Raw genomic sequence first — 52,813 nt, forward strand, 5'->3', positions numbered from 1 at the left:
AGCGTTATTTTTTCATAACTAATTAATTAAGTTAATGCGTTAAATATATATATATATATATATATATATATACACATAGCTAATTTGTTTGAAATTTGAATAAACAGAAGCTCAGCCAGAAAAGTTACATTCATATCAACCTTTTACAGTCTAGCATTGTCCTTTAGTGTCATTGAACTTTTTGAATGGTTTTATTACTAATGTACTAAAATAAATAAAATTCAATCTAGCAAACTACTGACAGGACAAACATACATTTTGTTTTCTCAATACAAACAAACTCAGGGCATACAGAGTTACATCCTGGGGATGTAAACTGATTTATATAAGATTTTATATAAGAAGTGTCTATTTATTTTGGTTCAGTGTGAAATACTTTATCAGTTAGCTGACTGTCTCTTCAGAGGCACTGACACAGGACACAATGAAGAGGGTTATCAATCTGCCTGGTAAATATGCACTATTACTGCATTGCACTTTGATTTGAAAGATAAAGTAAAGTAACCCTTTGACATCTTGTTATTGATTGATTGATTGATTGATTGACTGATTTGACTTTTTGGTGGGGAAATATTTATTGAAAAGAGAAAAAATAGAAAACAAACAGATTAATAAAACAGTTTTATTTCTTTTCTTACTCTTTGTGTTTGGTGTCATGGGTGGTAGTCTGTTTATGGATGCTGCTCTAAGCAGTCTGGCTCGAGAACCTCCTGATCCTATCCTTGTATTCCCTCGTTCAGCTGGGGGTTTGGGAAGAGTTGCTTCCTCAACACCGCCATCCTCATCCAGGGACACAGACAGGCTGGGTTTCTAGGATTGAGAGGATCTAGGATTACTGTTTCCTGATTTCATCTGAATAGTCAGACATAAAGTTTTGAAAGGCTTCTTACATGTTCCAGTGGGCTAAGACGAGTTCCAGAGCCTGGCCTGGAGTCAGGAGCTTCAAAATGTCGGGCATGTAGACTAGAAAATAAATTTGTGAAGGCAATTAAAACAGCATACTAGTTTTATATGAATAAACATAATGTTACAATTCATGTACTTTAAAGAGTGCAACAGTCTGGTTCTGGAAGTTAAAAATTCCATTCATTTTCTAACAATAGTTTAAAACATTTAAAGACAGACCTACTACAAGGTTTTTAATCTATGATTGGTTCAAGGCTTATAATTGTCTTAAAATGGCTTAAAATCCCTACAAAAAATAAATGGGAAAAATACTTCCATAACCAAGGCTGCTGAAAAAATGGACAGGTCCTTTTGCACTCTATAATCAAAATTCATTCTAAATATTATAAGGAGCATAAAATACATTCAAAAGGGTTAAATACATAAATCTATCATCTCCAATGTTGTTTTACCTGAATGCAGATGGTGGTTGTCCATCATGTGCACGAGAAGATGATTCTTCAAAGAGCTGCCGATGCTTCTCCTGAGGTGTGAAAGGCCGCTGTGTGGCAAGAGTTCTGAGAGAGCGACGAGCTTCTGACACTATCTCAGCACTTGTCTGTCTCCTGATGCCAGTGCTTATGTAGACACGTTCACTTTTGTCCTGAAGCTCCATTAAAGACATGCTTGATCCATAGGGATGCATACCAGTATCAAGGGCCTGAGACCTTGTCCATTATCCTATAACCACAAGGTGCATAACTATAGTTAAAGGAAGAACAACATTAACTGCTTCTTGGAAATCCGTAGCAGACTTTTTATTTTATATTTTTTCGGACATCCTCATCTTTATTACGTAAGTCTACATTTTACAGCAAGTGGTTTGCTGTCCTGTAAGACTTGTTTTTCAATATTTCATATTTGATTACTTTTTTTAAATGCACCCCACACACAACCAATGTCATATCATTCAGGGGTGCATTTCCCAAAAGCATCGTTAGTCAACTATGGTCGCAACTCTTTTGGTATCAACGAACTTGCAAACAGTTGCTTTTGGGAAACGCACCCTAGAGTGAGACAAGCATGCGCGTCCACGCACCGTCACCATGGAAACGCACAACGCTGCTACAGTAGCTCTGGTGTAACGTTAGCAAAACAAAACATTCAAAACATATAAAGTAAAAAGAAACTAAAAACTTGACGCAAATAAATAAATAAATAAACTCTTACAATGAACAACTCGATCTGCGATCTTATATTCAGGTAACCGACAAAAAACAACAATAAACCACGACACTATTATTAGTATCAAGCGTTGCCTGCAGCCTACTTCATCAGACAACTTGCTGCTCTTTGGCAGTACACAATGTGAACAGCACAGAAAAACAATATTCCCATTTACCTTGATTTCCAAACGAGTTAGGCCTTGATTTCACTGTTTTAAAGAGATCATCTTTAATCCAGAAAGACGAGCGCGTGTGACATCAGAAAGAGGCACGCACGACACAGTGTCAATCACGGCCACGCGCATGGTCATGTGACACACGGAGGCTTTTGTTGTGTGAAACCTGCAGCCTTTTCTTACTGTGTCATCGTTTTCTTCCATTTTATTTTTTAAAAAGTTTGAACAAATTAATTAGAAGTAATAACCCATAATTACCTAATGATTGTCTTAATATATAGCCTAGGTGTGTGGCCTCAACCATAACATTATTTCCAACTGGAAAAAACCCTACAGTCTATGAAAAAAACACAGGTGAGTCAGTTCAAAACTTGACATATTCGATGAAGAAAACGTATTTATTTTTATTTAGTCTGAAAGTAAATGAAGCCTTCTTTTATATTCCTCCCCAAAACTCACAGTATTTGCCTGGTGTTCAGTGAAAAAATCCTAAAATTCAGAGCCCACAGAGACGCCAGATGCAACTGTGAGGCATGCACAGGAGATGGCAGGTGAGCTGATACTTACCACCCAGAAAAATAAAAGAGGAATTTAAAGCTACAAATTTGTGGCTTTCTTCAAATGAGAACAGTATGGTAGCCCAATTTTTGTGAAGTAGGTAACTTTATTTGAGGACACGTTATGCAAATATCAGATAAAAAGTGATTGTCTTCTGTAACTGACACGTATATTTTGTCTCTTTTAATTTCCCAAAAAGCTTGTGTTCTCATTTAAACCTTTTGAGAATCTGTCCACAATGTTTTACTGTACAATCTAAATTGATTTATTAGAGACATCAAAGATCTTAATTGAGTTGCTGATGTAGACTACCAATAATATTATTCACAAGTAAGACTGATATGAGTTGTCCAGCACTATATGTACAAACCCAAACCTACTGTATCTCTGTTCCTCACAAAAGTAAAATGCACATATGAGCCATCTTTTGGCTCAGTGGTTAGATTTAAATAGCTCTACAAGCTTCATTCTCATGGATACAAGAAGTCTCATTGGTGTAATGTGATTGGAGGAGCTAGCCAATAAGGAGTTAGTACGAGGGTGCTCATTGGCCAATAGCTGCATGGATATGGTTGCCCTCTTTCATTGTCACTAGGGGAGTGTGGTGCCAAGGATGGCAATCTTGATAACATTATGTCATGCATACTGCATTTTTCAGCTTGTCAGATTTTAGATAACGCTTGCATGAGATGCACAAATCTGTATTTAGAGGGCTGCATGAACGGTGTAAATTTAATTATCTTGTGAACCTTGACACATACGCACAAACTACACCACTGACGGTGGTTGCTCTTCTTTTACGTCACTGAGGTAAATTGGTTTGCTTTGCAAGGACCATCATTTTCTGGCTGCTGTCTCCTTGACAACCACTTCCTTATGGGCAGTCTTTGGGCACACATTCACTCCCTCACCTGGTGATAAGGAAAAGGCAAATGTATGACAAGGAGGTTAAGCAATGCGACTTAACCCAAAGTAAGATTAACAGAAAATGTGCTATGTTTAATTGAGGTTAAAGTGACCATGAAATCAAAATTGACAATTCTTATTTTTTTTAAATGTTTATTTAATGTTTAACTTTAATATTTATGATTTTTTTAATATTTGTTTCGATTTTTTTTTATTTGTGCACATCATTATTTTTGTAAAATTAATGTTTTTAAAACATATCCCCACCCTTGTAAAAAAAACAATAGGCAAGAAAAGACAATCAGCTTCATGCCGACTTTAATTTGGTAATTGAGGTCCTCCACTTTTAAAGGGTTAGTTCACCCAAAAATTAAAATTAGGCTGCGTTTTACTCACCCCCGAGGCATCCTAGGTGTATATGACTTTCTTCTTATTATATAAAAAATTTTGGGTGAACTAACCCTTTAATGACTGTCCTCCTGATCACATTTTTTTTTGCATGCAAAATAGTGATGTATAGTCAATAGTGTAGTGATGTATGAAGCAGAGCTCACACCAAAATCACTTTCAAACCAAGCAGTTTTCTGTTGGTCAACTAGGGCTGTGCAAATAATCGAGTGTGATTTTCATGCGTATCTTGTCAGTAAAGCCGGTTCTGTGATTAGTAGTAAATCTCCAGCACGTGCTTTCAGATGGAGCGGCATTTACTATACAGAGCCGTAGTTCACTGACAAGCTACGCAATATCGCGTTCAAAACCGCAGGCGATTCATTGCCATTTACTATTGTAGTAAATGCCGCTCCATCTGAACGCATGTGCTGGAGATTTCTATGGCGAAATCTATGACTGCCAAAATCTGCAGTCTTTCAGTAATTTGTGTCATCCTCATCCAGATGGTGAATCTGGGCAAAGATCTGAGAAAAAGTTGTGTAGTGTACTCCAGCCTTTAATTCCAGCCAGTTGGAAACTATGTGCGAGTGACTACATTATTTCTTTGTGGTACCAAATACATGAGGAGTCGTAGCTAATTTGCCATTAAGAGGTGGCTCTCCTGTAAATGGCTGATGGTTTCTATGGAAACTTCCACTTGGCTAATAGCAGCCCTTTTACACTGGATTCTCATCTACTGTCAACACTGTGAAAACACATGATGTTCACTTTAAGGACCACATGAAATGAGAAGTCCTTTTCTACTGATTAGTCATAATTAGCAATGAATATATATGTAGGTTTAGATGTGCTTTACGAATTAGCATTTTGCAGCTGGTTTTAAGTGTATATTACAAGAAGATCCAAAGCATGTTCAGACCCCACACAAAAGGAAAATCATACTCCATGCCACATAACGATCAGTCACAAAATCTAGTAAAACTGTTTTTTTGTTTTTTTTAAAGTAATTGCCTTTTTAAATTATTTGAGTGACTTGACATACTTTAAAAGAAACACAGAAAAGTTTGTCTAAAAAAGGGACGGTTCACCAAAAAATGAAAATTTTCATTATTTACTTGCCTTCAAGTTGTTCCAAACCTGTATGACATTTATTTTTCAATGATTTTCAGAGTGGTTTTTGTCCATACAATGAAAGTCAATATGGTCCAGTGTTGTAAAGAAATTCTTCAAAATATCTTCTTTTGTGTTTCACAGAAAAAAGCAAATTTTCTTCTTTCAGACGAATCCAGTCGGAGTTATATAAAAAATTGTCTTTGATCTTTCAAGCTGTTTAATGCCACTCAGCGGGTGTTGCATTGCTTCAGTCCAAAAGAACTTAAATAAAAATCGCCCATCCACACGGCTCCGGGGGGTGAACAAAGGTCTTCTGAAGCGAATCAATGCGTTTTTCTAAGAAAAATATCCATATTCAAAATGTAATAATCATTTAAGCCTGTCTGGCTGTTGTAGTTCACTTGCCGCTTTGCATATTTATCTGTGTTTGATTCGTGAAAGCAGGACAGAGGAAAAAACGTGGCTGGAAATGTCACTGACCAAGCTGGGGACTGTTCAGATTGCCTCAGTGGTGAAAGTAACCTAATCCCAGAAAACACTGCTGTCATTGTCTCTTCCCAGCACCTACTCAATCACTAGTTATACCTTGTTTGACATAAATAAAAATGCCTGTGGTGTACCAGACATGCTTTAGCCTCCTTAGCATAAATAAAAACACACGGTCAAGCATCTACTGTATACCAAGTTAAGGATAGATTGTAAGGATAAAAATGGCATTGTTGTTGGAGCCATAACCTTGTGGCCAATGCTTTGACATATGGTGCAACAGAGCTTGTGCTTTATATAAGGCATTATTATATATCAAACACACATACATACAAGCATGCAAGTCCGCTGCTCTTCGGCCCTCCACCCCTTCGGCTACGGCCTGCTCCTACCTCCCTTAGGCTTCGCCTCCTTCCTCGGTCTCTCCAGCTCACGCTCTGGCCTCCGGATCCCCACCTACATCTCGGGCCATCATTGCTACAGCTACGGCTGCCTGGATCCTTGGCTCTCTGTCTGCACAGTGGGCTCCACCTACAGTACATCACCGTCGTCGCCTCCAGTCGTCCCCATGGCGGCGTGTGTTCCTAACACGCCTTGGCTCCTCCCTCCATCAACACCCCCATGGAGCACCATTCTGGCTGTGGCCTGGGCACCTGCCATCATGCATATATATATATATATATAGAACATAAATAGAACATAAATATAGATGGGTTTTGTGTTGCTTTTGGAAACACATTTGTTGACCTTTCCATGTAACATATTAATTTGTTGAAAGAAAAATAGTGTGAACAAGCAGTTGACTTGGACAGTTGACTACTATGGACACTACCATTTTCTTCTCTAACATAGTGGCTTTGATTATGACAGACCGCTGATTGACTCATCTGCTCACGATGCTGTCCAGAAAAGCCAGCCACACACTCTCTCACTTTGTTCTGTGAGCTCTGAGTGGGGTGCTGTATATTTCAGACAAATATAGTAATGAATTCAGCTACTGTTGCACAGGATACAATGCAAAGCAGTGGTGAGGCTACATAAGCGCAAGGGTGGCACTGACCCACTCAGATTGATGGCTGGTCCACCCAATGTTTTTATGTAAAGAATAAGTAATACGTTTCTGGTGGATAAACGCTGAGCTTCCATTTGTGCGCTTCTATTCTATGGCAAATGGTAAATGCAATGGCTGTCAATCTGAGCATTCCATCCAATCCAAGCACGCTCTGGCTGTAAAACAGTCCCCGATTACTCATCGTCCCTACCCACTATACCCACCCACCATACCTGAGATCCAGTTTCTATTGGTTGAACGTTCTGACATTTTTAAATGACATTGCAAAACATCGCATCATCATCATCATCACAAAGTGATCCCGGGTGTCCTGTAGCTTTAGCAAAGAAGCATGTAATGTCACTCTGTGAGGATTATCTCTAGAGCTACACGTTGTGTTATGTTGTGTTTGGGCTTCTCTGAATCAGGAATGTATGATGCTTAACAGATCGCATTTTCAAGTGAAATCACAATTTTATTTATATATATTTTTAGCTTATATTTTTGTCCTTTTTCTATTTCAACCAAAAACTGATAATGCCGTTTTTAGCTGTCGAAATTAGCTTCCCTATTTTTATCTCACGTATTTTAAAATGATGTAGGCCTACTTGAGAGTAGGCTCTGAGGTCCACTCTATTTCACCAAGGTCCACTTAAGGTAAGGTAGGTGATGGATTATGGGATAGAATGTGAGGTAGAATGTAGTGATGATAGCAGAGGCATGAATGCATTTACACTGTGATTACAATTGCATAAATAATACAATGAGATTTGTTTAAATATAAAATTTAAAAAAAAAAGATGATTTGTGTATAAAATCAAAACCGCCAGAAGGTGGCAGCAAGTCACTGTATTTATGAGTGAGTCACTGAGTCATTCATTCTACCAGTTCATTATTCTTATTGAATCATTTACTCAACTGATTGGTTCAAAAATGCAGATTTATTCAGTAACAAAACACCAGTGTGTGTCAGTCAAGTCATGCAGTGGTTCTGTTGAATCATTGTTTGGAATATCTTGTTGGTGAAACAGCAAAAACAGACAAGTTTGACAATAATGTGCCTAAAATGTAAGTAACTTCATATTAACTTCTTGTTTATTGAACTTTCGTATAAAATCAGTATCACATTTGCAGTCAAGCTCATATTCAGGGCAAACAACACTCATACTCATGGGATATTGCTGAAGGACATCATATGTAAAAAAAAAAAAAAAAAAAAATTTATACAAAGAAATTTTTGGAATGTAGGCTATATATAATAAACTATTATAATGTGTTATGGCTATGAATAATGCGATAAAACAATAAGCTTACTCTGTAAGAATAAATGAAGGTAAATTCTGATTAAACATGAGCTGTAATAAAATATCTTAATATCCAATTTTTGGACCAATATCTTTTACCCCAAACCCTCATTAATTTCCGACCCTGGATAATAGTATCTACATTGTGTCTTTTGTCACTGTGACAAACCTCTGACACGATTCTGGGGATGTGCAGGACAATATTGTCACACACCCTGAGCCAAAAAAAAGTTCCATTTTATCTACACCTACTTGAACATAATAGGTGTAATCAGACTAATACACACTAACAATGCTGCTAGATAGTTTAAGACATGGAATGTTGGCACAGCTAACATTCATTAGAGCTTAATTACTGCAATCATAATGGCAGTTGATATGATGCAGAGATGTCACCTAACATGCATTTACAGTATGAATGAAATACTGTACATGTAGTCATCCAACAGATACACTCATAGTATGGTAAAGGACTTTTCTTTCATTCTTATTTTTCTTTAGATATGATTCTATGAGGTTTATTTGAGGATTTCATTGGGTATGAACACAATGGGACTCTTTGTCTTTGTTTCTTGTGTTTGTGGGGTGCTACATTACTGTTTGCCTTCCCCCTCTCCCCTGTCCCAAGATTTATGTAGGTACAGCCCTATTTCTCCCTTCACTGCTGATTAGAAGGTTCCCTAAGGACTGTCATAAATGTGCTCTATCTTTCCCCCCCCCAGCCCCTTCTACAGTACATTACTCTGTGATTTTATTCCCAAGCTCATGTCCGTGGGTCTGTATGCCCTATAATGAATAGAATCTACAGCTCTCATCTGGCCTGGGAAACAAAGAGATGTGTTGTTGGATGGTTGGTGTGTGTGTCTGTGTGAGAAGGTTCAGGGTGAATATGTCTAGTTATGTGAGAGATGCACATAATGGTGCTAATAAATCATGACTTTGATCCATTTTTTTTTGTAATCATGTCAGAAATCACTAAGGGCATGGAATGTGTATACAGTAGATTATCACTCTATTGTCTCGCAAAGCATAGGGACTCCTATATTCTGTCTCAGTGACATAGAGAGATTGTAATAAAAGAAAGGGATGGTTCATAAGAGAGAGAATGGACACTGAGATGAAAGGAATAGGAGAAAAGGATCACAAATCTTTGTTGGTCATTAGAACAGTATCAAGTGCTAGATGTTTCCCTCTCTGTCCCTGACATACATATATACACAGGTGTGCATTTGTGTGTTTGAGAGAGATGTTTTTTTTAAATATACATGGATGATCTAGAATTAAATGCTTGCAACTTGGATGGTAAATAATTAGGAACGGCAAGACGAAATGTAAGAATGATAATCTGACTCTCACTGATGCAAGTGACTTGCATAATTTGAATAAAAATCCAAGACACACAAAACATTACAGTCAGAAGTTTATCTAGGTTGTTTCAGATTTTATTCCACAGTACTCAGTGTACTCGTCTGAATCATGTGTGACCTATTGTGAATTTGCACCTCAGGTGACCTGAGTTTGAATCCCAGCTTATAGTCTTTTCACAGTCCTGTTTCCTGCTCTCCTATCCAATCTTGTCCTATCCAACAAAGGTGAAAAAAAGTGAAAAACACAACTAAAACCCTTTAAGCCACCAAAACAAAAATGTGACAAATAAAATAACATGTGACAGGTGCAGGTTCTCAGATCACTATTCTTAAATGCAAGAAAAAAACACATAAATAATTCCTTGGTGTCTCAATTTTGGACCCATATTCTGTAAATGGCTTTACATGGCATAATACAGACTTGACCTTTTCACCTTTACATTTTTTTTTTTCAGAAAAGCAAACACAAATGTTGACTATGAATATGATGTATAGGCTATAAATTGTTCTTTACTTCTGTGTGAGATGCGGCACTAAATGAGGAGACATACTAAACAGGGATTTAATTCCCTGTGACTGGTTCAAGTGTACTAGATACAGTTGCTAAATGAGGCTACCAGTGACTGAAGATAGAATTACCACAGATTCACAGGATCTTATGCTGTGCAATTAGATCAGGCCTCTGTTGGTTGAAAAGAGCGAGGTAATGTGCAGCTGATTGAGTAGATTCATGTGTCCTTCACTTAAGGATTTATCTGTCTGCATTGATTTCAGGTTCTCCCTGATCACAGCACTGCACATTTCCCTGTCCATTCATCTGCTGCCTAATGACAGCTCCTCCATCTCCTCCACCTTGTTCTCTTCTTGCTTTATCTCTCTCATACAGACCCAGAGTTGTCTATTTTTCTTTTTATTTAATCTACACAAACAGGTATTTAAACTCTGACATTTTTATTCTGGGAACTCTCTTATCTTTCTGATGTTCTACATTTCCTGCAAATGTTGGATGAATCTATGTGTTCATGCACAGCATCTCATACAGATTTTCTTGTATCTTCATCTGGAGTGCAGAGCACACTATGAAAGTGAACTCTGTTGATGCCTCTAAATTGAGGATTTTAGGGAAAATTAGAGAAAAAGAAGGAAATTAGGGAAAATTATTATTATTATTCATTCAATTATTCATCTTATTTATCTACATTATTATTTAATTACATATTTTCCAAAGTTCCAAAATAAGATTCTGCATTCTTAATACTTTATGTAGAGAAAAAGGGGATCAGAAGAAAAACAGAAAGCTAAAATGCCACATTATTTATCCCCATAAAGTATATTTTATCAATATGAGTTTTTATTTTAAAAAAAATTTTTAATTAGAAAAAAAAATATTGATTTTAAAGAAGTTATATTAGAGAAATTAAGGACAGATTTTAAAAATTAATTAGTCAGTTAACTTTTCAAACTAGTGGTCTCAATGAAGGCCTGTAAAATTAGGCTGATCACCAATCAGAAGTGTTCCTTACATATATATTGTATGGATGTGGAGTGCAGCCCTTTAATAGGGTAACTGATATTCAGTGAATAAAAGCTAAATAACTATACCCTTTATTTCACAACTCTATCATAGTTCTCACAAAACAAATAATGCATAATAATAGAAAAAATGGGAAAATTGTTCAGCATTCATTTGAAGCCTGACAGTAATTAGCGGCAGTGCTTTAAATTGGGTTAATGCACAGATGTAATCTTTATCTTCTGCAATATTGCATTGTACAAACCCCTTTCCACCTTGTAGTAATTTGCTCAGCACTTTTCTTCCAAATGGAAGAAACTGTTAGTCAGCATAGACCTGTGTTTAATGCTTTGAAACACATGATGTGCTAAAATAAGCTCTAAAGAAGAAAAGCAAGTCATGTGTACTAATTACAAATTGACTCAAATGCTGAGTGTATGCATGTCTATGTCCTGCTGGTGTAGTGTACGTGTAGTGTGTGACAAGGCCTGATGGTGTTTTCAGTTACAAATCCCAGAATGCTGTACAGCACACTTCATTGAGGCAGATTGTATTCTACTGCCTAATGGATAGTGAACCGGAGATCCCTCACACACAGGCTCTCTCTCTTTTTGTTTCTCTGTCGCTCATTTACCATGTCACACTATCCCTTCAGCAATGACATCACCACACCACAGCCCAGTTCTCAGATCCCCATGTCATCAATCTCTCCTCATGCAGCTTTTGACCGACCAGACTGCAGCAATGACAGGTTTGGTCTCACCTGAGGAGTCAGAGGTGAAGGCATTCATGTTACGCCCATGATACACAATGTAATCATCCATTAGCCTATTTATAGCACATTATTTGTTGTTTACACAAATGCACCATTATAAAATACCTCATGCTATACACACCTAAATACTGTTACTTATCTGTCATCAGAGATCTATTGATATACTCACACGTGAGTGGGACAGAAATATCATAAAGCATGATGCTGTGGTATTAAGGCTCATTTTGACTTAATTAATCACTAAATGATGTGGCCTAATTTTATTCTTCACAGCACACTGACTCCATGGCATGCATTGTTATTTGGTGTTTAGTACTATTATTATAGTACTTTTTTTGTTATATTTCTATTTAGCTTGTTAATTTATTTTAACTTTTGTAATTTTAGTACTTCTACAACTTTAGTACTTAAAAATATTTTTTTTTCACTTATTTTCCAAGGCAGGATTTCCTCTTATTTATTTATTTTTTTCAGTTTTATTTCAATTCCCGCAAACATTTTTAGTAGTTGTATTTTTATCTTCAGTTAACAATAACAACACTGGTCTTAAAACAAGATTTATTTTAAATCTATGAATTTTGATGGAGACCTTTTAACTTTGAAGTCAGATTTGTTTTCTTAGCATATTGCTCCCACAGCAAACATCACACCTTGAATACACACGTACATACACAAACCTCTGATCCACAGTATTGGCAAAACAGAATTGTCCTTAAGAGTTATGTAACAATCCTTGACCTTTGGGTGTGAGTGCATCTGTGTTTCAATAGGACAGGTGGGGGATTTTAGACATTTCTTATGGCTCTGTCAGGGAGGGACAGTCAACACTCCCTATTGCCTGTTGAGCGTTTTATGTCACTTGTACATATAAGCTGTTTGTGAACTCTTATATTAGTATGTAGAGAAGAGATACAATAAAAAATAAATTAGACATTTTTATTGACATTAAACCTTGTACCTGACACTTTGGGAGTACATTAAGGTGTACCAAAGTCCAATTAATCAGGTTTAAATGACTCAGCTTTATATATAGTCAGTGCACCATAACTTCAAAAGGGAATGTCCCAAGGTTCAATGTAACATTTGACAAATCGCCACCTCAGAATAATAAGGTTCTATCTGCATTCTGAGAGATTTTGAGCTTCAAAGTTTTTGCATTCCATATACTTTATAGATAGAACCTTTTTGTTTTCTAAATAAAAAGTCTGAAAAATGTACACAACTTTAAAAAAAACATCACATGATGTAAATAAGTTGTCACAGAATAAGAATATGTGAATAACTCAATTTTGACAAAAATGTCAGATAGAACCTTATAATTCTAAGGGGACGAAATGTATTCGTTTTCAAAGATTATAATCTTCTGCCAAATTGACAGCTGTTTTAAGAGGTCACTCAAAATAAGCAAAAGGGAAGTGAATTTTAAATGAAAGCCACAAAATAGTTGATGGAAAGCCATCTTGTTGAGACTTGTTAAAAGTTTAAATGGATTGAATTTTAAACAACAGAAGAGACATATAGCTCAAACAAGCTTTATTTACATGCGCACCATTTCTTATACAAACTAGATTACAATTCAAAATGGAGTACACAGGAAAAATACTCACAAACATCTAGTAGAGAAGCCATAAGGATATAAGGAGCAATAAGCAGAAGGAGGTGAGGGAGGAAGGCTATGAACAAGGTGGTAAAATGTGGAAATAGTGGTATTTGCTGATTATCATGACGGGTGTAGTAAATAAAACCTGTATTGTTTGAGGATTCTCAACTGGTTGTTAATGGGAAGACAGGTACCTGTGTCAGTCATCTGGAAAAACAAGAATTTTAAGGTGTTTATTTCTTTTTCTAATGAAAGAGGTGTAAGATTACATGCAAGGCAGTTTTTGAGACGGTAAAAATATTATCTCTGAAAAAATGTACAAGGTTCAGATGTCTTGTATGGGCAATTTACCAATTCATTGCGTACTGGATATCATTAGTTACAATTTGAGTTTAAGTTTGACAAAAGCTTTAGGGTGTGCAATCTTGGAGTAAAGCAGGTATGTCAAACATATGGCTAAAATTATGCATTCATTTATTATATCAGTATTTTGTACTAGATTTTACTTTTTAGCTACAGTAGGACAGATAAACACTTTAAATTACGTTGTTGCATGTTCTTGCATCTAAACTTCTCGTCTTGTCAATGATGTTTGATTAATATTCCCTAATTACCAAATTTGCAAGCATATAACCAAAAGATATGTGAAATAGTACATTTAATCTGCTCTGCTTTTGTTTTAACACATTGTTTGTTATTAGAGCAGCTTTATTCATTCATGAACTCTGGAACAGTTAAATGCATACAGTAACGTTTTGTTTGACACCCCTGCTATAAGCCATGTCTGTCCAACTCCCCAATTAACAATTACATTATTTTGTTCAACACACTACATTTCATAAGTATAGCAGGATGTATACATATATATGCATTGCACACGATGCATATGTACATTTACATGCATGCATACATGGACATATGCACTGAAGAGTAACCCTCTCCAAGGGACAGAAACACAGAACATTAGGATTTGTACATGATTTGTGATAATAGTTGAGCACAACTGAACAAACAAACAAAAAAGTTTCATAAAGTGACAAACCCCCCATAAAGACATCAAGAAACTGACAATAACACAGGATGAACTCCTGTTGCTTCATCTTCTTACTTCAGAAGACTGTTGTTCATGTTCAAATGTCCATAAAACATTTATGAAATTGTGTACAGCCAGGTTGCAATTAATTCAAGATGAGGCCCTGATGTTGTAATGGAGACCCCACTCTCCCCTGAGCAATAGTGATGCATTTTGCATACAGGGACAGAAAAGTCCCCAAATTTCACTGTGTGTGTTTTGTGATTTTGGCTGCCAGCATCTCCTACATTTTCAAGTAATTTGGCAAATATATAAAAGATAGCTTATTGTTTTTGCTCAGTAAAGATGGCTTCCAGAGGAAAGGCCCATCCATCATTGAATGCTGCCATGATGCTAATTGCTAATGCTAATCAATTATACTATGTCCTCATGGCCAGGGAAACACAGATGGCCTTAATAATAGGACAGGGCTCAACACTGATCATTTAGCACCTGGTATGGCATGGAAATGTCCACAATGCAAGTTAATATTTACTTATTACATTTGGCTACATTTATATGCAAGAAGTCCAAACATAACTTTGCTGGCTAAATAAGACGCCTCCACCTGCTAAGCTTTCGATTTTACCATTTTTTTTGTACAGTTACAGACAGTACACACAAATTAATTACTCCTTATATGGTTATATTCAATCACAAAATGTATTACTTCAGTATTATTATGAGGCAACTATATTTCAGATTGGGAACTAACTACTGTATGGTAACAGTGAATTAAAAATGAAAGCAATTGTTGAAGTGCACTGTGTCAAGCTACATTGCTCCACCTGAGCTCTGTAATTTTCCAGGTTAACTCTCCATCTCTATATAAATCAATGACTACACAGTTAGTGCTTAGAGGATGACAGAAATAGCCAATCATTTAACAAAAATGTTAGGGAAAACAGAGAAAGACCCCAAACAAGGAAACTGTTTATGATAGAAAAGCTACAACTCTTGCAACAAAGGGATAATTTTGAACATTTTATCATGTTGCATAATGATCTGTGAGTTCACTGTTTGTTTGTTTGTTTGTTTCTCCAATGGGCAGTCTTTTGTTATAGTCTCGGCCTGCTGAACTGAAGGTAAACATCATCAGGATGTTGTAGTCAGATGGACCTGTAAACAGGCATATCATCCAGTGCTTGCCGCAGACAGCAAACTTGGCAAAGGATACTTCAAGACTGTTGGATGTTTTTTGTGCGGGATATTTCTTTGTAGTTGTTATTCTATTGTTTGTTGTTTTCTCTGCAGTTCTGAGCCTAGATAGAGATAAAGAAAAGTAATACTCTGTAATAATAAATGTAATAAGAAAAACAAAACACATCCTATACAGTATAAGGGGCCATTCAAACAAAAAGTGATTTTGCTTTCCATTGCACTGCTTTTCCATTGGTTTTTCTATGTAAACATGTGGTACACACACAGACAGCTTTGACCGATGTGTTTGTGTCTCGGGTCTTTGCAGCATCTCACGCATTACACAGCGTTCCAAAAAACGCAGTGCTCAAGTTGAAAGAAGTTTAAAAAACAGTGTCTCTAGACCTTTTTTCCATTCCACAGTGCTGCATCCTGCCTTTTTAAACACAAAAACTTTGTCCTGTTTGAATGGCCCCTATTAAAATTTTTCTTTCCTAATCAAACTGAAATTTGTTTGTCAAATTGCCTTTCTCCATGACAAGGACAGCTACTGTATGACTGTATATTTTGGCCTACCTAAGTGACTGCCATCAGCCAGGCACCCAAGTTTGATTGGATTGCTTCGTCCCGGTGAAGTTTCCCACAGGATTCAAACTAACAGCGCTTTGCACCAATGCATCAAAGTTAAAATCCAGTCCATCAGAGTCCATTAGTTCTGAGCGAATTATGGAATCCACATCGCAATCCAGACTGCCGTTAAACATGTCCAGGTCCAAGTCTGATGGAAAACGATCTGTTCCTGAGGGATGACAGATCCCCACTCCGTTACTTCCATTCAGGCCAGAGTAAAGCGAAGTCTCGGTCATCAACATGGAGGGCTGTGGCTGGAGGTGCTGTTTTGCAGAGACTAAATTATTAGCATTGTTAGCTAGACTTTGCGCCCTGTTGTTGGAGAGGGAACGCAAAGAACCCTGGACATTGGACCCCTGTTGCTTGTTCTGGAGGTGGCTGCTTCGCCCATTGAGCACAGAACTGAAGGATGACATCATAGGATCATTACGCAGCATGAGGCCATTGCGAAGACGGGAGTTTTGCGAGGTGACAGCAGCGCTGGCCTGTGATATGAGTGGGTCTGACTGTGTCATCATGACATCACTATGACTGTGCATAACCAGAGAATCAGAGTTCAGCAGCTCCTGAAGCGAGTTCCCGAAACAAGAAACACTAGAGAACGATGTTTGCTTGTTTTCCTGGATGGTCTGCATGGGCGTCTGACGTAGGCCTCCTGCTGAAGGCCCAAAAATGGTGTTACTGAATCCTCCGGTGTTGTTGCTCACAGTTTGGGATGAAGAGGAGCTTGGGGGTGATGTGGTGCTCTTGGAGCCAAAACTGAATGCAGAAGACCCTTGAACTACCTGCACTTGTGTGGCGATGTTGTCTAACAGATCGACCATTAGGTTGTCAGCCTCATTGAGATTCATTGTGCCAGTCAAGTCAGCTAGCCCTGGAAGTTCAGCGGGGCATGTTTTAGAGTTTGATGAGGACGATGAGGGAGGAGAAAGTCTGCTGGGGCTAGAGTAGAGCATTGGAGACAGGGGTGGGCCATCTGGAACATCATCAAGCTCTGGATTGGCCAAGATAGGTGACAAGCGTCCACTCAGGGTGCTAGCGTTGGAGTTAGTTCGTGAGCGGAAGTCAGTCCAACAGGGTTCCAATTCATCGCTGCTCCGGGAAGTGGGACTTCCTGGCCACTTGGACAGACCACCAGTAGATACGTTCTCCAGTGAACCCTCTTGGGCAGCCTGCAGCGCTGCCTTTTTCTTGGCTGCCCGCCCACGTGCAGTCTTGGTGTATTTGTTACCATTGTCCATGGAGACTGCACGTCGCCTTGGCGCTTTACCTCCCCGCCCCCCTTCAGGATTGATCATCCACCATGAGCTCTTTCCAGTCCCCTCATTCTGTACACGGATAAAACGGCTATGCAAGGACAGGTTATGCCGGATGGAGTTCTAGAAAGAAAGCAGACAGAGAGCAGAGAACAACGGGTGGTTATTAATCATACCATCACATGATTCAGGAAATAATCACTTGATAAATTAAATTTTTTAATGATTAATTTTCAGGAGTTTTTGAACATAACATGTATCTTAATTGTGGCAGGACATCTAGATAGATTGATCTAGATGTCCTGACTCTATCTATCTATCTATCTATCTATCTATCTGTCCGTCCGTCCGTCTAACTTTATGTAACATACAAGACACCAACATGATGCTCCAACCTAATTTATGATATCTGAAGAACAGGTACTTTTCAGAACTAATGAATAGGAAACAAGTGGAAAATAGATGCCACACGTACAATGTGATCTCGAGAGGCTGAGAAAGCACAATGTGCTGTGTAACTATAGAAACTTAGCAGAGGAAACATATTACAGCTGGTCACCTTGGCAGAACAGAGAGGTTACATTTCTAAAATATTCTCTTTTTTCCTTCAATAATGCAGAAGGATGCACTGGTATATATAGACATCAATAAATGCTAAATATTTCAATTATCATATATGTTCTAAAATATACTGTGCCTTATTATTTATAACTATCAGACATAAAGAGCTTAGTTCACGTTGATGAGCACATTTCTCAACTGAACTACCCCGTCCCATGACTCACAAGATGTGTGTTGAGCTATGAAGAGCGATACCATGGATACCGGTGTTTACAGTTCCAAGTTTCTCTAGAGATTAATGACATAATGTTTGTGTGTGTGAGGGAAAAGAGGCGGAAGGGTATGACTAAAACCTCAATGGAGCAGCGTGTTGTGAATGAAGTCATTAAAACCGATTCATTTTCTTCCTCCGCTTGCTTGGCAGCTCTAAACAAACTTGTGGCACTGACACCAATAACAAACTTGTGCCAGTTACACCAAATACAGTACATTTTCTCCTTTCTTTCCATGCATATATCTCTCTTTTTTTAACGGCTTCTTTTAACTTTTCCTTACTGCGTAATCCTGTTCTAGGTAAGGCCCCCAGTAGAGGACCTTAATAAGTGTTTATTGAGTGTTTGTGTGTGTGTTTTGATTGTCAGAGTATCAGTGTCTTTGTGGTTGTTAACACTTTTCAGAGCCGACTCACAGCAACTCTACTGCACTTGTACTACCATAAAATATAATACAGCTTGAAGAAAAAGAAAAGGATTTGGATTTATATCCTCCTACATGAGATATTTGTGCAGGAAGCCCCCAGCTCAAACGTAACCTATCAGTATACTATCACTAAAATGCTCACTTACTATGCGCCACATACAAACTATAAGAAGCACAAGTGCAGTGCACACACCCTGTAAACCCCATAATTATCCTCTCAGTCAGAAAACACATACCCACACTTTCCTTAATCTGCAAAGCTCATCCTTTCAGCCTGAAACTAATGGGACACTAACAGTTTTTCTGTCTTTTAATGCTAAAAAAATTACAAAATCCAAAACAATATCAGTTTTCACCTGTTGTGTTTAAATTTAAGCCATTTTGTGTAAATGTCTAGTCAGTATGATGTGTATGATCTCTCTGCACACGTGTGTGTTGGGGAGGCTGTTAACTGAGCGCCCAGCTGCATACAGAACCTCTCTGGAACACAGAGACCTTTTTGTCCATCAGCAACATGTGGTAACAATCCATCAATGTCAGCAAACACGCAATGCACACACACGCAACTACGGCTTCGCTCACATTCTTCTTCTGAGAGATGTGTTTTAGTTATCTGGTGCTCTCTAGTGAATGTTATTACGCTCTGACTGGTCATTTTTGTGATGTCAGCAAGCCAGTGACTATACAAACCTGTAACCAGCAGGCACTTGCCCACAAATCAACCAAACCAAAACCACAGGGATATAAACCGGCCAACCCTTACGAAAGACTGGAGAAAAATGATATTGATTAAGAGGACATTGTAAATATTGAGACAATCTAACTGTAGGTTTGTCATAATTTTGATGTTGAGACCATGGCTGGGCAATAGCTAAAATAAATAAATATTGTATACAATAAATGTTGGATAAAAAAGAAGAAAAAAAAGGATAGATTTTTTTTTACCCTTTGACAATATTTATCATATATCTTAATATTATGTACATAATTTAATACATAAAAATACCACATTAGACTTCTGTGAAATGTTTGATTCATTATGATTCATTAAATCGGTTTTGAATCTATATGATTCACATAAATGAATAAAAATGACTCTAACATGATTTTTGCAAATTTAGTTTAAATCAAGATGAAAGTAAAACATCTGTCTTGACCCATTTTTTGAGAATGTGAAAAAAAAAAAATGTTGTAGGCCTAGTATTCACAATGTTACACAACATAATATATATTGAAAAATGAATTCTGAACATATTGTAAATATTCTATATACTATATACTATATGTGACCCTGGACCACAAAACCAGTCTTAAGTCGCTGGGGTATATTTGTAGTCAACTAACCCAATAGCATATGTCTAATTTTTACATGTGAATGCAGTTCTTTTGAAAGCTTGAAAGCCAGCGAAGAGCAACTAATCTCTTTCTCTCATTGGAGTTCACACACCATGCCACATAACAAAACACAATTCACATCTTCATAAGGACCCAGAAAGTCCTTCCATGAAGTCCACCCTCCACTCCCTACTCCCCTCTTCTCACTCTTCCCCCTTCATCACACACATACCCAGCATTATTTCAGCAGCAGGAGCACACACTTACTTCAGTAACTCAAGTCACGGCCAATGTATGAATATACGGGTTTGGCAGCTGAACATTTCACTGCGGTTGCCTTTCAGTGACATACAGTGTGGAGGGCAGTGTGTGTGTGAGTGTGTACACAGAAGTTACATTTCCAGAAATCCGCAGGAATAGATTTTATTTCTTAGCAAACCTAAGTACTGGCTTTCTTAGTATTTGGTCCATGTGTGCTTTTATGTTTGTGACCAAAAGGAAAAGAAAACATTCAGAGTCTAGTGTTTATGATTTTAGGAAGGGTCAGAGCAGAGGACAGTTAGAAAAAGACAAAACCATTTTAAGAGAGTTTGTGAGGGAAGGTGTACAGGGTACTTGAGCAGTTTGGAAATAAATTGAAACCAGTGTTAATTTTACACCATTTAGATTTAGTCATAATTTCTGTCTTTACAGAAAATGGACAATATTTATGATTGATTCTTTGATGAACAGTAAGCAGCATTTATTTGAAAAATCTCTTGTAACATTATAAAGGTCTTTCCTGTCACTTTTGATCAATTTAATGCATCCTTTGAATGTTAATGTATATATTGTATAGCTGATTTACATTGTATATATATCTCATCTTCATTATTGTTGATGATATAAAAAAAGCCCCTCATCAACAAACAATTTATTTTAGTAATTTCCTTGACTAGATGAACACTATCACTGACACAGCAAAGGTGTAGAGACAGGCAGTTTATGCACAAATGCAAGCACACAAATGCACACACACACACATAGGGTCCAAGCACACTGACCCCGCACCTTCCCACTCTCGCCTCATCCCATTCCCAGCTGCCTTGACTGCTGGAGAGAGGAAGAGAACATTCCATTCCATCCAACCAAAATGTGCATTTTCCGGCCAGCACAGGACGTCTCTCCTTTTGTGTGTGTACATCTTATTCCAAAGTGTGAGTGTGAGAGAGAGTTTGTATATGAATTGACTGAAAACTGTAGTGGACCGCATGTGGAGTGGGGCTCCAGTTCTCTCTGAAAGTACATTCTGTGTTTTCTGTTCTCCTCCTTCTGTTATTCTTCTGTTCTTTCAGAGGTTCATACCTCCCAGCCAACAATATAAGAGTTTCTCTAGCTAAGTACAAAACACACAAATTAAAGTAATTGTGCAGGTCATGCATGACTAACCAGCTAGAAACAATTACATAACTGCATGCAAATCTAAGGGAATGTTTATTCCTTTCCCTCCGGAGTTTTACACGGAACTAATAATTGGAGCGAATGTTTCCAAAACATTACTAGTACAAAGCATTTTAAGCATGTAAGACTACCCAAGTATGTGTGTGTTGTGTGCACATTGCATAATGTGGCATGTTCAAAGACCTCCTTGTTTATTCTAGGACTTTAGATCCAGAGGGTGGTGGCCTTCCCAGCCCACTCTGTTTAGCCAATCACATCGTTCATACACAGGCCCGCACAAACACACACCAGTTGTACAGCTGACCTCACTGTAGCAATGTCATCTGTGCTGTCCAGCAAATGTACACAATCACTCCTAACTTTGATTTCCTCACATTTCGGCTTAGTATTTATAGCTTGCAAACACAAATATTCATATAAACATGCTCATTCTGATTCAAGAGCTTGACAACCACTCTCATTAGCATGTCACAGCCACTAACATATTGAGACGTCACAGCAGTGTGCCTGCAGTAATAGTATTAGGTGGCAGGGAGTATCTTAGGACAACATTATCTGCATCTTGGGTACGGATAGTCCCATTAACAGGCATGTGTCGTGTGCCAAATAACAGCAAATCCCATCCGTTCAACTCTAAACAAATACAATGGAGATGGAAAAGAGAAAAAAAGGAAGGAAGGGTGGTGTTAAATAAAAATAAGAAGGACTTTAACCCCACTTTTTCATTTTTCAAAACTTTCACCGTTATAATTATGCTTCAGTTCCTTTAATTTATTTATAAGCCGATGATTTATGTGATGTATATAACAGGGTTAAAGTTAACTAAAACCATAAAAAACAAATTCATTACTGGAAAAAAAATTATTTCAGCCAGTTGCATTCAGCATTTCTCATTTTCATTTAGTTGAACTCTTGCTCCACACCCTCTTTGGCATCTCTCTTGGAATACGACTCAACAGATAAACAACACTGAACAGACATCAGCCACACGTGATATTTTTAGCTCCAATTTGGAACACTGTGTCCCTTGATGTCCTAGGTTAACCTGGTCAAATTTATAGAGTAGGGACCTATTTATTCATAAGTCTTCGGTAGACAGGTCTGCTAGTATAAGCTAGATTTCTTTTTCCAAATGTTATAACAGAGGGTGTTTTTTTTTCTCAGTAAAGCAATATAACTAGCTCTCATGCCTCCAACAAATCTGTTCTCAATCATTGCTGTATTTGGTTCTCACTTTATCGTGCCAGGGACCTGTTTGTCTAGCAAAATGCAAGCAGCATGTATTGAACGAGCAACACGTATTTGGAAGACTACAGCTGCGATATTTACCCCATTACAATGGCAGACAGAGCTTGGGACATTTCAGCGAATAATTGGTTTCAAAGGTTTGCCTCTGTAAAGTTGTCGCATGCACAGTATTGCATGACACTGTTGGGATGATTCAATGATGAATACAGGAAATGTAGAGTAATTTAACAAAGACTCATAATAGAACAGGTTCTCTTTTTACTCTAATAATATTCTCATAATGAATTTGTTCATAGTGGCTGTTATCGTCACATTACTGTGGCTCTCAGGAGTTGCTGAAAACATCTTTATCAGTGTTTGGCTCCGTCTCTATGTGAATGTTTGTCGCTCTTATGCACATCTGGACTGGATTTAAAAAAGGCCTATTCTGTTTTATTTTTGTGGGTGTTTGCGTGTTTGAGAATGTGTATTCACTGCGGCTTTTCTAGCTATGATCACAAAGACGGCTCAAGGGGCAAGCCTGTGTTTCATTTGGTTTTACAATTTCATTGTATGCCTACATGAATTTCATGAATTGGTGTTGAAGTGGATTGTTGTTTAAGACCGGGTAATTAGCAATCAAAGCTCACTAATGCTGTGTCCGAAATCACTCACTCATTCACTATTCATTGGGCAGGCCTGTTTTACATTATTTACACATGAGTGAGACTAAGAAACATGGCGCAATGCAAAAATATAGAGCAGAATGAGTCCCAAACAAGTCAAGATGACAAAGCCCTTATTAAGGCGTGTTGTTAAGCAACATCGCAACCTGCACATTATTATAGAATTCTGTGCAGTCACAATATGATTATTGGCTGTTTTACAACAGCTTTAAATGTGACACATCCAATCAAATTTTATCTTTTGGTTTGTGTCTCTCCTTTTAAAACATGAAGTACCTTTCATTGGTGAAATATTTATTTCTCTCTCTCTCACTCTCCATTATTTAAATCCTATATAATTACACCAAATTTTTTTTATATTGTCCACCACTAGTACTGGTATTACGGAAAATTTGAATAATTAAACTAATTATAATTTTCTCTTGTTTTATTTTATTTTATTTGTTATCTTTTATTTATTCTTAATTTAATCTTATGAGTAAACAATAATGTTTACTTTAGCAATTTAATCCAAAAAAGTAAATTAAATGACCAAAATAATGATAATTCTATATTTATAAAAATGTTTTATATTGTCCACCACTAGTACTGGTATTACGGAAAATTTGAATAATTAAACATTATAATTTTCTCTTGTTTTATTTTATTTTATTTGTTATCTTTTATTTATTCTTAATTTAATCTTATGAGTAAACAATAATGTTTACTTTAGCAATTTAATCCAAAAAAGTAAATTAAATGACCAAAATAATGATAATTCTATATTTATAAAAATAAATGACTAAATCTGGTTTTATTGATTGATTGATTTTATTTTTATTTTTTTTATCCTTTATTTATTCTTCATATAATCTTATCAGTAAACAATAATGTTTACCTTAGGAATTTAATCCAAAAAAGAAAATGTAATTAAATTGCCAAAATAATGATCATTTTATATTTACAAAAATAAATGACTAAATCTGGTTTTATTTATTGATTTATTAAACAGATTTTACAGAAAGTCTCCTTGCTTTGGATTTGAAATGTGGCACAGTGAATGTTGGTTGTTTACCATAAATCTGAGTGCATTATTTATATAAAATATGTATATAACTTTTAAAACTTTTTACTTCAGGATTGCTTTTACTTGATTCATTTTGTTTTTAGTTTCTTGTTCATTTATTAAGTGTTATTCCAGTTTTTTTTCCCTCTGGTGTGCTGCTCGGTATTTTGTGTTTAAATTTTCAATGTTGTGCTTGCTTGTGTTGTAAAGCGCTTTGAGATAGTAATTTTTAAAGGCGCTATACAAAATACATTTCTATTAAATTATTATTATATTTACAACTGTATAGAAAATGAAATTCACTCAAAATTCACTACAGAGTTGCCGGAATAGAGAGCGATTTCAGATACAGTTTAGGTGTTTTCTGAGCAAACATGGCTGCCCTGAGCTCAACTTTTAACCCACTAAACATCACCAGAGGTACTATTAAAACTGACCCCCAGCCTTTATCTTCTGACCAGTAGCTAAACTACTGTATGCACGTGTGCCTGTGTGGAAATATTTGTGTAAAAACTCACATTTTACTTTGCTGAGCTCGGCAGAGTATGGAGAGCCAGCACCCCACACACATTTTCCTGCAAAAACTAGATAACAACAAAGCAGCACGTCTTTATCGCACCTCTACATGCAACACTAGTGAATATCACTGTATGACGATCATTTACAGTAATGCCTGTACCACATGGACGTCTAATTCACGAGGGTCCCAACGGACCTAAAAATGAGACAAAGAAAGTGGCGTTACAGCAGAGAGTGTGTCACAGGGTTTTCTGCTGTACCAGCCATTCTCACCCCCTCCCCTAGTTCCTGCTGCCTTGACTTTTGGGCCGCATGATTTCCTGTTTCTGCTGATGTGACACACACAAACAAACATACACTCGTTGTTTGCACATGCATGCACGTGCACATTGTATCACGCACAAATCTGGATACTAATGCTCGGACTTTAAACAAAACGCTTGTTCTGGGATCAGGTGACCTACTTCTAAGTTATATCACACATGCACGCAGTCAGCAGCTGATAATCTCATGGGGAGGTTTACTAAATATCTAAATAATGTAGGAATCCACTCCTCTGGCTCTTATACCAGTTCGGTATTTTGCTGTGCTTGCACTTTTACAGCACACTGTTCTGGTTATGCATGCATGTGTTTGAGGGAGATACAGTAGAGGGAAAATGAGAAGGACGATATCATTGGTTGATGTGGCTTCGGATAAGGTGGCAAGTTCATGTTCTCTGCGTACACTCTGTAGCATGAAGAGTTAATCTAGATTGCTATAGTAAGTAATTTTTTATCATTAAAGTGATAGTGCACCTAAAAATTTAATTTTTGTCAAACAGTTTTTGTCTGTACAATGAAAGTTATTGGTTATTGAAAAATCTATGGACAAAAATAAAATAAAATGAAACGTTATATATATATATATATAGACACACACACAAATATTTTCAAAATATTTTATTTTGTGTTCCACTGAAGATTGAAAGTCATACAGGTATGGAACAACATAACGCTGAGTAAATGAAAACTACATTTTAATTTATTTTCAAAAAGATTTACACAAAAAGAAATAGTACTTAAAAATATATTTAAAAATCATGTAATCATATCATTAATCCTAATAAAATCTGTTTTATTCTATAGGTTGCCACAGGGGGCTGCCATGTTAATATCACATGACCGGCTGAATATTTTTTTTAATTTTTTTTTTTATCTCAGTAACCCTATTTTATTGGGCACTTTTGCTTTCAGGATAAATGAATCATTGCTGACTGTAAATAAAGCATTTTTAGAGTGCATCAGTAACTAAAACATTTATGTCTGCATGATGATGAATCCACACCACTAGATTGGTGACTGCTATCTAGACCACCTTGACATAAACCAAAAATTGCTGAGTATACCTTTAACCTCCATAATATTAAAAAGAGCCAAGAGCGGTGCCTGCTAATGTCTTCCTTCAAAATAAACAAGACTGATTAGATGATTAAGGATGGGGTCACTTTGGCTGCGTACGTGTGTTTGGATAAATAGGAGATTACAGTTCTAAACATAGAAATATTGAGACGTGCAAGAATACGCATAACATCCACCTCTCCACCTCTGTGTTTTTCCTTTACTCATTTGCTTTCTCATCTAGTATACACTGTAACCAGAAAAGGCTAAAAGAAAAGCTTTTTTTCCCCCAAGCCAATCACACACTAGTTGAGTTGAACAAAAACCCCAACAACAACTCAGTAAACAAAAACAAACAAACAAGAGCATGTTTTCTTGTGCTCGGTCGGTGGCTGTGTCTGGGACACGGCTGGTTTGAACAGCACAGTCCCTTCTCTGTGTAACTGGCTTAGGAGGCTTCGATCTGTCACTTATTCGCTCACCTCCCTTTCTTTCCTCATGTCTCTTTGTTCTGGTCCTCTGAAGCACACCAGGCTTAAGCACATGCTCACTAATGCTGCAGCTCCCCATCATGACGACACATACTGAAACACACCACACGGACATGTCCTGTGAGCTGTGTCTGTCTATTGATTTTCCCCCTCCCCCTCCACACTTTCTCTCTCGCTCTCACACTTTCTTTTCACAGAGATATATGACAATCCCTTGCGCTGTATTCAAGGGGTCAAGATTTGCCTGGTTAGCGTGCTCCACTTAACCCCGTCTGGTAGATGTTGTAACTACACAATCTGCCTGCAAAAAGCATTTCTACTCTCACAGCCATGCAAGAATAGTCAAGTATTCTGACAGAATATATATATTTTATTATCTTTTTCCCTAAATGGGAATGCAAATTGATAGCTCACACTAGGTATTCTAGACCTTCCTGGCAGCAATCTACTGTACATGTGTAAATAAACACAGTTTTACAGGTGTGGGTAATAAGAATAGGTTTTGACGTAGGAGTCATATCCACTTAGCTGTTGAGTGACATCAGGAGAACATCCTACAGACCTTTGCCCTTAACTTCATTACTATGTCCCAGGTCTGGTCTTGCTCGTAGACCTCACTTCCACAACCATCAAGAGCTCTTTCTCCATCTATTTCCTGTTCCAGACCTCGTATACAGTATGTGCATTGGCCTTAAAAAGTATCTGGGCATTTATGTCATAATAAATATCACCTTGGGACCAGTCTGGTCTAAGTAACTACACTATTTGCAAATAATCACATATTATCAATATTGCAGATAAAAACCAAATTTTTATGGAATTAAATATGGGTCAGGGGCATTATTAAAAATATAATAATAATATTTACTATTGTTAACATTATTCATACTATTAGTTGTAGTAATAATATTTTTAATCAATCATGCCCCTTGTAGCCTATTTTAAAGTGCTACTTAAGTTCACTTAAATTTCCACTTTTTTTTATTTTAACCATATATATTGTATAATCTGTTTACTGTGATATGCATGTGTTGTGTTAAAACACAGGTCTGAATTATGATGTCTAGGGGCATAATTAGCCCTGAGATTCCAAGGCAAGTCACCTAGAAGACCGCATAAGGTAAATTCAACTTATTATGGACTGGAACGCATATCTCCATGGCAGTGGTATCTCAGCAGAATCTTGAAGGCTGTTAGTGAAGTCCTCTATAATAGATCAGTCTCACAAGTAGGACATTTGTTTTTTTTTAGGGATGCACCGAATGTTCGGCAACCGAAATTATTCGGCCGAATAAGCAAAAAGACCGAATAAATTGTACCGAACAATGATATGACGCGATCAAATAGCAACCAGCGCAGAGTGAGAGGCGCGCACTCTTTATTATGCAGCACACACGTCAGCAGTGTGGAAGCATTTAAACTGTCGGAGAAAGACAAAAATGCATGCCTGATTCAAGAAGGGGGTTTGATGGCCAAAAATTATTATTTTACTAACTTATTAATTTAAAAGTTAAATTGTGCTTTGTTGGTATAGTGTCTGCTAGAATGTAAAAAATGTTCAGTGTTAAATATTTTTAAATTGTTGTTTTGTAATTGATTTTTTTTCTTTGAAAAGCAAGACAAAACAGTAAAAAGCACATTTTGGCTTTTTAATTTATGCAGTGGTGAAAATTTTTTTTGGCAAAATACACTGGGGAAAAAAAAACTGTGTTCGGTATTCGGCCTTCGGCCCAGTGTTTAATTTTGTTCTGTTTCGGCTTCGGCCAAAAATGTTCATTTCGGTGCATCCCTAGTTTTTTTCCCCCTCCTTTCTCCCTTATGCCATTTTGACTGGCTGACTCTTGTAAAGGGCTTTTCTCTAGTGGAACCCAGAACAAAAGCCTTCCAGTAACAACTCATCTACTGCACTGAACTTTCTGGCACGGCTCCAACGCATTCACACACTTTCCAGCAAATTGGACTCCCTTTAGAATCATTACACTCATAGTTGAACTGGGCCTCTCTCTGGAATTAAAAGAAAGCTTTGGAACTCCATATAATCAAGACATACGTGAGTGAGCACATAGCACTGGTTTCCATCCACTAAAGCACACTGATACACGAGCAGGGTGCCAATCCAGAGGCTCAATCTCACCATGAAACCACTTTTGAAAGAGGTCTGCGCAGTAATCCCTCCAGAAACGTAGAGAGAAAGGGGGGTAGGAGGGGCAAAAAGTGCTGTTCTTCAGTTGAGGACTGGAGAGCACAGCTCTGATACAACTTGAAAAACCTGAATAGCAGCCGTCCTTCTGACATATACTGTACATGTACGCCCATGCGCACACACACACACACTTCTACTCAACCATCTCCATCCTCCCTGAAATAAAAATACCTATATTTATTAAATGTCCTAAATGGATTTAAACTGACCTCTGACACAAATGACATAATAGAAGCAGTGCACAGTTGTTACAAGCCTGCTCATGCATATGTCTTTAAAAATAGCTTTGCTTTCCTTGCATCAAAAATGCTAACGCATTCACCCACAGCAGTGACTTAGGCCATAATTTGCTGATTTAAATAGTCATCAGAAAAGGGAAGTAAGGTTATGTTCTATTTTTATTTGCAGACATACAGAAGTAGCTGTCAGATCACGAGACGAGACAAAAAACCTACAGAGGTGTGAAGGATGTTTACTCTTGGGTTCCTCTTCACCCATCTGCTTACAGAGTCCAAAATAACTGAATAATGCGTGTGTAACTCTTAAGGTGTGGCTGTCAGCTGATGCTTTTTTTTTTTTTACTCTCTACTTGTGTTTCAAGATGTCAACGAAACTCCTGTGTAAACACTGGATTTTCTGACACAAAGGTTATAAGTTCCTGACTGCCATTTAAAAAAAAAAAAAAAAAAAAAAAGATGGATGGATGGATGTCTAGGACAGACAGACAGACAAAAGACAGCTAGATTCTGTATTCAGTAAGGCAAGGTAGCCTGTATATAGTGTGTAAAAAGTAATCACATATTTCTGCTAAAAGTGTGTGTCTAGACAGACTGTTGAGCTTTGCATGTGGGCTGTATGAAATCTGGGTAAGTACCTTGTGCATTCAATCTGCCCAACAACAGTGATTCATAATTCATTGAAGTGTAGATTGTGCCCACTAGGCTTTTAGTAATTTTGTATTTGGGTTTGTGCGCATGTTTAAGTGTGTGCGAGCTGGTTCACTGTAAAAATGCACAGACAGAGACACTCATGAGACTCTTTGTCAGACCCTCTCACCATCTCTGTCTAGACATCCAGCGTCTGGAGATACAAGAGAGTTGATGTTTTCGCCTGTGCCAGGTTGCCTAGCACGTGTGTGTGTGCAGTGGGAGCTTTTTAGATGGGATAGTTATTCACTGTGGGTAAGCTTAGCAGCTCAACAGACTTTCGGTGCTTTTTGTAGCACGCCTTAGGGACTCGAGCTAAATTCCTGGCCGTGCCAGAGGGAAGTGCTTTAGAAGTGCACGGGGCACTTTCAGGGCACAGTTGTTAAAGACAAATTCAGAAGTGTAGTTTTGGACAACACTCAAAGCCTGCTTCTCCCCTCATTCCCTGGCATCACTCTCATTTTCACTGTAAATCCACTTTCTTCGAAAACACCACAGCTTTCCAAGGTCTGTTTAGGTTGTCAGTGGTACATCTAATTAAAAAAGAGCAAGAACCACTAAATGAGACAGATTGATGCTTGCATCTTTGTGTATTTTTATGTAGTGGTTTGGGCAAAGTTGGTTCAGAGGTTGTGTCATAGTAATCAGCCATTGTTGACGTCTTCTATGGAAACAATATTAATTTTACAGGATTAAAAGAGTATCTGTGGCCACGAAATGCAAATCTGTTTGGCGTTACATTCAGAAAAGTTGTTTCAAATGTTTGTCACCAATCTGAGACTAAACACTAATGCGTTTAGTGTCGTTAATGCGCATACGGCATAGAAAAGGGCTCACGGTCTACTCCTCCCTTTGTCCTCTCCTTCACTCCCTCCCCCTCCGCCCTTTTCTCCAACTCTGAAAGAGAGAGCTGGAGGACTGCCAGAGTATGCGACTGCACGGTACACACACACACGAACACACCATGCAGCACAGCTACACACTGACCTACATATGCTTCCACTGCGCTGATTGAGTGTCCCACTGAACTTTCCAGCCAATCGCAGACGGGGAGGAGTGCAAGTCAGCCAATAACAAAGCAAAAAAGAAGAAAAAAATCTGCTCACCAAGAATGGAAATTATATGTGTAAATGACGGGGTACCTGACTGATGTTAAATTTGCCTGTTCAACACTAAGAAGAAACCTCAGTGGACCATGAAGAGGGTAGTGTTGGCCAATCAAATATACACTCCGTGTACCCTAACACACACAAAGAAACATGAACTCCTGGATAAACTTACACGCACCCGCAAACATTCAACAAACACTAAAACAGGGTCATCAGGAGGTCATATAAAAGAGCAGCGATTCCCAACCAAAGGACTACTTGAAAAGGTACATGAAAACAAACACAACAGAAAAAATATTTTAAATATTTAAATTTCTTTTATTACAAATATTTATTTTTTATGACATTTATTTTATTTTTAATTTAAGTATGTAAATGTAAATGATAATCTTGATAAATCAGATGTTTAGCTTAAAAAAGCTAATAAATAAATAAATATCTTGTGTGCAAGATTATAAATTGAAGTGAATGACACTATTGTGAAATATTATTACCGTGTTCAATTTCTACAAACATTTTTTAAATGTAATTTATTCCTGTGATGACAAAGTTGATTTTTCAGCATCATTACTCCAGTCTTCAGTGCCACATGACCCTTCAGAAATCATTCTAATATGTTAATAAAACTTTTATTATTGTAAAAGTTGAAAACAGTTGTGATGCTTAATTTTATTTATTTTTGTGGAAACCATGATGTTCTGTTCAGGATTCTTTGATTAATATAAAGTTTAAAATAACAGAATTTATTTGAAAATGGAAGCTTTTTGTAATAATGTAAAAGTCTAAAGTTTATTTAACAAATTAAAATAACTAATTGTTTTTAGTGTAAGTGAGCTGTGTGTGCGAGATCATACATTTTTAAATCATTAAAAAATTTTGTACCGTTTCTATTCTTTCTATTCTTTTTCGTTTATGTATTCTTACAGGAGGCTGTCAGAATACATAAGATAAAAAGGTTGGAAAACACTGTCAACCTCCTGACATCCTCAAAGACTCATCCTGGCCAGCAACTGGTAGAAAATCAAAGCTCTTTCTTCATCCTTCTATTTATCTTGGCTGTTTTTATCTGCCTTTACTCTTCCCCTGACTCGCCACCTTTTTTTCTTTTTCGTGGTGTAATTTCTCTCTGCACTAAGCAATCTGGTGTGATGCATGGTGTGATAGTGAAGCTGATGTAACCACACAGCAGATTACACTGTGATCCTTAGTTTAATCTCCACTCGCTCTCTACGCACACACTGTATGTGTACATACACACATTGCACACTAAGTCAGCTCATATGACCAGCCACATGACTAAGCCTCAAGTTTAGAGACTAATCCTCACACTGCACATCACACCACTGAGAAATTGTCTTTACTACGCATACTGTATACAACATGCCTATAAAAAACAATAAAGTCAAAATAACAATAATATATTAACCAGAGGTTGAAAGCGTATTCATACGAACACTACAACTCAGCATAACACTGCATGTCAGAAAGCCTGGCTGTTCCAAGCCTTTGTGTTCTCCTGGAAAATCCTTGGATCCCACTGCACAGCTGCAGGAAGAGGGGAAAAAAATAGAAGGGAGCAAAAAGCTGGGTGGAAGAAAAGGAAAAGTAAAACAAACAGGGGGAAGAAGTGGGGAGAGGAGAGACAGGAAAGGCACACTAACCCATATTTACCAAGCAGCACTGAGAGGGAAGAAAATCTGTGGGGAAAGGCAACGACTTTAGACCAACAACTCAGACCAATAATGCACACACTATCATGTGGCACTGATATTGCGAATGCTAACAAACATCAGCGTCAAATTCTCACTCGCATATGTGCAAATCAATCAGTCTAAAAGCCCTTTCAGTCGAGAGCTGACGTCATTCCCAGCTAGATCATCAGCAATCCTCTCCCACTGGACCAATCCATCTATCCGTCTGTCTCTACTTCTCTGTTTGCTTTCCCCTTTCTTTTTTAATGTAGCTTTAATGGAAAGAGTGCACAATGTGGGTAGTGTACGACTTCACATTAATTAAAAATAATTTTAGTGGTTTTTTACAAGATTTTAAGTTATTGTACTTCACTTTACAAATACCAAACCTTGACAAAACCCACTGCTTTTTACACTACAACACCACAGCGACCAGAGTTGTTATTGTACGGTTTTACTGCATCCAAGTACCACAATCAGTGTGGTTATTTTATACTCTCTTGGACCTATGGAAATAAACACACAACATTCAGCGAGAAGCAAACATAAACCACTCATATGAGCAACTGTATATCCTCTACAATGCCAGTGTTTCAGCAGACTGGGATCTCTCCATACACAGCTTTCATACAGTGTTGTATAATGAGCTGTTTGTATTCAAACAACGTTGATACTGTATGTTTCCCTCAAGGTCTATACACAACACAGGAGAGTGTAACCTCGCACCCCCACCCACCCGTTCACAGTAATATGAGAGAAAGAGAAGGAGGCAAACTTAGATTTAAAAAAAGAAGGAAGAGAGACAAGGCGAGGGGCCCCTTTTTCTGGTACCCCATGTAACCCTTATTGGGCCTCTACACAGAGAGAAATAAAAAGCAGAAAAAGGACACTGTAGAACCACAGACACAGACAAGTTTAGTGGCTCCTTTCAGTGATAATAATAACAATTGTGTGTATATAAATACAAACACACAAACACACACACACACACATACAGTATACAAATAGGCTGCAATGTGGGAGTTCACGCTACATTACTGCATATGGTCACTCATGCGCACATGCTTTCATCCACACATAAAAGAAAAACTCTATCTTTGAAGCATATGAGCAAGGAAATGCATACTGTTCCCAGAAAAGGGGTGTGTGTGTATGTCTGTGTCCATTTGCTTGTGTGCATGTCAAAAGCATCAACACTCACTACGGGAAGGAGAGAAACGAGGAGAAACAGGCTCAGGGCCTCTTAACTACTCCTTAAAAACAAAGGGGGTGTCGTAGAGGGTATATGAATATACTGCAGAATGTGTAAACTCTGTGAACCCTGCATGCTTGGTTTGCGGGATTCAGAGAGCGTGACTGTTTGCGAGTGCAATCAATGAGGAGCATGTTTGCTCATTAAACCCTGTGACCCACCATGCCAGTCAAGCAAACTATTACTATGCACTTCAGTTCAAAAGTTTGGGGTCAGTAAGATTTTTTAAAATGTTTTTGTCTCTTAAGCTCACCAAGGCTGCATGTATTTGATCAAAAATACAGTGAAAATAGTAAAATTGTGAAATATTATTACAATTTAAAATAACTCTTTTCTATTTTAATATATTTTAAAATGCAATTTATTCCTGTGATGCCAAAAATTGATTTTCAGTGTTGCGATATGCTGATTTGGTGATCAAGACACATTTCTTATTATTGTCATCAACGTTGAAAACAGGTGTGCTGCTTAATATTTTTGTGGAAACCATGCTAGATTTTTTTCAGGATTCTAAGTTCTCGAAAACAGCATTTATTTGAAATAGAAATAATTTCTAATATTATAGATGTCTTTACCTTCACTGTGTTTGATCATTTATTGAAGTATTAATTTGTTTAAAAAAATCTTGTCGTCAAACTTTTGAAAGATAGTGTAGCAACTTCTTTAATCAAATCATACGTTATTTTATATCAAGTTTATTAGTACTGTACATTGTTTGTGCCAAGAACATCATCATTTTGTTTGACCATTTATCACCCTCTCAACCCCTTAAACCACTTTGTTGCTGCTGTGCTTAGAAAGAGAAGGTTCAACCAAATATGAAAATGTTGTCATCATTTATTCACCCGCAAGTCAATGCAAACTGGTAACAGCAGAGTAACAGCATTTTCATTGGATCAGAACACCCTTTATCAGGTAGTAACAGTGAGATTCCAAAATGATTCTTGGGCACTAATTCTGTGTAAAGATTCTCCTTAAAAGCTGCACTAAAATGCTGCATGTCTGCCACATCAGAGTGACTGTTGTCAGTCACTGTGTGTCAAATTTCAAATGTGTGATGCATTGTGATTCATTTGTGAATGTGTAAATTATTAAATATACAATCAACCAAATGATTAACAATACATTTCAAATCCTTATTACAATTTTTGTAGACCAATCCAAAATTGTTTCAGAAGAATCACAATGCATCAGTGAATCAGTTTCTCCTACCATCCATAACATTTATAGTGTATTATAGACTGACTTTATAGTGTACTGTAGACTGACTAGGTTAAATCTTACAATCATTTTTTTACAGAGAGGGATTGACTGGCATATGCAAAGACAGAGAATGATCTTTTCTGAGAATGTGCAATGCAAAGGAAGAACAAATGAGAGACAGACAAATACAGACAAACAGTGAGAGTAGCGAGGAAGACGTACATGAGATACCCAGGAGCTGTAGAGCGATTTCATGCCCCCATAAACACTGCAGCACAAATAGAAGTATAGAGAGAGAGGGATGGGGGAGGAGGGCAGACAAATGTAAATGGAACAAAACTAAGCAAATCTAACTAAAAATGCAGGCAGTGTTAGAGATTAGAGCAGCTGCCTTCAAATTTGTGCCAAAAGGCATGTGCCACATTACTTTAGCCCAAAATGTTCCTGATATACTGCTTCCTCACTCTGACTGAGCTGGCTGATAACAAACTGCTGATGTGTCCAGCAACTGGAACCGTTGCAGACTTTACTGCTAAGTCAGAGCTTCGGCCCCATTCAGCTTGATCCACTGGCCTCCACTGACATCCATATCACCAGAGCTGACCCCGGGGCAGGTTAAAGACAGGTGTGTAAACACTGAAGGTGCAGTGAAAAGAGATAAGCCTCCGCTGATAGTGTGCAAGGCAATGGACTCTTAAAACAGATAACAGGCATGTGCCGATGACCTCACCACCTGTAGAACATCTGATTGGCCTGTTATTTAGAACACACTGTATTGATAAGAGGTGTTGGTTTGGCGCTGTGTCACGAACTGTACTGTTATGACATCAGTTCTTGGAAAAGACTTTGACTTTAAGAGACATTCAGATTGAGAAACATTCAGACAAATAGATACTTAGTGAGCAATCTAAAGACCACGACGAGGAAAAAAATCCCTAAGAGTTTTAGGTGGAAATCCTAGAAAGCCACTGACCTGCACAGTTTAGCTCCAACCCCAATTTAAAAACAACTGTTTTCTATTTTAATATATTTTAAAATGTAATTTATTCCTGTGATGGTAATACTGAATTTTCAGCAGCCATTACTCCAGTCTGTAGTGTCACATGATCCTTCAGAAACCATTCTAATATGTTGATTTGGTGCTCAAGAAACATTTCTCATTAAGTGTTCTGCAAAATAGTCTTGTGGAAACTGATCAATTTGTCAGGATTATTTTCAGCATTTATTTGAAAATAGAAATCTTGTAAAAATGTAAATGTCTTTAAATGTCATTTTTCAATTTAATGCATTCTTGCTGAATAAATGTATTAATAAAAAAAAACATCTTACTGACCCCAAACTTTATTACATTAGTGTACATAGTATCGGTGATGCTGACTAATTTGTTGTTCAATTAATTGTACCCACAGAAGTACATATGAGTATAAAAATATATATATATTTACTGCTCAGAATGTCATAGTACATACAAGCAATTAAGAGAGATATTTCTCTAAATGTGTTTTTAAAAATCTAGCTTTTTTTGCCCCCAGTTTTCAAAATAACTCAGCATTTTATGTAAAAATACAGCAGAGCGTGACAATTACAGGCAATCAAAGATAATTTGATGTTTAATAAACAACTATGCAGTATAGTTTTGGACAAATGAGATTTCACAGTGGAAGCTACTCTGTGATTTTTGCAGTTACAGGATCAAATGTGAAGATAAATTAAATCCTTCAACTTGGCATCTGATCAAACATGTAGCTCTGTAAAGTTTCCTAGACTTCTGATTAAGTGTCAGGTGTCATATAGCCTACTTATTGGCCCCATAAAAATGTTGCCCTGGGTTCCACTGATTTAAGTGATGGCTCTGTCAGATACAAAAGCCAACATAAATCTGACTACCAAATTCACTACGTCCATGTGGCCTCTGGTGTTATGTCACAGAAAATAAATTTGCTTAGTCAAGGAGGATCTGAAAGCCTTACATCATCACAGACCCATATTTAAACACCTGCTCCACAATCGAAGCACAGGAACTGCCAGACTCAATCTACCATAATCTGGGTTAATCAATCCAATCTTTTGTCTAATCAAATGTCGACACACGCATACCCACATATGAGCACCAAAATAGACCCTCTGCGTCACCACAACCAGGCTAATAATCGCCCACTCCTGTCTGACAGTTTTTCTCTGTTATCTCTCAAAGGGCTGATATATGAGATTGTCACTGAGTATGTATTTCCCTAAAACTGTCATTTCCCTCTGTTCACTGCAATAATCACTCTCTACAAAGCCACATCTCTTCTCATTACTGCTGGCTTTGTCTGGCCAAAAGCTCCTGACATAGAAATCTAGCTTTATTGTACCTAATTAAAGTTGAAACGAGAACTATTTTTCTGCACCGTGATGGGCAGACATACGTAATTGGAAATGACGGGTTGGGAACAAAACAAATAAAAATTTCAAAAGCCTCAGGTCAGAGCTGCAAGCAAGCACACCTTTAGAAAACTGAGCGGGTATATTAGGAGCATGGAAAAGGTGGGAAGAAGCACAGGCTGAACTAGAAATACATTCAAATGTCTTTACCGCAGCATATCTGCTTCTGACATGCTGCTGTAGATGCTGTCCCATCAGGAAGTCTGTGTTTTAATCAAATGTTTTCAAATATGAAAATGTCTGCTGGGTGAGGGAGGGGGAAGTGCATATGTACGAATTACAGCAAGTGATGTCGGTTGAGCATAAAATACAAGTGCTTAAACCTTGTGTGCGGGATGTAAATTTCATCATCAGCACAGCCAGATTTTTCTAACTGTACGTAATCCTTCTGCTGTCACCCACTTACAAAAAAAAACTGTGCAAAAACAGCCTGTTACACTGCTTGATATTGCAAACTTGTATTTGTTATCATATTATTTTAATGATAATTTATTATTTTAATTATCATAATCAGAAATACACTGGTTTGTAGCACAAATAGTTTTATTGCGCCCCTTCGTTCAATTAAATTGATAATCGTTCAAGAAAATAGCTTACTTCTGTGTTTCAACGCAAGGTGGATGCTTTAGTGTAACCATAGCAAAACATCTATGACCCCAGTGACCCTCACTTCAAGACCTCTCATGCATCTAAACATGACCAGGCATGTATAAAAGCACAAAACATCAACATTAACCACATGCCAGTCAAGACACAAAACAGTGACTGTACATGAATTAACAGTCATAGCCACTGCAATATCTGCACACACCTCCCACACATTTTCTCAGCACTTTTAAATTCTTTAAAGTTAGCATGAAATGAACATTCGCCCTACCTATTTTTCTAAATCAATATTATAGATCTCATTGTGAACAATTAATCTGTGCATGTTTCATTTATTTATTTATTGTTTGGCAACATATGCAGGACTTCTCCAATCATTTCATCCACTCAAACCCGTTCTGACAAGCTTGCGTTCACCTGCCTCCAATTTTAGGTACAACACCCACGTCTCAAAATCCAATCAACAACAGATGGATAAAAGCACATGCATAAAACTCCCCACCCTACACTTTTTATTTTTTGATAATCCATTACTCTCTGATGTACGTCGCAATATGGAAGAAAAGATCTGTCGCTAATTCCATTTCATCAAGACAAGATACAGATATTATGTACAGCACTAAAGGAGTGCAATTTTGCATGTATTATGTGCATATATAATATTAATGTTGTATTTGTTTACCCCTCCCTCTTGACAATAAACAGATTACAGGAAAAACCTTAAGTAGCGCACCTACATCTTGGAACTGTGCAGAGTGAAATTCGCAGAATACAGACCCTCTGGAGGGTGACCGGATCGCTTTCATCACTGTGACTGAAAGATTTCAATTGGGCCTAGTGTGGCAGCTCAGCATATTAAGTGTTCCAGGAACAATTATGGTGCAACACAATATAGTAGTAGCTTGTTCTTTTTAAGTTACATAATCTGATTATATTTCAGATGTGAGATAAACAGCAGGGTTACGCAAGGTAATAACATAGCAAAGAGGATAGAGACGAGTGTGTGTGGTGGACGCGAGATTACAAGATTAAAAGCAGTGAGCAGGCAAATCTGCATGTGTGTGTGAGAGATCCTCAAGAGATGTCTCTTAAAAATTGATCAAATTACCCAAATTAATGCTTGAAGCACTGAATAATTTAAAGGCTGAATTTTAAGAGTAAAGTACATCATTTGGCACTAGAGGAATGATCGGTCTCTGCTGGAGCTCATTGTGAAGGAAAACGATAAATCAATAAAATCTCATCACTTGTACACCTGCAAAAGAAACCTTTTCAAAAACATTCAAGACATCACAATCACATTCTGCCCGATTGTATAACCAGATCATTAAATAAAGACACAGCATTATCCAGTAACATTCAGTCCAGAGAGTAGGAGGAAGGTGCTGTAATGTCATCTATGCTATAACAGTCACTCACTCGCTCTCTCTCTCTCTCCTACAGAGTCACAACAGTATGTTCAAAAGAAACAAAGGAACGCCTTTATGAGATCACATGTCATCCAAACCCTCTCATTACAGCAGAGAGGACCAGTGACCTGGTAGCCATAGTGATGCAGCTTATAATTTTTGCACCTGTACTTGGTCACTGCTGCCTTTTGTGTCTGGATAAGACATCTTAGGCCTACTTATCTTTTGTTGCTCTTTCTGTTTCTTAATTTAACTCCTTTTCTATTCTTAATTAGCAAGGAAACGGGCCTTTCTTGCAGGTTTTGCAAACATTTTACTGTAAAATGCAATATTGACAATACCTGAAATACTTCAGAGGGTCGTGGTGGGTCTCAATGCTTATGTTTTCATCCTTCAAGAATCCTTCAAGGGTTTAGGTGAAGTAGTTTTATCGGAATGCTGAGATATTCTGAGGTTGTGTTAAAACCGGCACCTACACTCCGTACACACAGATCTGCTCCAAGTTTTAAGATGTTTGCTGGAATGTGTGTCATATTTAGAGCTCAATGTATCACATGAGCAAAGTTCAGTGGAACATGTTTAGACATTTTTCCACATATCAGAAATGGCAGCAGGCACTAGACTACTGGTTCTAATAGAGACCAGGGGGAGGTGTGTTTATTTGTGTAAACTCATGCTAGAATTGTGGTTATAGTATTTGATCATAAAACATGTTTGACTGACAGGTAATGTTTTGCATAGCAGTTTGAGAAACATGATCGTGCACATACACGGTCCTGAATGCTAGACGAGTCGGTGTGCAAACAGTTCCACGCTGAGCTGGATTCCACATAGTTTGCCGTTGCCACAGACCTGGCAGTAACTCTCCTTTCACTATTATAATTCATGGCTATTTACGGCCAGTGGGACAGGCAAGTGGGGCCTCCTACCGCAAACTCAGCCCTTGACCTTGCACCCACAACCCCACCATATACCCCCTCCCCCAACCCGCCCTGGCTCTGTAAGTGAAAGGCCCATATGTCTTGTGTTGGCTTCGGCCCATGGCCATGACATTCCCTTTGAAGGCAGTCCTGCCTGCTGACTGCTAAGAAGAAGTTCGTTCCATTCTGAGTTGTTACGCAATTCCTAATGTCATTCAACACCTACATAAACAGTCTGGGCAGCTTCTAGAGCGGGTACATTTACCGTGCCAAGTTTTATGTAAGCCGTGCTGCATGGATATGAACATAAAGGCATTTAGATACATGGACATTTCTTAGGCTTGGCTCTGATGATATAGTATTTATGGCTTTTAAGCATTATCACAAGAAAAAGTTCATCTAAACTAACTTGAGCAAATTGTTTTGTCACAATTTTTCCATACTGATCATGCCTAATTTGCTGTTTATTTTTATGCTATTGTCCAAATAGTTTGTTTATAGGAGACGTCACTGAGCTTGCTGCACCGTTGAGTCATGCGCACGTGAACCCTTGAAACCTTTCCAGTTTTCAGTGTGAGTGAGTAAGCGTGGCCAAACTTGCCAGAACATGTGTTTCTTGTTGTGATACAGAATGAAAATGCTGCACGGAATAAAAGAGACACTTGCCCATCTTATGACATGCATTATTTAGCACAGTGGATCTCAGCCTTGTTCCTGAAGGGGCCCTCCAACAGTACACATGTTGGATGTCTGCTTAAAGTGATAGTCTGCCCAAAAATTACTTTCCCTCATGTCATTCCAAACCTACATGACTTACTTTCTTCTGTAAAACACAAAAGAAAATATTCTGATGAATGTAGGCAACCAAATGGTTTGGGGTCTCATTGGCTTCCATAATATGGACAAAAATAAATGCTATGGAAGTCAATGGGACCCAAATCTGTTTGGTTACCAACATTCTGCAAAAAATCCTTTTTGTTCCAAAGAGGAAAGAAAGTCATACAGGCTTGGAATGACATGAGAGTTAGTAAATGATGACAGAATATCCCTTCTATATCGCTTCATATCTGATTAAACTCATCAGCTCATTAGCAGAGACATCTAAAATGTGTAGTGTGTGGTGGCCTTCAGGAATGCAGTTGGGAAGCACTGCTCGAGTGGAGCGCTTACCTTCCAACCAGCTGAACTGTTGCTGTCGCCTTTGTCTTTAAAGTATAGGACGCTTCTGACCATCCAGTCGTAGATCTGGGACAGTGTCAGTCTCTTGTCTGGGGTGCTCTCTATGGCTTTTGTGATAAGGTCTGCGTAGGACAGGTTGCCCCATGCGTTCCTCCTTGAAGATGACTTCCGGGGAGTTTGCTGTTGGCTGCTCTGACCGCTTGCCCCCGGACTCGCCGTGGTCGCAGAAGTGGGCTGAGAAGAAAGTGGGGAGCCTGTGTTCTCCTGACCGCTAGTGGAATGCAGTTCCTCAGTCAGGCTTGGGCTGCCATTGTCCTCTCCTTCACCCACACTGTTGGCACTGATTGCCATAGCTTTGTCATCCTCATCATCTTCTTCCTCTGGGATTATGTCAGTGTCGTTGGAAGCAGGCTTTGCTGAGCTGGACTCTGGCAGTGGCCAAGTGCATGATCTCGGCCGTTTCTGTGGCTCAAAATCCGGATCGATGGCTACATCCAGACAGGACAGTGGCTCCAGGGTTGTCTCTGCCATCGCCTCTACCAGCCTTCTTTGACCCTCCTCTGTACTCTGTCTTGATCAATGATAAACAGGCAGTGGGAAGCGGTCACAGTCGCATTCCATGAATGCACCTAAATATCTAAATGGTGCTTAAATGCTTCTTGAGCCAGTAGTGCAAATCTGAATGATAATTAACACCCCTCCCTGTGTTTCAGAAAGACAAAAATACAATATACAAATTATATGCAACTGTGCATTTTATGTGTGTGTGTGTGTGTGTGTGTGTATCACATTACATTATAGAAAGCGAGAGAGAGATTATGCACTTTAAATTTAACATTTTGCCATCCAAATACGGCAAATTTAAGCTACTATTTCAAAAGCCATTAACAGTATAATTAAACGTATCATTTTTCGATGTGTCTAATGAATCAGTGAAAATTAAAGGCTTCTGGAAATGCGGGGTACGCGCAACACTCACGTGAAGGTATAAACAAAGATTAGCGTGTATACTGTACGCAAAGTGCTCCGCTTTCATTTTAATTTAACACTTGCTTGATGGCACATCTTCTTGCTCGTCGTTACACTTTCATAATGACACACTCTGACTCAGATTATTCGTATTCCAGTGGAGATGACCGCACGAATGAGATATGAAACCACTGTTATTGTGAAAGTGAAGAATTTAGGACTTAAATATATTGCTATTCCATAACAATATTCAGTATTATTCAATATTAATAATATGATAGCTGGCTGAATTCCGAGAAACAACAGCGTGAATGCAAAGTGGACCAATAAGAGAAACATTTCAAATATCTGTAATGTTTAAAATTAAATGATTCACGTAAGTCTACAAATATTAGCTATATTTTCAACGTTTTCAAAGCCTAATTAGCAAAACTGTTTTATGTGATTCCAAACCAAATTAAATTACTTCTTAAGGTGTATTTGCACACACTGCGCACGTAAATCACAACTGTCAGCCAAAATTTTGTGACAGCACAACTATTGTACCTAATGTAAATAAATCCAGTACATTAATATGAGCGTGTGTGTGTGTATACACACACATGCATGAGTATACATTATAATATTATATGCATAATGCAATACCTCAACACGCACCATTCAGCCAGAGCCGTTTCTCTTCTCTGTGTCGCACTCCAGTCACTTGGTGCACTGATGTAATAACTATATCTCTCCAGCGCACTTCGCCAGTAGCCACGGACAAAGCGCCACAACGTCACTGCATACAACCATCACAAGCAGTAAGTCGCTGTAGTGACAAAAGAACTGAACTGTCAGAGCCACTGCACATTCAGCGGGCTACAATCAAAACGCCGTTATGTCAGATCAAGACAACTACAATAACAAGGAAAAAACTACGCGTGCTCGTAGACTGTACTGATCATTTTGTGCTATTTGCCAGTTTGACCCCTATGTCCCTTCGCATTCCGAAGACTCTTTAACAATTAAAGGTAACGTTAGAGACGCAACTATCGCTTAATGACTGTGTCTTGTTAGACCGCGCACCGGTGCCTCGGTGTCACGAACGGTACATTGCAATAATTCCCATCCAGAAAGCCCCTTCTCTCTCTCTGCACCTATCTATCTAAAGGCACAGAAGGACTATCTACTCTAATCGTCTGTCAGCACTCAAGCCAGCTCAATTTAGGACTGAGTGACTGGAGAAGGGCGAGAAGAGAAACGCAGCCTCTACCGCTGACAGGGACCTGCCACCTAGATTCCGCCTGTGGGATCGCCTCTTAAAGGGCCACTGCTCCCCATCACAGCTGCCAACAGGCGAGAGGACATGTTCAAACAAGTCACTCCAAGTACGGAGAGCCCATATCAGTTTATCGGATTTCCAAATATAGATTCAGTTTGAGAAATTGTAGTTCAGACATGCAAACAACATTATCTGGGCATATTATCTGGAATGTGCTGTAGATTAGAGACAACACTTTCAGGTAACACAAGTAGACAGAATTAGCCAGTACATCATTAAGGGAGCCAGCAGTACAGTGTTGAGGGAGTTAGTGTGACAAATTTGGTTATAATCAGATGCCTGATAAGTAATATCTTAAAGGAATAGTCCACCATAAATGTTGTCACTTTCTCCACTGTTCCAACACAGTATTACTTTCTTGAAAACATGTTCTTTGTGAAGCATGTCTTTATGGTGGTTTGAAATGAAAATTCACCCAATTTGTTAATACATGTTACAGATCTTATTGTGAATTTTTTTGACCTTGTAATTAATAATCAGAATGTCATAACTGGAATTTCCGGGGAAACACCACACTTCTCTCTGGTGAATTATGCAGGTTTTCTCCAATCATTTGGTCTGCTTAAACTCGCCCATAAAAAACGTTTAATCTGACTCCATTTTTTGAATGCAGTGCCCACATCTCAAAATCCAATCAACAAATGACAGATTTTTTACGTCACAATATGGAATAATAGATTTGTTGCCATTTCGTTTCATCACAGTTTTAAATCCCTAAGTTGTATAAAAAAAGAGAAAAAAGTAATAGAACAATAAAAGTAGCCAATATTGGTAAGCAAGTTTTTTTGAAGGCATAGGATAGTGTTTTTGTTGTTTTGTGAAGAACAGACTGAAATTGAAGTCATGAAATTGAAATAAAATAACATTCACAATCATGTTTTTAACATACTACAATCAGTCCCATTATCGGCATGAATCAGTGGAGTTTGTCATCCATGTCATCAAACCCTGAGTGATACATTCAAAGGCAACACTTAACTGAACATAACCACAAATTATATTTCAGAACTATAGCAAAAGCAGAGTTCAGCTCCAAAATTGTATTTTCACAATACTTGGAACAGACTGCATGGGTCTCAGAGAGTCACTGCATGAGTTTTTTTATTAATTTTTTTGGATCTTGGAATTTAAAATCACAATCCACTTTCAATGGATGTAAAATTGCCCATTCTCCCCCAAGAAAGAAAATAATGGGGGTTTGTAAATATCATTTTAATGGAAGTCTTCCTTTAAATATTCAAAAATATCTGGTAATGATTTTTTTTTTTTTTTACTTGCTCTGGGGCCACTGACAAATGTTGAGGCATGTCTTGTATTTACCTTCCGCTGGCACTTTAATCCCTGCGTGAAGTCGTCCTTCATGACACGCCCCCTGCTGCCAGCCTCGTTTTATTCAAACACATGACGTAATTCATAATAAAGAAATTTGCTCTGGCGTTTGCTCTCCTCCAGCACAGTGTCGTCTTATCAAAACACGAGCACGTCTTTGTTCCTGCGGAGATGCGTACTTTCTCGGGCGCGGTGAATCCGACGATGTTTGTGAAGGAATGCGCGCTCTTCTTCCACGTGTCTGCATCGGCACATAATCACATTAATCGAGATACAAACTGAGATTATTAATGACATTTATGCAGGTTCAGAGTCTGAAATACATGTGAAAACATGCAGAACTCATTACATAATCGCACGGTTTGTGTAGGATATTAAAGTGGTGCCATTCTGTGATACTATTGTATGGCCAACAACAATTGGTACTAAAGGCTTTCTTATTCAGTCACTAAAGATTTAACACCATTGTTTGCTCCTCTATTCACTCCTTATCTTTTCAAAATCAGCCCTCCCCCCTTCTGTCTCCCTTTCCTTTGTTCCTAACCCTGCTTGGGTGGAAAAGTGCAGATGACCTCTACAATAACTGTAGACACTAGCTTTAGTAAATGTCTAAATGGTTCCTCAGTACCCGAGACACTATGTTTCCAGTATTGTCAATGTAGATTACACATATTATGTGTAAACTGATAGTCGATATGATGTGTTGCTCCAAGGTCTCTTGTGGGACATGTATTTATGATACTTATTTTCCTTTAGCCTGTATAAATGTTTGTTCAGTATCCCTGAGCATATGGTAACAGATGTATTGTACAGATTTGTTTGTAGGTGAGGGTGCCTAGTCTACTTCTCTCTGGGAGGAACAGATAGGGAGCTGCAGTATGCTTTGCTAGTGTCATGTAAACCAATAACACAGAGGGTGTGAACAGGCAACAGAACTATCTTCTACTGCCACCTTCAGACCAAAATGAGAAATGACAGAAAATAGACCCTTTAAATGTTAAGATTTTGAAGAAACTGGATTGGTGACTGTTTTGGAGCTTATGCTCATCATGGTTGGTCCCAAGAAGAGAAGAGAAAATAAAATAAAAAAAATGTCATTTTGTTTGTGGAGATTCATCTTGTCAGTTCTGCATTTAACATTACCAGAAGCAGTACAAATAATGTTTAATGTTTTATTGTAAACATTTTAATAATTTAAGAATGGAAGCCCATTTCCACCACATGAAAAAATCATGCTTTGGTAAATCATAATTATTGCATAAGTCATAATTATGACAGTAAAAATGTGATATAAAAAGTCATAATTTTGTCAATTTATGTCGAGATAATTTATGTTTGACTTATGTCATAATTTAGACTTTTTGTTTATAACAATTATTATTATTTAAATATGGAAATACGCTTCCATATTTAAGGAAGCATACCTGCATAAATTCACATTATAAATAAAACATTTAAATATACATTTTGCCATTATATTTTTCCCCCTCACAGAGAGAGTGTATTCCAAAGTACATAATGTACTAAATAGCACATAATACATGATCCACTAGAGGGTGCTAGACATCTTATTTGACAGTATGCATTCTCCTATTGCAGTCAATGAGATTTAGTTTTGCATATTAATGGTGATGTGAGCATATGGATGATTCCACTTGCTTTTAAAGTAATAAGATAAAGCGTACAGTGTGTTTGTGGTGATGGAAATGCACCATCCCAAATGATTTGGGAGACTCTCCTTTGGACTCTATTAAGAGGTAGTTGGTAACTGCAAGGCAGTTTCAGTTCATGTTTGACTCCGATCCCCACTTAGCCAGTACTGTTCTGTCTGCATCTCTGTGAGGCGAGATATTGTCCTCTGGAAGGCAAAGACCTCTTCGTCTGCTGTGAACAATGTCAGCCGCTCACTGGCCTCCTGAGCAAAATAAATGCAGTTCTGATGAGCAATTACAAATGCATTTCTACAGGAATTAGCAAAGAACCAAGGCTCATTAAAATATACTACTAGAGAGATTTGATCTGTTTTAAGGGGTCAATTTCAATACATGACCATGTATATTTACATGTAACTGTTGCCTGCTGAGTGATTAGAAACTTGACTGCCCAGTCATGGAGAGTTTATAAGGAGAAAGCCAAAATGCAGGGTTACTGTTTAATAGAACAGCAGAAAAAGCAGTCTGTTAGATTCTAAGGCAGAGAAAGGTTGGATGGTTGTGGAAAAATGCTGGCACAAAAATGTTACTAACAACAAAGTCAACTTTAGGGAAAAAATACAGTTATAGCCATGTATGATATGATCCCTTTAAGACCCCTAAAATAATTGATTAATGCTCTTCATGGGCCAGTGCTGTTATAGTTACGTAAAACTAAAACTATTTTAAAACCAAGCTGAAATAAATTAAAATAAAATATAAATACTGAAAAAATAATAGCTATATAGAAATATTTTTATAAAAACGTAATAAAAATGACTAAATCACATTACAAAATTACTAAAATGAAAACTGAAAATATAAACAAAAGCTAATTTAAAAAAATAATTAATAATATAATAGTATAGTATATAAATAGTACTAAAATAACACTGTCATGGACTGGTAGAAAGCTTTTTTTCCCCTTCAATATTTTTTATGCATGCAATATTAATGTGTGCTGACTTTATGTGCTTATGGTTTAGTTTCAGAATTGTAATGTAAAGTTAGAATGTAATGCCTATAGGTGGCACTGTTAGGGTGTCGTCATTACATCGGTCAGGCCGAGTTCGTGTGTAACGAGGCGGTGTAACGGTGCATCGGCCAATATCACCACTCTAACCTGAGAGTTTAAACACAGAAAGTGAACCATGTAGATAGGCTGGTGCTAACAGAGTATGACAAAGTTATTATGAAACAAATGTATTTGAGGATCGCACATGAATAACAAGTGTTTTTGATTCTGAAGATGGACATGTTGAAGGCCTACGTGAGCTTGAAGGAAGTCAGGGTTAGTATGTGTTTTGAAGAGTCATTACCCTTTGGTCATAAAAGTTGTCAATGAGTGTGGTGAAGCGTCTAGCCTGGTCCTTCATACCGACTCGAAAGTGAGGAACATTCCGTATGATGACCGTGTCAAAATGCCGTGCGGTTTCTAAATAATCACCTGCACCCAATGGCTTTAAACAACAAATAAACACACAAACACACATGAAAAATGAGTTAACACTAATTATTAAACAGAGAACAGAGATGTTTAGCCAGTTTCTTTATGATATTTAGTGAGCTCTTAGGCTTAAAGGGATAGTTCGTAAAAAACTAAAATTATTTTTATTTACTCATTCTCATGAACTTTTGCTTCATTTTTGATTTCTTTCTTTAGATTTTTTTTTTATTATATTCAATGTAATTAAATGTAGATCATGACCACTACATTATTCAAAACAGAAGAACAAAAGTCATCCAGATAAGGAACGATGAGGATGATTAAATTATCTTTTTTTTTTTAAGAAATTAATACATAAAGTATGCATTAAATTGATCAAAAGTGACAGTAAAGACTAATACATTGTTTAAAAAAATCTGTTTCAAATAAATTATGTTCTTTTGAACTTACTATTCATCAGACGATCCTGGAAAATAGATAATGAAAATGAAATAGATTTTCACAATATTACTGTTTTTACTGTATTTTTGATCAAATAAATGCAGCCTTGATGAACATATGAGACTTTCAAAACCCCCAAACTTTTAAAAAGTGTGTATTATGTTTGAAAGTATAATATAAAACTTAAATTCATCTGCTTGAGCATCAGGGGTCTCTCCACCTTGACAGTGATTGAGAGGAAAACCTCAGTGATGTCTCTGAAGCCATCGCACATACCTTTTTACCCATCCATCTCTCTTATCTCATGTGCTTATTCCCTCTTGAATTTTTGTCTCTAATCTTCTATTTCGTCCTATATTCTCTATTTTTTTTCTTGGTAACGTATCTCTGTGGTAACTAAGTGGAAAGGCACATTAACACATGCTGACATATAGTCCCAACTGCATTAGCCTGACCATGAAGATGAAGAAGTTGAGGACTCTTTAGACAAATCCACACATGTACACACACACTCACTCGCTCACACTCTCAGTACATTGAAGTGAACAGCGCTCTCAAAAGCACTGAAGGACGCAGAGACAGTGCCTCGGCTCCATTAGAGAGCAGCATACTCATTCTTTCTTTCCTTCACAGACAAAAAAGGGAGCATCATACTGGTAAACCAAGTCCAAGGCTACATACATAAACAAGCACACACACACAAGCTGGCTTAGACTAGCCAAAGACAATGCTAAAATGATCAACTGAAGGTGTAGAGATGTATTTTTTTTTAAAGAAATTAATATTTTTATTCAGCAATGACACATTAAAATGATCAATAGTGGCAATACATTTATATTGTTACAAAGAAAAACAAAGTTTTTTTTAATTAATCATTCTTTTAAACTTTTTATTCATCTAAGAATCCTGAAAAAATGATTTTCACAAAAATATTATGGACAACTGTTATTATGGACAACATTGTTATTAATAAGAATGTTTCTTGAGCACCGAATCAGCATATTACAATGATTTCTGAAGGATCATGAAGGACACTATAGACTGGAGCAATGGCTGCTGAAATCTTTTTCAGCTTTGCAATCACAGGAATAAATGGCATAAAATATTTTTAAAATAGAAAACAGTTATTTTAAGTTATTTTTAAATTTTTTCATTATTATTATTATTTTTTTTTTTTTACTGTATTTCTGATCAAATAAATGGAACCTTGGTGAGCAAGAGACTTCTGTAAAAACTGTCTTAAAAATTTTATTAAACCCAAACTTTTAAATTGCATTCATAAAAATAAATATAAGAATCAAGAAAATGATCAATTAAAAAGAAAGAATGAAAGAAAAAGAAATACACAGACATACAAATGAATATACAAATATCTTTATGGTATTTTCAGGTCCAGTGGCAAAATTCTTTTGACCTGAGGGGTCCTGGGTTCAAAACCTGCCTGAGTGTTAAAAACAGGCTTTTTTATGATTTTATTTGAACTGAGAGTGGCTCACCTTGGAAGATAGGGAAGTATAATGCTTAAATGTAATTAACGTACTTTATTTATTTATTTAGAGTGATTACACTGACTAAATATAGGTGGAATGACAAGCTCCTGATATTTTTGTGTCCTTTTTTTAATATAAGGTGCCAGAATGCTGTTCCTTCCCAGTTTAACCACTGCCTTCCTATATCCACATCTAAAACATTTGGAAAAGACACCACAAACCAGATCTTAAATCAGCATTTTATGTCCTTTTCTACACACTCACTCGCTCACACAGCTCTTGGAAGGTGCAGTCTGCAATGGTTCCACAGGTCCTGCTCAGGGTCACTTCTCTTCCCTGAACGTTCAGCACCCTTGGCCTGGCTACTATCAACGCTTAAAGGTAGACATACTGTAACTGAATGCAATTGAAAGATCTAACACTTTAGCAGTGAAACGATAAGGTCTACACATAAAAACAGCCAACACTACAAAATCAAACCTCACACACTAAGTCAAGAAACATCCACTCTTAACCTTAAAACCCCCATATATGCAAAGGCAAATTAACTCGCTTACCATCATTTTGTCTGTATGCCAGTTCCACAAACAGCGTATTGACAGCATTCTCTGTATCAGGCTCACTTGATCTATGGAAAGCGAGTGAAAGAGAGAGATAATTGAATATGAAATTAACCAGGTTTGAAGTGGTCACATCAAACAGTGCGTGCTAAAGGCTTGTGTTTGAATTTTCACAGTGGCTCAATAGAACAGGATGTTGGATTCAAAACGCAAACATTGAGAAAGTGTGAATAAGAGGGAGCAGCAATCAGGTGTCAACAAACACATGCATATTAAGTTTAACATCCTCTAAAAGAGCAGCGGTTGAGATAAAGAGTTTATAATAAGTCAGAAAAAGATGCAGAGTGTATATTTATATTAATGTGCACTCATGATATGTAATTCTTTCCCTTGCCATTCATTATCAGTTCTGTTTTCTCTTCTCAGTCGGAAGTTGAGACCAGAGGCAACTGTAACATTTAAAATGTTAAGATTTATTACAAATCTACCTGCCATCTTTTTATATAAGAAACATTTATGTGTGGTAAAAGAACTGTTCCATTAAGTAAAGTAAGTAAAAAATATATGAGGTATAATGTATAATTTTAATAAATACACCATTCAAAAATGTAGGGTCAGTAAGATTTTTTAAATGTTTTTGAAAGAAATCACTTATGCTCACCAAGGCTGCATATATTTGATAAACAAATACAGTAAAAAGCTGAATTTTCAACAGCCATTGCTCCAGTTTCACGTTCTAATATGCTGAATTGGTGCTCAGGAAACATTTCTTATTATTAGCAATGTTGAAAACAGTCATGCTGCTTACTTTTTTGTGGAAACCGTGATGCTTTTTTTTTTTTTTTTTTTTTGAGAAAATTTCAAAACAGCATTTATTTGAAACAGAAATCTTTTGTAACATTATAAAAGTATTTAATGTAACTTTTAATCGCCTTTTGATTTAATGCGCCCTTGCTGAATAATAGTATTAATTTCTTCAAAAACTTTTGAAAGGTAGTGTATATGTATAATTTGTCAGGAATAATACAAGTTATTTATTATTAAATATTAAAAAACAGTTCTGCTGTTTAAAGCCATAAAAGTCTAAGTACTGGACATCCAACAAAACAAACAAATAAATAAATACTAATAAAAATAAAAATGACAATTAGTGTAGTATGTTACAATTGCCCCAAACTACCTTACAGCATTTTAATAATTACCAGTTTAATATTGTTACATCACTCTTTCACAAAGAGAGAGAGAGAGCTGTCTTACATGTAGTATAGTCTTCCTGCTGCTTCCATTTCCCTTGTCCGGTAAAAGAGAATAGTCATAAACAAGAAGTGAGAAAGTGACAGTGTTTCAAGAGTAAGTTTAAATGACAATAGTTTTGATTGCTACGTATTTTGTATTGCAATACACAGCTCACCTCTAGGGGGTGACAATGCCACATGTAGGTTACTAATTCACTAATTTTAATTGCTATAACAAAATAACACTGACACAATGTGATCCATATTATCCTGATGTAAGCCATATGATTAAGACTTGCACTAATTTTAAACTTTTCTCATGACTGTATAAAACTGTAAACTGTTTTAGCAACCAGGTATTAATTAATTAGGCCTAGTACATCGGAGTAAAAGATAAACTTTATCAGTTTTCACAATGCAAGTATAGAAATTTTATAATGGCACCTCTGCACTTGTTATTGTGTATTATGAAATAGCCCCACTGCTAAAATCTTTGAAATAAACTGATATTTAGATAAGGGTCAAATATGCGTACGAACCACGTCAGCACTTTTAAACATGTTAGTCGCTCACTTATG

At 37.3% G+C, this 52,813-nt stretch overlaps 3 protein-coding genes across 6 annotated transcripts in view; all 3 read right to left on the reverse strand.

Annotated features, from left to right (window-relative positions):
- LOC107726428 (armadillo repeat-containing protein 2-like) overlaps positions 1-2,623 on the reverse strand; it is a 21,253-nt gene extending 18,630 nt beyond the window's left edge. For all 3 annotated transcript variants that reach the window (XM_016535986.1, XM_016535985.1, XM_016535987.1), the window contains exons 1-4: positions 2,288-2,623; positions 1,359-1,626; positions 891-963; positions 639-810 (exon numbers count right to left, since the gene is read on the reverse strand). In XM_016535986.1, coding sequence (XP_016391472.1) covers positions 639-810; positions 891-963; positions 1,359-1,591 — 478 coding nt within the window. In that variant the 5' untranslated portion in view covers positions 1,592-1,626; positions 2,288-2,623. The remainder of the gene's footprint in view (positions 1-638; positions 811-890; positions 964-1,358; positions 1,627-2,287) is intronic.
- Positions 2,624-14,319: 11,696 nt separating this feature from the next.
- On the reverse strand, positions 14,320-43,955 carry LOC107726429 (forkhead box protein O3-like). 2 transcript variants are annotated; one of them, XM_016535991.1, is made up of 4 exons: positions 43,379-43,955; positions 41,744-42,454; positions 16,139-17,571; positions 14,320-15,684 (listed from the first exon to the last, which is right to left on the reverse strand). In XM_016535991.1, exons 2-3 carry the CDS (start codon positions 42,281-42,283, stop codon positions 16,153-16,155), a joined length of 1,959 nt encoding a protein of 652 aa, XP_016391477.1. In that variant the 5' UTR covers positions 42,284-42,454; positions 43,379-43,955; the 3' UTR covers positions 14,320-15,684; positions 16,139-16,152. The 2 variants fall into 2 exon arrangements, with proteins under 2 accessions (XP_016391477.1, XP_016391474.1); XM_016535988.1 differs by having other exon boundaries at positions 43,367-43,955.
- Positions 43,956-47,157: 3,202 nt separating this feature from the next.
- The window catches only part of LOC107726402 (lactation elevated protein 1 homolog B-like), a 26,287-nt gene continuing 20,631 nt past the window's right edge, over positions 47,158-52,813 (reverse strand). The window contains exons 11-15 of the mRNA XM_016535959.1: positions 50,998-51,068; positions 50,705-50,805; positions 48,382-48,522; positions 48,117-48,185; positions 47,158-47,286 (exon numbers count right to left, since the gene is read on the reverse strand). Of these exons, the coding sequence (XP_016391445.1) occupies positions 47,158-47,286; positions 48,117-48,185; positions 48,382-48,522; positions 50,705-50,805; positions 50,998-51,068 (511 nt within the window). The remainder of the gene's footprint in view (positions 47,287-48,116; positions 48,186-48,381; positions 48,523-50,704; positions 50,806-50,997; positions 51,069-52,813) is intronic.

Source organism: Sinocyclocheilus rhinocerous, unplaced genomic scaffold (assembly GCF_001515625.1).
Source record: "Sinocyclocheilus rhinocerous isolate Xijiao unplaced genomic scaffold, SAMN03320098_v1.1 scaffold605, whole genome shotgun sequence".
Classification (NCBI taxonomy): Eukaryota; Metazoa; Chordata; class Actinopteri; order Cypriniformes; family Cyprinidae; genus Sinocyclocheilus; species Sinocyclocheilus rhinocerous.

Excerpts from the sequence above, each read along its gene's own strand:
- LOC107726429 (XM_016535991.1), bottom strand. The coding sequence starts at position 42,283 with ATGGCAGAGACAACCCTGGAGCCACTGTCCTGTCTGGATGTAGCCATC. Across the intron at positions 17,572-41,743 it reads ACAGTTCAGCTGGTTGGAAG|AACTCCATCCGGCATAACCT; the intron begins GTAAGCGCTCCA and ends CTTTCTTTCTAG.